This window comes from Chiloscyllium punctatum, chromosome 19 (genome assembly GCF_047496795.1).
Source record: "Chiloscyllium punctatum isolate Juve2018m chromosome 19, sChiPun1.3, whole genome shotgun sequence".
NCBI classification, from domain to species: Eukaryota; Metazoa; Chordata; class Chondrichthyes; order Orectolobiformes; family Hemiscylliidae; genus Chiloscyllium; species Chiloscyllium punctatum.
The window spans coordinates 51471730-51532677 of record NC_092757.1 but is presented as its reverse complement, the minus strand read 5'-3'; the positions used below and the strand labels follow the sequence as shown (position 1 = coordinate 51532677).

The window sequence follows — 60948 nt, the reverse complement described above, 5'->3', positions numbered from 1 at the left end:
GCTGTCGGCTTCCTCAACCCAGCGAAGCCCGACCTGAAAACAGATACAGTCGCTGCCCGCCGCCGATTGGCTGGAGAGGCGGGGGGCGGGACCGGGACCATTGTCCTCTTCGGCGGCCCCATTGGGTGGAACACAAAGAAGGCGGGGACTGATCGGGGCCCCGCGGCGCTGATTGGCCGCGGCCGGCCTCACCCGGAAGCGCGCTGCTGGTTTTTTTTGAGGGTGCGATCTGGCAAAGGAGGGGGAGGTGTACCCAGAGCCTGGGGGCTGGCGGCTGCAGCCCGGCCGGGGGGAAGCAGCATGTCTTTCCAGGAGTGCTGGGAGGAGTGGGAGGCCTTGGACAAAGATTATCAACTGTTACAGGTAGCGGTGATCGTGCGGTCCGGCTTCCCAGCTATCCCTTCCCATTCCGCCGCCGCTGTCAGATCCCTCTCCCTGCCCCAAACTCCAACCACAGGTCCCAAACCTCCCCTGCCCACCATTGGTGTATCTCTGGGCCCAGGAGCCAATAATTCCTTCCTGGTTGCCCCGCCCGGCTGTCAGTCAGGATCCTACCGATGCGCTGCGGGATTGTTCGCTGTCCTGAGACCAAAACAAAGAGTTATCCCGTTTGCAAACTGCAACGTGTCCCTCCTTTAGGCGGAAAGGTGTCCTCTGATTAACCACCACCTTACTGTTCTCCAAGTACCGCGTCCCTCCCCTCCCCAGGACTGATCTGTTTTATTGCACAATTACACCCTGTCCCCCGGATCACGACTTTCAATGCGTTTAATAACATGAAAGCTGTGAAATGTCATTGCAGAAATGGTTTAAATCTTCACACGGTGTTTCCTTTTTTTTTGATCGCTTTTCTGTGCTGTTGACGAGATTAGAAAGAGATTCTTGGATACAGTGGGTGGTTTGGAGTGAGTGAGCATAATGCAAACGACATCCCAAGTGTCAGATATTCAGGGAAAATCTACAGATGTAAGGAAGAAAGGATTCTTACGATTGGTGTAGCGGTGTGAAACTGGTAAAGACGCAGATCTGAAAGTAATAAAAATCTGTTCCTGCTGACTTTTTTTCTTAAAACATCTCATGCGTTCAGGTACTTTGAAATGCAGCTGTTATTTATGCAAATCTGGCAAACTTCTAGAGTTGAACATTTAGACCCTGCAAATATCTGTCAGCGACATTAATACTGAAAGTGCTCTTTGGTATTTGTTGGAAAAAGAGAGTGGCAAAGTCTATCAAACTGTGCCATTCTCTGAGGCCAAATGCCTTCATGACGAGGCAGAGTGTGGGCAGAGAAGGAAAGACAAGGAAGTAAATTTGGCATTCCCTTTGTGTTCAAAGATCTGCAGTGAGGAATCAGCCTGTTCAGTTTTTGTGACCAGCTGTGGCAGAAACTCATTCTTGCCAAGATACCAGCCTTGAATTGAGCGACAAGTAGTAGGCAGCTGGCACAGCTATCAAATTCTTAAACACCCATAAGGTCACCCGCTTTAAGCTGGTTAAAAATCACTCAACACCAGGTTATAGTCCAACAGGTTTATTTGGAAGTACTAGCTTTCCGAGTGCTGCTGCTTCCAGTGGTTGTGGAGTATAAGGTAATAAGACACAGAAATCATAGCAAAAGATTAGTGTCATGAAACTGAAATGATGTATTGAACAAATCTGGATTGTTAAGTCTTCAATCTTTTAGAATGAGTTGCAATTAATATGTAAATCCCAGAAGTACTTCTTAGTCACCTTCTCGAGATAACTTAAGGTTTTATAACAAAATGTGACGTCTTTTGTTATAAAATGTCACCTTTTGTTATAAAACCTTGTTAGTTTGAGAAGGTGACTTAGAAGAAGTTTTGCAACCCATTCTAAAAGACGAAAGACTTAACAATTCAGGTGTGTTCAGTTATTGTAAATTCTGTGTCTTATGATCTTATACTGCACAACTACCTGATGAAGGAGCAGCACTCTGAAAGCTAGTGTTTCCAGATAAACCTGTTGGATTATAACCTGGTGTGTGATTTTTAACTTTTTCCATCCCAGTCCAACATCAGCTCCTCCAAGTCAAACCTTAAGCGAACTAGAATACATACTCCAACTGCATGGATATGTTCAGCGTAGGACTGAATAGATATTGTGGTTCTGTTCGCCGAGCTGGGAATTTGTGTTGCAGACGTTTCGTCCCCTGTCTAGGTGACATCCTCAGTGCTTGGGAGCCTCCTGTGAAGCGCTTCTGTGATGTTTCCTCCGGCATTTATAGTGGTTTGAATCTGCCGCTTCCGGTTGTCAGTTCCAGCTGTCCGTTGCAGTGGCCGGTATATTGGGTCCAGGTCGATGTGCTTATTGATTGAATCTGTGGATGAGTGCCATGCCTCTAGGAATTCCCTGGCTGTTCTCTGTTTGGCTTGTCCTATAACAGTAGTGTTGTCCCAGTTGAATTCATGTTGCTTGTCATCTGCGTGTGTGGCTACTAAGGATAGCTGGTCGAGTCGTTTCGTGGCTAGTTGGTGTTCATGGATGCGGATCGTTAGCTGTCTTCCTGTTTGTCCTATGTAGTATTTTGTGCAGTCCTTGCGTGGGATTTTGTACACTACATTGGTTTTGCTCATGCTGGGTATCGGGTCCTTCGTCCTGGTGAGTTGTTGTCTGAGAGTGGCTGTTGGTTTGTGTGCTGTTATGAGTCCTAGTGGTCACAGTAGTCTGGCTGTCAGTTCAGAAATGCTCCTGATGTATGGTAGTGTGGCTAGTCCTTTGGGTTGTGGCATGTCCTCGTTCCGTTGTCTTTCCCTTAGGCATCTGTTGATGAAATTGCGGGGGTATCCGTTTTTGGTGAATACATTGTATAGGTGTTCTTCTTCCTCTTTTTGCAGTTCTGGTGTACTGCAGTGTGTTGTGGCCCTTTTGAATAGTGTCTTGATGCAACTTCTTTTCTGTGTGTTGGGGTGGTTGCTTTCGTAGTTCAGAACTTGGTCTGTGTGTGTGGCTTTCCTGTATACCTTTGTGGTGAAATCTCCGTTCGGTGTTCTCTGTACCATCACGTCTAGGAATGGGAGTTGGTTGTCCTTTTCTTCCTCTCTAGTGAATCTGATTCCTGTGAGTGTGGTGTTGATGATCCGGTGTGTATTCTCTATTTCTGTGTTTTTAATGATTACAAAGGTGTCATCCACATATCTGACCCAGAGTTTGGGTTGTATTTGCGGTAAGACTGTTTGTTCTAATCTTTACATTACCGCTTCTGCTATGAGTCCAGAGATGGGTGAGCCCATGGGTGTGCCGTTGATTTGTTCATATATTTGGTTGTTGAATGTGAAGTGAGTTGTGAGGCACAGGTCCAGTAGTTTGAGTATGCCGTCTTTGATGATAGGTTCCCCGTCCTGTTGTCTGTTCTGTCTGTCCAGCAGGTTGGCTATTGTTTCTCTGGCAAGGATTTTGTCGATAGAGGTGAACAGTGCCGTTACATCGAATGACACCATAGTTTCTTCCTTGTCTATGTGTATATTTCTGATGATGTCCAAGAATTCCTGTGTCGACTGTGTAGAGTGTCTGGATCCGCTGATCAGGTGTTTCAGTTTCTGCTGTAGTTCTTTAGCCAGTTTGTGTGATGGTGTCCCTGGTAGTGATACTGTGGGTCTGAGTGGGATGTCTGGTTTGTGCACTTTAGGTAGTCCATAGAATCTGGGGGTGTTGTTGCTTTCAGGTTTCATTCTTTGTAGGTCAAACCTGGTTATGTCTGTTTTTTTTTGTGGGTTTTTCAGTGTGTTGTTTATCCTATTGGTGAGCTGTGGGGTGGGGTCAAACTCCCTCTTTTGGTAGGTGTTGGTATCTGCAAGTAGTTGTTGTGCTTTTTGGATGTACTCTGCTTTGTCCAGGATGACCGTCATTCTGCCTTTGTCTGCTGGTAGTATGATTATATTCTTATCATTTCTTAGTGATTTCAGTGCTTCCCTGTCCTTGGTGTTGAGGTTATGTGTTTGTCTTTTCCTTGTTATCAGGGGTGCGATACTTTGTCTCACTGTTTGTTGTGTCTCTTCTGTCAATCCATTGTTCCTGAGTGTGCATTCTGGTGCTGCTAGGAAGTCTGCTGTCTTGGTGTCCCTGTGGTTGTAGTTGAGTCCCTTGGCCAGTATTGTTCCTTCCGTCTCTGTGGGAGAGGTTTCTAACCCAGGTGTGTGTTGTGGTGTCCTCTCTGTTGTGAGTTAGTTTGACCATTTTTTTTTCTTTTCGCGCCGTTTTTTTTCCCTGCGGTGTGTGGTCCTGTTATGTTCTATGGTGACGGCCTGTTCTATGGTTCGGGTCCATTCCTGATTGGTGGTTTTTGAAATTAACGATTTTTGGCAAGCAATTTCCTGTCTGTATTTCTGAAGTCTGTTGTGAACGTCTGTAATCATTACCTGGATCATCCTTAATCCGTTCTGTCTGACTGTGTCTCTGGCTTGTGAGTTGTTGACTGGTGGTCTGTATCTGACACGTGGTGGAAGGATTCGATTCTTTCGGCATTCATGCAGGAACCGGAGTTGTTCGCACGTGGCGCTTAGGCGGTTGGCACAGGATTCTCATTTCCTGGTTTCTCTTAGCGTCTCTCGCTCGTAGGTGTTCAAAGTTTGTGAAAAGATTTGTAGCTCGGGTGCTCGTTGTTGTGGTTCTGTTCGCCGAGCTGGGAATTTGTGTTGCAGACGTTTCGTCCCCTGTCTAGGTGATATCCTCAGTGCTTGGGAGCCTCCTGTGAAGCGCTTCTGTGATCTTTCCTCCGGCATTTATAGTGGTTTGAATCTGCCGCTTCCGGCTGTCAGTTCCAGCTGTCCATTGCAGTGGTCGGTATATTGGGTCCAGGTCGATGTGCTTATTGATTTGAATCTGTGGATGAGTGCCATGTCTCTAGGAATTCCCTGGCTGTTCTCTGTTTGGCTTGTCCTATAATAGTAGTGTTGTCCCAGTCGAGCTCCTGTTGCTTGTCATCTGCGTGTGTGGCTACTAAGGATAGCTGGTCGAGTCGTTTCGTGGCTAGTTGGTGTTCATGGATGCGGATCGTTAGCTGTCTTCCTGTTTGTCCTATGTAGTGTTTTGTGCAGTCCTTGCATGGGATTTTGTACACTACATTGGTTTTGCTCATGTTGGGTATCGGGTCCTTTGTTCTGGTGAGTTGTTATCTGAGAGTGGCTGCTGGTTTGTGTGCTGTTCAACCTGGACCCAGTATACCGGCCACTGCAGTGGACAGCTAGAACTGACAACCGGAAGCGACAGATTCAAACCACTACAAATGCCGGAGGAAAGATCACAGAAGCGCTTCACAGGAGGCTCCCAAGCACTGAGGATGTCACCTAGAAAGGGGGCGAAACGTCTGCAACACAAATTCCCAGCTTGGCGAACAGAACCACAACAACGAGCACCCGAGCTACAAATCTTCTCACAAACACTGAATAGATATCTTAAAGAATGGTCAAGACTATGATTTGGAGGGCATTGTTGAATGGGCTGGGCCAGCTCAAGGGTTTTGGTGTCCTAGTGAGCTGTGATTTTAGTGATGCCAGCCATCACATTCAGTTGTTCTGAGCCCAGCTGATGTCATTACTGGACAAGGAAGATCCCAGATCTGGCTTGATAGATCATGTTCTGTTTTTGTGATTTTTAACAAGGTCTCTTGCTGAAATATAATCTACAGGATAGTGTGCTATCAACAATAAACCAAAACTTATTAACCAAAAGAAATGAAGATAAAATAGAATACATTATTTACTTAAATTACAAATTGAAAGATTTGTTTAACATGTGGTAACACAAGAAAATCCCATTAATCTCAAAGCACCCCTTTTATAAGCTTTTCAAAAAACCTTGTATAGTACCCATTAGGGTTCCTTGTACCATGCTGACACCAAAGAAAAATATCTTTCCCCAACACCTCACTTGGCTTAAGGTAACCGTGATAATTACTGAAATAACTCCACAGAAGCCGGTATCCCGTCACCAAGCCATCCTTTATTTACACGCGCACAGTTCTTGACACTGGTTTGACTTCCCCAGAGCCGGCTGTCAGAGTGAACAGAATGTCTGACACTCCTGTTTATCTTTTTTTTTCTTTGGCAGTGCTGTGTGAAACACTCCTGTTCTTCCTTTTTTTTAGGGGAGGGCAATCTCCTGTTTATTTTTTTTTAAACCCCCACACTACCGCCTAACTGCGGTAGTGCTTATATTTGTCCCAGCACCCATGGTGTGTGTGTGCAGGTGTAAGACACAGTGAAAGACACAAAGTGCACGAATCTTTATTCAGTTTCCACCACCACACTCCTGTTTATTTTATTTTTTTTTGACACCGCGTGCTCCTTCTCCAAGGACACCCGGGCTCTACTCACTCTTTTTTTTTTAATCAAAGGGCAATTCTCCTGTTTATATTTGTTTTTTTTCTTGCAATGCTCTGACCCTGTTCTTTCCTTTTTTTTTGGAAGATAGGAAAACACCCGAGTGGCCAGTGACCTGTTTATTTTTAAAAAAATTTTCTTCCCCCACACTACCACCTAACTGCGGTAGTGCTTATATTTGTCCCAGCACCCATGGTGTGTGTGTGTGTGTGCAGGTGTGAGAGACAGTAAAAGACACAAAGTGCACGAATCTTTATTCAATTTCCACCACCACACTCCTGTTTATTTATTTATTTTTTTCTTTTTTTTTCCATGGTGTGTGTGTGCAGGTGTGAGAGACAGTGAAAGACACAAAGTGCACGAATCTTTATTCAATTTCCACCACCACACTCCTGTTTATGTCTGTCAGCCAGGGCTCCCTGATTGGACCAGGTTAACAGCCTCAATCAGAGAACTCATTCTATGAGGTCCACCTGACTGACCCTGTTACAATCACGACATCTGTCCCCCTCTAAGTTAGGGTATGTAGGCCTGGTCTTTTTCGTATAGCCTTACCTGGGGCACTTTCACACCAGGTTCAGGTCTCTGACCCAGCCTCAGATACAGGCAGCTTGTACTGGACTGTAGCCTGCCAACTCCATCTAGAGGGTCCTGGGAGAAATCCATCCTCTCCAGGCGGCAAAGGCATTAAGTGTGTGTGACATCAGCCATATCCATCTCCGATTCGGAGGTTTCTTTAGTAGAAAGGCTGGTTCTGACAACCTTTCCAGCTGTTCTGAGGGGCCAGGTACGTTTTGCTGCTGACCCATTCGGGAGTTTGCAGCTTTCGTGTGGTCCATGTGTTTGTTCAAGACCACCTCATTTACCTGAACCTTGTATGTCACAGCACATGACCTTGTGGTATCCATGCCTCTTACCCATATAGGCCCATTCCTATGGTTTGGGCACCAAAAATAAATTCTCTCTCTCTCGATTTGGTGTTCCTGATAGGTTTCACTACTACCCCTTCCCCACCACAAGTGGTCCAATAATCAAAAAGGAACAGTTTGGTATCGAGTGAAGCTGTAAGCTGTTTTTTTTTTAAGCCAGCCTTCAAAGTACAGACTGCTCTTTCTGTCAGACTGTTGGACGGTGGGTAGTATGGAGTGGTCCTTATATATCGAATGCCATTTGAGTTTAGGGAATGCTGAAATTCTCTGCTGGTAAATGATGGCCCATTGTCTGTGATCAACATTTCTATGACCCCGTGTATTGCATAAGATGGTTGCAGCTTTTCTAAAGTCATCTCCATGTTTGAAGACTGAACTTTATACATATCCAACCACTTTGAGTGGACATCCATAATGACTAAAAACCTAGAGCTCCTGAAAGGACCAGAATAGTTGATGTGCAACTGAGCCCAGGGTTTACCTGGCATTCCCAGGAATGTGAGGGAATTGCTGGCGATACATTTTTGTCCTTGTTGGCACTCCGGGCACTGCCCCAACAATGCAGCTATGTTGGTATCCAGTCCTGGCAACCATCTCCATTTTGGAAACCTCTGGATGACCCTGGTGGAGATCAGCCAGTATCTGGCAGCGACCTTTGCTCGGGGCAATCACTCTTGTTCCCTATAATACTCTGCCGTCCTCTACGTTGATCTCGTTTCACTGGGTCCAGAAGGGTTTAATCTCTGGTTGTGATGGCCCATTTGTTTTCCCCCACCACCCAACAGCTGTTTTAGTTTTGACAGGACGGGATCTTTTTGTGTCCACAGTCTGATATGGTCAACGGTGACCAAAAAGGATGTCTAGAAAATTTAAAACCAGAGTAGACTGTTCCAGGGGCGGCACCACTGGAGGAATATCTACCTGTGAGAGGCAGCTCAAGGCATCTGCATTGTCATTAGGTCTCCTGGACTTGTCATTGTACAAGCTGAGATTAAGGGCCCACGGTTGAATTTGACCTGAAGCTATGGGCAGTACAGCCTTGTCCTCTTTGAGTAACCCCTAGCAGGGGTTTGTGGTCTGTTACTATTGCAAATCTGTAAAGGTATTGGTGGAACTTTCTCATACCAAAGACGTCTGTCAACCCTTCCTTCTCTATCCGGGTGTATGTGTGTTCGGTATCAGCCAAAGTCTGGAAAGCATAATGCTATGGGAGGGGGGTCCTCTCCACTGGGCAATCAGTGAGCCAACACAACCCTAACCCCTTACTGGGAGGAATCACATGTCAGCACCACATCTCGCTTGGGGTTGCAGTGGGCCAACATCTTAGACGATAGTAGCTGCTTGTTCACTTCCCTAAAGGCTAAATCCATGAGACCATTCACAAGGCTGACCCTTTTCAATAGCAAATGTCAGGGTATCAAGATAGAGGCCAGGTTACATATGAACTTTCCATAATAACTCAACCAATAACCCAAAGAAAGACCTTAGTGCTGTTATAGATGTGGGAGTGGGGTAACATTGATCACCTTCACTTTATCTTCCAATGGGTGTAACTTGGTCTTGTCAACTCTATAGCCCAAATAGGGGCTTTTCTGAAAAACCTCCAGGTACTTAATTAGGGCTTCACTTAGGCGGCCATTTTCTAATTGGCTCAATATTTATTTTTCAATCATGATGAATCTTTCTCAATCAATTTTGCACCTTTCAAGCTCAGACCTGAGCCTTTTATTTCTATCAGTGGGAACTGAACCAGCTTCTTCTTGTAAGAGGTCTGGAACCAACGTTGGCCCCTTAATCTGTTCCCCAGTATAGATTCTCAGCCTAGCCAAGGTCTTGCACAAACTTTAAGGTTGCAGTCTTGAGCGAGTTTTGGTAAAGACTGGCTCCTCAATCACTGATACAGCCGCGCCAGTATCAACCTCCATTAGGACCCCATGGGTGACCGTTTAACCAGACATTAATTTTGGTTCCGATTTGGATTTCGATAAGCAATTTAACAGTTCCAAGTTAGATGTAGGTGGACCTTCCAGGGTGTGCTCTCTCTCTCTCTTTCTCTGATACCAGCCTATGAATTCTCTTACTCGAGTCAGGACTAGTGGGACTCTTTTGCTGTCTCAGGTCCGCGTACTGGCAGCAACTGTAATGGTTTGCCAACCCGGATCCTTGAGAAAATTTTAGCCATTTGGCTGAGGCTTGGCTTTGTTTTGGGGTTTTGCCATGAGCTGACTTAGAGTCCCTCTGTTCAGGGTATGTCTGTCTGCAGTTACATGGCGTTTCCCAAGTTCAGTTGGCCTGGTAAGGGTATCCATTTCCATCGGCGTACACTGTAACTTATATGCTCCACCTGCTGCATTTTCTATTGATAAAGCCAGTTGTAGTGTTGTTTGAAGTCCATTTGGGTTTCAGCCAATAGGTGCTTTCGCATGATCACAGCATTAATTCCACATACCAAATTGTCTCTGAGCATCTCATTTAAAGATTAAGCCAAAGTCATAGGCCTCTGCCAATTGTGTTAACCTCATCAAAAATCCCGACGTTGACTCTCCTGGTTCATAAAACTGCTGCATAAAACTGATAGCATCTCAGAATTTAGTGGCGGCTTAGGGCTGTAATATTCTCTAGCTAAATCTGTCAACTCTTGAAATTTTAGTATCTGGTGCCTCTGGGATTGTTAGGCTCCTAATAACTGACAAAGCTGCAGTCCACATGCTATCAGGAGAATTACTAGTTGCTTTTCATTGGTCCTAATGTCATTTGCCTGGAAAAAAATAATGTGTTCTTTCCACATACTGGGCTCAGGTTTTAGACTAGATTAGATTAGATTCCCTACAGTCCACACAGACCCTCCGAAAAGTAACCCACCCAGACCCATTTCCGAATGAGTCAAATTTCCCAAATAACAGCATGATGCCAGAAAGACTTACCCTAATTTAAAAACTACTGTTACAAGCGAATCTCTGCAGGGGCATGTTTTTCTCTCATTGCCACTGAAATAAATCCACCAAGGCTGGTATCCATCACCAAGTCACCCCTTATTTACATGTGCATAGTAGATGACCCTGACCCTGACCCAGCTAGCACAGAGCTGGCCCCGAGAGTGAACAGAACCTCTAAGACTCTTGTTTATTTTTTTTTATAAAGTTAGGATATCTGGTTGGCCTGAATGAGTTGCTGTGAAGGGTCTGTTTCTGTCATATACAACTCGTCTTGCTGTAATGCACGTTCTGCTAACGCAAATTCTCTGTAATGCGATTAATGAGATGGGGACACTGTTTCTAAAGCATGAACTTTAAAAATGTGTGTTGGATGTGTGATTACATCCAACACTTTTAATCGCTGTTCCTAAAGCGTGATTTTTCTATAATGCGCAAGAATGCAACCGTTGCATTACAGAACTATCTGTACAACTCTGAATCTGTAACGTGTGCAGAGGGGTGACGTGAGCAGCCACTGCTGGCGGAAGAAGCATACTGCACCTGGTGTTCCCAGGCAGCCTCAGATCTATAATGTGCATTGTAGCAGAATGACTAACCAGGCCCGAATCCGCTTAGGTTCCGAGATCAAACTAGCATGGTCACAGGCCACTCCTGTTTACATCTGCAGGCCAGGGCTCCCTATTTGGGGCTGTTAACCTGGTCAAATCAGGGAATTCCTTTCCAATGAGATCCATATGGCTGACATCGTTCCAATTACTACAACATTGCATTGGGAGAGACTTGGTTTTTAATCTGGCTTTGAGTAATATGATAAAGGCCAACTCTGTGGAATGTAGCTTGGAGACAGTAAGGACTGCAGATGATGGAAGTCAGTCAATAGACATGAAGCGGGAAAAGCACAGCAGGTCAGACAGCATCCGAGGAGCAAGAGAGTCAATGTTTCAGGACAAAACCCTTCGAATATTTACACGCAGAGGGTGGTGTGTGTGTGGAATGAGCTGCCAGAGGAAGTGGTGGAAGCTGGTACAATTACAACATATAAAAGATGTTTGGATTGGTATATAAATAGGAAAGGTTCGGAGGGATATGGGTCAAATGCTGGCAAATGGGACACATTCAGTTTAGAAAACTTGGTCAGCATGGATGAGTTGGGCCAAAGGATCTGTTTCCAAGCAATATGACTGTCTCTAACAAGTGCAAGAAGGCAGCATCTTTGGAAAATATAACTCTCCCTTCGTGTAGCACTGAAACACAGCCCAGATCTTGTGCTCCAGTCCAGGAATGTTGCTTGATGCTGTAGCCTTCTTTGACTGTGATAAAGTTGGCAATCTCACTCGTGCCACAAGAATCGCTGGCATGGGAAATAGGAAATATAAGACCAGCTGAATAGGAACTGTCCTTCAGCAGCAGCAGCAGCAGCAGCAGCAGCAGAGATACGTTGCTGGGCCAAGTTGGAGATAACTTTACTGTGCTTAACCCGACATGGGAGTGCTTCACGGTCTGAAATGTGAAGATGTACTAACATCCCACACCGCGTTTTGTTTTCTTCCCTTCAAGTTCAAATATTTCAGCAGTGACCAGTATCAGTAAATTTGACCACTGAGAACGCAGCATTAATAATAGCCACTCTTTAAGTATGGAGGCTGTGTTCTGTAAGTGAAAGTTGAACCGTAAGCAACAGCCTGGGTTTCGTGGTAACACTCTCACCTCTGAGTCAGAAGAGCCCATTTTCAAAGCCCTATTCTGCACAGTGCCTACACTGTATTGACTTGGCATTTCAGAGCAACACCAAGGGAGTGTTGAATGAATGGAGATGGTGTTTTTTTGGATGAGAGGCATTTAAATACAGGCTCTTTCTGCCTTTCAAACAATGTCATAGAGTCATTGAGATATACTGCACAGAAACAGACCCTTCGGTCCAACTCATCCATACGGATTGGATATCTAAACTAATCTAGTCCCACCTGCCAGCACCCGGCCCATATCCCTCCAAACCCTTCCTATTCATATACCATCCAGATACCTTTTAAATATTGTAATTGTACCAGCCTCCACCACTTCCTCTGGCAGCTCATTCCATACTCGCACCACCCTTTATGTGGAAGATTTGCCCTTTAGGTCCCTTTTTTAAATCTTTCCCCTCTCCTCCTAAACCCATGCCTTCTATATTTGCACTCCCCCAACCTGAGAAAATGACATTGGCTATTTACTCTACCCATGCCCCTCATGATTTTATAAACCTCTATAAGGTCACCCCTCAGCCTCTGATGCTCCAGGGAAAACAGCTCCAGCCTATTCAACCTCTACCTGTAGCTCAAATCCTCCAACCCTGGCAACATCCTTGTAAATCTTTCCTCAACCCTGTTGAGTTTAGCAACATGCTTCCTATAGTCAAAGATGCCGCAGTAATCCCAATGACTTGTCTCTATCCCTGAACTCTCACAAACGTTATCTGCACTGTTCCCCTCTGATGTTAATTCTATTGGCTTTATTTCATTGGCTTTGAAGTGCTTTGGGTATCCTGAGGATTTGAAAGACACTATGTAAATGCAAGTACCTTTTGGATGTTTTTGTTTATTTCTCTCCTTTTTCTCACGTCATTTCTCCCTCCCTGACCTGGAAAAGGAAATACAACGTCGTTTCATTTTGTTCCCTCTTGTTGAATGATCTGGTTTTATGATCGATAGTGGTCTGAGTTGTGGATTTTGTTGCTGTTTGGCCTGGATTTGGCACTGAGAGGTCACAGATCTTGTGCATTTGATCAAAATCCAACAACAGTGTGCATTTATATGGCACCTGCAATCTGCTGAAATATCCCGAGTGAAACATTCTCAAACACTAAGTAATAGAAAAATCAGTGAGCAAGACATTAGTCAACAACATAGGTGTTAATAAAAATTCAAAGGAGGACAGTGAGGTGGGGATGTTTAAAGAGGTACTTCCAGAGCTAGGGACCTGGACATTTGTTGATCTCCGCTGCAAAGATAAATTATGAATCCCTGCAGTGTGGAAGCAGGCCATTTGGCCCATTGAGCCCACACAGACCATCTCACATAGACCCATCCCATCCCTGTAACTTATCCACCGAACCTGCACACCTTTGGACTGTGGGAGGAAATTGGAGCACCCGGTCGAAACCCACATAGACACGTGGAGAATGTGAAAACTCCACATGCAGTTTCCTGAGGCTGGAGTCAAACCCAGGCCCCTGGTGCTGTGAGGCAGCAGTGCTAACCACTGAGGCACCGTGCTGGTCCCATTGGGCTGAATTTTCATGCTCAAGGTGAACTGTAAGAGTGAATATCCTCCTAACCGATCCAGTCTCCCTTCATACACCAGTCCTGCCATCCCAGGAATTTGTTAGGGATAAGAGGAGCACAGACAACATGAAGGATTGTGAACTCTTGGGAAGCTTGTTGGTTTACATCTTCTGTAGTAATTGCTAATCTCCAGGTCAAAGTGGAGTGCATCCTGTGATTTATACATTTGATTCCACATAGTATTTAACCATCTTTGATCTCTTCCACAGGAAACACACAAGCTGTACAAGCAGCAGTTGGAAGAGGTGATCAAACTTCAAAACGCCTGCCTCAGTTCCATCGAACGACAGAAGAAGAAATACAAGGAACTCTCTAAAAGTCTTGAACGGTAAATAGTACTTTCTGTCAATCAGGCTTTTGGACTTGGTTCTGAAGTGTTTGCACTCCCTCAGCGTATGCAAACTGTAACATTGCACTCTTTATCCAATCGGGCAAATGGGAGAGAAGGAAAAATAAAAGCAGAAATGGATAAAATGTTGGGAATGCTCAGCAGATCAGGAAGCGACGGCAGGCAGAAATTAATGTTTCGGATTGATGATATTTCATTGGGATTTGGAAAAGTTAGAAACTGGTTTTAAGCAGGTGAAAAGGTCAGAGTGTCGGGGAATAACAAAAAGGAAGGTATGTGAAAGACAGGAGAGGTTAAATGATGACCGGATTGCTGGGGCAAGATCAAGGGGAGTAATCAAAGAAGTAAGTGGTGTGAGGTGAGGTGGTTAGAATGACAGAGCACACTGATATCTGAATGAGGAGCTGGAGGATGCAGAAAGAACTTGCAGTTAAAGTAACATCCTTCACACGCTGATGCAGTTTGGAATCATTTATTCTAATGTAGGAAATCAGAGAAGGCAGCTGTGTTGTTGGTTGAGGAATAATCTATGGCCAGGCCAGTGCAAGGTCTTTGGCGTTGTTATTAATCTTCCCTGGGATGAGTGACCCTGGCTAGGCCAGCATTTGTTGTCCCTCTCTAATGGCCCTTCTGAGGGTGGTGCTAAGCTGCTTTCTTGAATTGCTGCAGTTCTTGGATGTAGGGACATCACCCACAGGGCTGTAAGGGAAAGAATTCCAATATTTTTGACCCAGCCACGGTGAAGGAAGTTGATGGCTTTCCAGGTTAGGATGCTGTGTGGCTTGATTTTAATGTTACCGTGTATCTGCTCTTGTCCTTCTGGGTGGTAGAGGCTGAAGGTTTTAGAAGGTGCTATTGCAGGATGCTTGAGAGTTTCTGCATTGCATCTTGTCAATGGTACACACTGCTACCAATGGATCAATGGCGATGAGATTGAATGTTTAAAGTGATGGATGTGGGGCCAATCAAGTGGTTGCTTTGTCCTGGATGGTGTCAAGCTTCTTGAATGTTGGGGCTGCACCCATCCAGGCAAGTGGGGAGTATTCCATCACAGGAAATCAGAGTAGGATTAATGGTAAGGTCCTGGGGAGTTTTGCTGAACAAAGAGACCTTGGAGTACAGGTTCATAGCTCCTTGAAAGTAGAGTCGCAGGTAGATAGGAAAGTGAAGGCAGCTTTTGGTAAGCTTTTCTTTATTAGTCAGAATGTAGAGTACAGGAGTTGGGAGGTCATGTTGCAGCTATGCAGGACATTGGTTAGGCCACTGTTGGAATATTGCATGCAATTCTGGTCTGCTTCCTATAGGAAAGAAGTTGTGAAACTTGAAAGGGTTCAGAAAAGATTTACAAGGATGTTGCCAGGGTTGGAGGATTTGAGCCATTGGGAGAGGCTGAACAGGCTGGGGCTGTTTTCCCTGGAGCATCGCAGGTTGAGGGGTGGTTAGAGGTTTATAAAGTCATGAGGGACATGGATAGAATAAATAGACACAAGGTCTTCCCTGGGGTGGGGGAGTCCAGAACTAGAGGGCATAGGTTTAGGGTGAGAGGGGAAAGATATAAAAGAGACCTAAAGGGGCAACTTTTTCACACACAGGGTGGTACGTGTATGGAATGAGCTGCAGGAGGAAATAGTGGAGGCTAGTACAATTGCAACAATTAAAAGGCATCTGGATGGGTATATGAATAGGAAGGGCTTAGAGGAATATGGGCTGAGTGTTGGCAGCTGGGACTAGATTGGGTTGGGATATCTGGTCAGCATGGACGGGTTGGACCGAAGGGAGTGTTTCCATCCTGTATCTCTCTATGACATTCCTGATTTGTGCCTCGTTAATGATGGGCAGATTTTGGAAAGTCAGGAGGTGAGTTACTGGTAGCAGAATTCCTAACATCTGACTGCCTCTTATAGTTGCTGTATTAACTGATTGGTCCAGTTTAGTTTCTGGTCAATGGCAGAGGATATAGATGGATAAGTTGAGATATAGAGTCGGATAGTATGAAACACCTTTGGTCCAGTTTGTCCATGCTGACCAGACATCTCAATAGTCCCATTTGCCAGTGTTTTGCCAGGGTATCCCTGTTACCCCCTCCTATTCATAATTTCCATTCAGATGCCTTTTAAATGTTGTAATTGTACCAGCCTCCACCACTTGCTCTGGCAGCTCATTCCATAAACACACCACCCTCTGTGTTAAACAGTTGCCCCTCAGGTCCTTTGTAAATCTTTCTCTCACTGTAAACCTATGCCCTTGAGTTTTGGACTGCCCAACCCAAGGAAAAAGACCTTGCCTATCCATCCTATCCATGCCCCCCTGTTTTTACAAACCTCCTAAGGTCGCCCCTCAGCCTCCGACCTTCCAGGGAAAATAGCCCCAGCCTATTTAGCCTCTCCCTATAGCTCAAACCCTCCAGGCCCAGCAACAACCTTGTAAATCCTTTCTGCACCTTCTCAAGTTTAACAACATCTTTCGTATTTCAGTGAGACCAGAATTGAACGCAATATTTCAAAAGTGGCCTGCAATGTCCTGTACAGCCACACTATGACCTCCCAACTCCTATACTCAATGCTCTAACCAATAAAGGCAAGCATGCCAAATGCTTTCTTCATCACCCTGTCTACCTGCGACTCCACTTTTGAAGAAGCTATGCACTTGCACCATTAGATCTCTTTGTTTGACAACACTCTCCAGAGCCCTATCATTGAGAGATGAAATGTTGCTATTGACCATTTGCTCAGGCCTGGGAATGGGGCTTGAACCAGCCAGCTGAGCCAAGCTGCTGCAGTGCAGTCTTGTTTGACCCCTACAGTTCAGTGATGTTCCATCTTGATCTATTTCCTACCTCCCAGATGTCAGTTGCCAGAAAGTGAAGAGCAGTGGAGAGACACTGGTTTCATCCAGGAACTGATGAAGGAAAGACAAAACATCTTCTTTGAAATGGAAGCTTTCCTCCCAAAAAAAAACGGGTAAGTGCTTCAAGTGACCCCATCCAGTTAACCCTTTGAGTGCCAAAGCAGCTTTGCTTATCAATAGATTTGACTTGGCAGTGCCTATCCATGCACATGTTCAGATTCTAGACTTCCAATAGATTGGGAATCTCTTCTTTAAAACACATTGCCCACCAATCGATCCTATTTTTATTAAAAATTTGCACCAGGTCCTTTTGTGATGAAAATAATGAGGTTCTAGCTTGTCGCCAGTGTCATTCATCAATGGACATTAAGTTTAAAATGTAGTTTTTCTGTGTGTATTGTTCTTGGGCAATTTCCGAGTGGAGTTTTCATTGCTTGAATCCCTACAGAGTGGAAACAGGCCCTTCGGCCCAACAGGTCCACACTGGCCCTTAGAGTAAACAACCCAGACCCATTCCCCTACATTTACCCCTGACTAATGCACATAACCTACACATCCCTGAACAGTATGGGCAATTTAGCATGGCCAATTTACCTAACCTGCAATCTTTGGACTGTGGGAAGAGACTGGATCAAACCCACACAGACACGGGGAGAATATGCAAACTCCACACAGACAGTCGCTCGAGGCTGGAATTGAACCCGGGTCCCTGGTGCTGTGAGGCAGCGGCGCGAACTACTGAGCCACCGTACCGTCTTTTTATACTTGCATTTAATGGTTGAAGGCTCGATATTTTGTCAGTGTAAAAGGTTCTCCTGCACAAGACATAGGAACAGAATGGGTCGGAACTCTACTGCCCGCTCCCCGTTTCCTTTCATTCCTCATGTTACCGAAAATCTATCCCTTGCAGCCTTAAATAATGGTGGAGCATCGACAGCACTCCGGCTTAGAGACTTCCAAACATTCTCAATCCTCTGAGTGAAGTCATTTCTTCTCCTGTCTGTCCGAAAGGATTGGCCCCTCATCTTTGGACTGTGTTCCCAGTGTTTGCTGCTCAACAGAAACAATTTCTGTGTCTACCCCTATTGAGCCCATTCAGAATCCTTTTCAATGAGATCACCACTCATTCATCTCAACTCCAGAGAAAATACTGGTCCAACTTATTCAGACCATTGGACCAACCTAGTGAAGCTTTTGCTGAACTGCCAGGTAGCCAGTTGGGCACGTTGAGTTGAAGTTGTCCACTCGGTTGCTCAAGGGGCTGCATTTATCTGTGTATACCTCACGAACATTTCATCCACACATTGGTTTGAAAGCTGACAAGTGACCTGAATGCCAAGTGTTTTGTTGCCCTTAAAAGGGCCTTTTATTTCTGCTGTGACCTCAGGAAGGATAATGATTCTCTTCCTTCTGTTGCAGGCTGTACTTGAGTTTGGTTCTGGGAAATGTCAATGTGACCCTGCTCAGCAAACAGGCCAAGTAAGTATTGACTGGGCCCACTCCTGGATGGGTAAAGTTATCATTCTCCTCTCCTTAAGCCTTCCATGTGACCGTGTCCATTTTCTCTGTGCTGCAGGTTTGCCTACAAGGACGAGTATGAGAAATTCAAGCTCTGTCTTACCATCATCCTCCTCCTCATCTCCTTCAGCTGCAGATTCTTGTTAAACTCCAGGTGAGAATTGGTTGGTGAATGCAGAGTGACAGTAGAACTGGGAAAGTGGCCTCTCCTCCCCAGCCTCCCAGGCGATTAACAGAAATACTTCATTCAGCTCCAACAGGATCCCCTAACCTGAGGGCAGTGCCGTTGGAGAAGACAGGGTTGTATCTGATCTTCCAGGTACCATTACATGCTCACTAACCTTTTGACCTTTTTGACCAGACAATGGGAAGGCACTGGCCTAGTGGTATTACTGATGGTCTGTTAATCCAGAAACTCCGCTAACATTCTGGGGACCCAAGTCCAAATCCTGCCACGGTAGATAATGGAATTTAAATTCAGTAAAGAATCTGGAATCAATGACCATGAAACCATTGTTAACCACCAGAAACACCCATCTGGTTAACTCGTGTCCTTTAGGGAAGGACATCTGCCATCCCTTACCCGGTCTGGCCCACATGTGACTCAGGCCCATAGCAATCTGGTTGACACTTCACTGCCCTCTGGGCTAGCCAGTGATATCCCATGAGTGAATATAAAACAAAAGACTTGTGACAACTAGCTCCTGACAAAAAACACTAAATAATTCTTCATATTTTTACGATATTGAAGCACTTGCATTTACTTCTAGTAGACAGCAGCTTTTGTTGGTTTATAAGTTCCAGGTCATAGGTTCAAGTCCCATTATAACAACTGAGACATATAAGCTGAGTTCACCAGTCCAGTGCAGTACTGAGGAAGTGCTGTACTGTTGGAGGCAACACCTTTTGGATGAAGCATTAAACAGAGTCCTATCAGGTGGACGTTAGAGGACCCACTGAACTACTTTGAAGAGGAACTGAGAGTTTCACTAGTTCACCTGATCTATTTCTTTCATTTTTGTCCCTGAGCCAACATCACTGGTTATTCTTGCATTGCTGTGTGTGAGATCTTGCTGTGCACTAATTGGTTGCTGCATTTCCTTTGTTATCCAGTACATTATTTGTCTGTAAAGGGTGCATTATGATGTCTTCATGTTGTGGCAGAAATGCATTTTCTTTCCGAATGGTTTACCTGCTACTGAGATGAGAATTGATGATTGGAAATAATTTACAGGCTGGAATCAGTTTGAGTTACTCTGCTATAGCTAGCTGTGCCGAGTGGGTGATCCATCTTGGTCTGCTCCAGTCTCCAGCATCTCACGTACCAGTTTTTAGCGAATTGGATTCACTGTGTATGATATTAAGAAACAGTTGGAGACACTGAATACTGCAAAGGCTACGGGCCCTGCTAACATTCCAGCAATAGCACTGAAGCCTTGTGCTCCAGGATGTGCTGCTCCCCTAGCCAAACTCTTCCACTACACTTACAACAATGTGGTAGATTGCCCAGGTATGTCATGTACATAAAAAGCAGGACACCTCCAACCTGGCTAATTACTGCCCCATCAGACTACTCTCATCAGTGAAGTGATAAATGTTGTCATCAACATCTGCTGAGCAATAACCTGCTCAGTCACTCCCAGTTTAGGGTTCCGCCAGGGTCACTCAGCTCCTGACCTCATTACAGCCTTGGTTCAATCATGGACAAAAGAGCTGAATTCCAGAGGCAAGAGGAGAGTGACAGCCCTTAACATTTAAGGATGCATTTGACCAAGTACAGCATTAAGGAGCCCTGGCAAAACCTGGAATCAGTGGGAATCAGGGGTCAAGCCCCCCACTGGTTAGAGTCACACCTGGCACAAAGGAAGATGGTCGTGGTTATTGGAGGTCAGTAATCTCTGCTCCAGGACAGCTCTGCAGAGTTCCTCAGGGTAGTGCCCTGGGCCCAACCACCTTCAGTTGCTTCATCAATGGCCTTCCCTCCATCATAAGGTCGAAAGTGGAATGTTTGCTGATGATTGCGCAATGTTCAGCACCATTTGCGACTCCTCAGATACTGAAGCAGACCAGGTTCAAGTGCAACAAGATGTGGACAATATTCAGGTTTGACTGACAACTGGCAAGTAACATTGATGCCAAACAAATGCCAGGCATTGGACATCTCCAATAAGAAACAATCTAATCATTGACATTCAGTGGTATTACCATCACTGAATCCCCCACAATCAATATCCTTGGAGTTACCATTGACCAGGTACTGAACAGGACTTGCCATGTAAACACAGTGGTTACAAGAGTAGGTCAGAGGCTGGGAATAATGTGGCAAGTGGGTCAACCCACAGCAGGTGGGCTGCAGCTGTTCAAGAATGCAGCTCGCCCCCACTTTCACAAGGGCAATTAGGGATGGGCAATAAACACTGGTCCGACCAGTGATGAGTGAATAAAAGATAAAGAGCCCTGGCTGTGATTGCAGTCCTGAGGTCAATCCTAGGGGTGGTGAATGACTTTGTTTCATCTCTGTTCAATATCCTCCAGTACTCTTTTTTCCCCCCCCCCCCCCCCCACCAACAAAACTGGATGTGTAGTATATTAATTGTATGTCGTTGTGTGGGAGTCCCTTGTATTTTGAGTACCTTAGTGTAATAGCCATTATTTACAATCCCGTTATGACTGAGATTTTAAGAGGCATCAGAGTTGAATCAGGTCCTGCTGGCAAAGAGAGAATTTGGGAATTGGTGGCGTAAAAGGTATTCCAAAAATCTTCAAACTGCTTGTATGAACATCCAAACAAGGGTAGAGCCTTGGAACCTTTGAACGTCCTCTGCCTCTCAATGAGATTGTGGCTGATCTGATTTTAACCTCAAATCTACATGCCTGCATATCCCTGATAATCTTTCATCTTGGTAATCAAGACTCTATCTGACCTTTCCATGAGAAATATTTAAAGAATCCACTGATTTCTAGGAAGTGAATGCCCCAGACTGAGAGAATATATGTTTCCTAATTTCTGGTTTGAATGGACACCTTTTTTACATGATGACCTCTAGTTCTCCCATAAGTGGAAACGTCCCCTAAACATCCACCCAGTCAAGTCCCCTCAGGATTTTGTATGTTTGAGATGGTTGAGGTAATGATGGCTTGAAAATTGATGGGCAGGCTGTAGTGATGGGCATGGATAAGTCGCCTGGTCAAGATGGCTTGTGCCTCAGGGAAGGGAAGGGGAGAGGGGAAGGGGGGAGGGAGATGTACAGTGCCCTTTGTGGGTGGGAAGACATTATTGAGAACGCAGTGAGAAAAGGGTATGGGACTTTTGGAATGCCTGAAAAGATTGAGTCCAATAGCAAAGATGTTGTGCTGAACTTTTCTAAAGCTGTGCTGGGCCACAATTAGAATGTTGAGTCTCGTTCTGGTCACCACGCTGTAGGGAGGATGTATGAGGCTGCTCGAGAGGTTATAGTGGAGATTCACCAGCCTGATCCCAAGGTTGAAGGAATTTCACCACAATGTTCAGCTTTAGAAGCTGGGAACAGCTTTGTTCATCTTGGAACAAAGGAGAGCGAGGGGATCTCTCATAGAGGTGTATGAGATCATAACTAGTTCAGAAATCTAGATCAGAAAAGCAATTAATGCTACAAATCTCAGTAACTCCGAATTAATCATAGAATCCCTACTGTGTAGATAGAGGCTGTTCAGCCCATCAAGTCTCCACTGACCCTCTGAAGAACCACCCACACCCATACCTCTATCCTATCATTGTAACCCTGAATTTCTAATGGCTAACCCACCTAGCACTGGATGGGGATGTCATTTTAAAAGGAAAAACCTTTCTCTGCAGCACATTGTAACAATTGGGATTGGGATGCTCTCGAGGGAGGTGCAGGTGAAGACTATCACCAGTTTCAGAAGGTCCTTGCAGGAATAAAACATGCAGCAGTTACAAGGGTGGAGTGAGGGGAATGGGACTGACTGGATTGCTCTGGAGAAAGTCAGTCTGATAAAAGGACTCCTTTCTATATGTTATGACATGCATCATGACACCCATTATTTGAAAGGTACCCAAGCATTGAATCTTTGGGGATTTTTTATTTTGTCTTTCTGTTTCATTCATACTGAGACCAATTACAACACCAGTTCGATTGCTGAAACTGAGCTTTGCTAATTTATAGACCAAGGGTCAAAGCTGCTATCTTCCTGGCAGGGCTACTGTCTGAATAAACTTGCAGTGGTATTGAGATAGGCCTGTTATCTACTGTACAAAGTACTTGCTCACCATTTCTCTATCAGGGGTTTAGTACAGATTTAGATTCTATTCTCATATGCAGCACAGTCACTATGATAAAACAAAGAACTGATGCCAGAAATCTGATAAAAGCAGGGAATTGGTGGAAAACTCACCAGATCTGGTAGCATCTGTGGAGAGAAAGTACATCACTATGACTCACACTATGAGTGCCCGTTAACCTTAAGTTCTGATAAACCTGTTTGACACTCAGTTTATTGGTGATTCCAATGTTTTGAAGTAGGTTGTTAAACCTTCTTTTGCCTGTTTTTTGTTCTTGTGCAGGGTGGTAGATTCTGTGTTCAACTTCCTCTTGGTGTGGTACTACTGTACACTTACAATTCGAGAGAGCATCCTCATCAACAATGGATCCAGGTAAGAAGTGGAACGCTGGAAAACCCAGCAAAGTTATCTCATCCCTCTGACTCTTTGGGTGCCCGTGATATAGTGGTCGTATCGCTGGACTAGCAATTCAGTTAAATGCTCAGTGGGCATGGGTTCAAATCACACGACAGCAGCAGAATTAAAATTCCTTTAATCATTGGGATTGAAAGCTAGTCTTGTTAATGGTGACTATCAGTGTCATAAAAACCCCATCCGCTTCACTAATGCCTTTCTGGGCGGGAAATCTGTCATCCTTATGGCCTACGTATCTTTCCTGACCCACTGCAATGTGGTTGACTATTAACTGCACTCCAAGGACAGTTTGGAATAGGCAATGAGGGCTGGCCTTCCATGCGAGGCTGGCATCCTGTGAACTGAAAACAAAAAGCACCAAAGAAAATATTTGCTCTTGAAATAAATCTCTCTTTTTTAACTTCTGGACACTAATGCCTCCATTTCAACAAGACTTCTCACCAGTTTGTCAATATTGCTGTGTACCTCCTGAGTTTTCCCTTTGTGTTTTTTCTAAGTGCTTTTTTACTTATGTATAATATGAAGTTCTTATAACTGTGTTGAAATCAAAATCTATCACAGTGTCTCTGCAAACTTACTGTTTCCTTGGAGTTTAGAATTCTCTGCCATTTGACAAGCACTCTTGTTGCTGCCTGATCATACAGTCAGACAACACAGAGACAGACCCTTCGGTCTAACCATTCCATGGCAACCATAATCCCAAACTAAACTAGTCCCACCTGCCTGCTCCTGGCCAATATCCCTCCAAACCTTTGCCATTCATGCACTTATCATGTATTTTAAATGTTGTAATTGTGCCCACATCCAATACTTCCTCAGGAGATGAGCCACCCTCTGTAAACAAAAAAAAATTGCCTTTGATGTTTTTTTTTTAACCCTCTCTCCTTTCACCATAGAAATGTGCCCCCTAAATCTTGCAATTCCTCATCTTGGGGAAAAGACAACTGCCATCAACTGTATCTGTATCCTTCACGATTTTATAAACCTCTCTCAACCTCCTACACTCCAGTGGAAAAAAAAGTCCCAGCCTGGTGAATCGCTTCAATTTTAAACTATCTCTTATCCTATGAGTCTTTTTCCTTGCATTCTCAGTTTTAAAATGAAGCAGAGGTAACCACAGATTTGATTCAGATGGGTACATTCCCATATGTTATTGGGATGCATCAATCCTGTTGTTACAGTACTATAAACAATCTACACACGCAATCTAGAAGCATCATTGTCTGCCCCTAATTTCTTTCATGAAAGTAAAAGTGAAAAGGCTGAAATGAGCTTGGACTGTACAAAGAGGTTTTGTATACTATAGTCCTCCTGCAGTTTCTCTGAATCTATTACTTCAGTTTTGGTGCTATGAGAGTGTTCTTCCTTTACCCATGTTGCTAGTTTCCTTGTGAGCATTAGACTGTGGAAAGAACACAGCAGTCTTTAACACACAAAATAAAAAAAAAAGAAGACTGCGGATGCTGGAAATCAGAATCAAAAACAAAAGAGAAATTGTTGGAAAGTCTCAGCAGATCTGGTATCTGCAACCTTCAACTGGCCTGCAAATGCTCATACTTCCCAGCAGAGGTCGCTAGATAGCCTTTCCACTGTCCACCTGTAGGACTCCAAACCCATTGGAGAGCCATTGATAATCCTAATATATTTTAGTCATTTCCTTTGTATCCTCTTCTTTCTCACACACTCCCAGCCTCTTGCAAGGCTAATGCTTAAACCCAAAGTGTCTCAAGCCTTCTGTTGTTCTGATTTAGTTAGCACGGTTGTGAATTGAAACCTGTTTAGAATAAGCTTTATTAACACATGTACTCACATCTTCGGTAGCAAGGTACAGCAACGTCAGAACAAATTCTTCGGGGGGGGGGAAGAAATTAGAAAAATAAATAAATAGAAAGTCTAGCAATCAATTAGAAAAACAAAGAAATAAGAGTTCAGAATCGCTTTTAAGTATTGTGTGAGATAGTTTCTCAATCTGCTATAAAATATAATTGTCATGTTCTGATTGAGATTTTTACTTCGGTTTTCACAGGATTAAAGGCTGGTGGGTAATGCATCATTATGTTTCAGCTTTCCTGTCTGGAGTTATGCTGACCTGGTAAGTACAGTCTAATGAAACCGTTGCAGTGTACAATGTAGAGAAGTTGAGAAGCAGGTTTCTGAATAACCCGCTGTGGTTTAATGCTTTACCTCCCCTTGTGTCTGTGGTGCTTGTTACTTAGTTTGGATGCTTTCTTCCAAAACTATTGAATTTGATCCTCTCTCAAATTTTCACTCAGTCATAATAACGTAGGGAATAATGGCACTGAAGAATGAGAAATCTCCCTAACCAGACATTCTCCATCTGAGTTTCTTTTGGGGGGGGGGGGGGTGGAGAAGATACAGGTGAAAACAATGTAGTTGCCCAAGCTACTTTCTCCCAATTCTGAAAATGTTCTTTAAATTAGAAAGTCATGTGAGTTTCTCCACTGTTAAAGCCAACTGCAGTGAGGAAATCCTTCCTTTCTCTTCACACTCCCAGTAGCATGTAAAAGGCCCCTGCTTTGGCCTGTATCCATCATGTGACTTCTCCCTGGAAACGGTTGCTGTCCTGTCATCAGAGGGAGTGGCTTGTGAGGGATGCCACATTGTGTCAAATATGGCCGCCCAGGAGACTTGCCTACTGTTACCACCTATTGGAATGGTTTTCAGACTGATCACCTGACTGGCTGTGGCCAAGAAGCCCCTGAAGGGGGAAGTGAACCTAATGTTTTCTGGCCTGGAGGTAAAGGGACACTACCACTGCACCACTGTGTCTTCAGGAAAGGTGTGGGAGTATAGAATTAAGGATGGAGCTTTCAACTGATTAGAGGGAGCCAATGTGGGTTTGTTAAGACAGGGAAATGTTTGCTGAAAGAAAAACAGAAGTTGCAGGAAAAGCTCAAACAGCATCTGTGAAGAGAAATCAGAGTTAGTTTGGGGTCCGGTGACCATTCCTCAGAACGGGAAATGTTTTGTTGATGTAGGCTGCCAAAAGACAGTAGCTGGAGCTGAAGCAAATGGGAATGAAGACAAATGATTGGCTTATTGAGGAAACTGCTGCATAGTGGAATTCAGAGCATGGGGGTACCATGGGTGCTCTGAATGGGAGCAGCAGGTCTGAGGTTAGCAGTTCAGCAACATTTCCCCCATGTGACCAATGTGGAGCTTCAGACCCTGCATTCTGAGTGATACAGCCTTCCACTGTATCATCCAAACAGTGAACACCTAGTGCAAACTCTTTAGACAGGAGAGTGTCTGTACTATTTCAAATTTAACTTCAGTACTTTTACAAAGGCAAGTGAGGCCATGAAATACAGATAATATTGTATAACCTGGGCTTTATTTCTAAGGAACATTACACATAAATGTTACCCCTTTCTTAATGTCTCCCCCCACACATTCTCTTTTTCCCCCCCCCCCTCACTGTCTCTCTTCCCCTCCCTCCCACATTGTCTCCTGCCCTTTCTCACACTGTCTCCTCCCTCTCTGTCTCCCCCTCACTCTCTTTCTTTCTCCCACCCCCCCACTGTGTCTCTCACTGTCTCCCCCCCCCCATTGTGAGTGTGTGAGATTCTCTTCCTCTCTTTCACTCTCTCGTGCACTCTATCTGTCTTGCTCTCTGTTTCACTCGTGCTGTCCATTGCTCTCTCGTGCTCAGTCTCTCTTTTTTTCATTCTCACTTGCTCTCTCACTTGTGCTCTCAATCTCTCGCTTGTTCTGTTGCTCTTACTTGCATGCACTCTCGTTCTCTTCCCTGCGGATGTCCCCTCAGTCTCCAAGAATAAGACAGCAGAGCCCTGAAGGGACAGAGGGAGGGAATTTGGGAGATGGCAGTGTCTACACTGTGGAGTCTGCATGGTTGCTGCTGTGTATTGATAACCCGGTGTGACAATTACTGAGGTTAATGACTGTTTAACCCCCACACAGCCGACCAGCCTTCCTTCATCAGGTACAGGATTCCTGTGGAAATCCTCACACACCCATCGATGCCCCCATTACTGATTCACCTTTGTCTTTTTCAGGCCCGATTCAAAAATGTATCAGATATTTCGAAACCAATTTCTTTCGTTTTCTATGTATCAGAGTAAGTACATTCAGTGTTCAACTTCCTCTTTTTCTTCCTTTTCTTATATAAAAATTTTTTTTAACTAATTATTCAGTGCCTTCTGCTCTATTCCTACCTCCCTGAAGATTCCCTTTCGCCCAGTGGTATAAGATATACACTTCTTGTCAGCTCTGGGGTGAGTGTTGAGAGAGCGTAACTATAGGTCAGGTACAGAGTAATCCTACACAGAGTGCGGTGATGTTTCTGTTCTGTTTGTTAGTGTGACATTTCTCTATTCAATCTCTCCAATCTCCACCTTGTGTTTTCGATTGGCTGCGGTCTTGTGTTGCCGTGTTTTTGGGAAATGGAGCGCAAGGGTCTCGAACACAAACTGGACATAGCCATATATCTGCAAAGGGGGCCAGGTCAGAGCAAATTTAAACCCCCCCCCCCCTCCCCCCGCATGGCACTGGTGCAGCCCGAATAATTCTCCAACTATTGGCATGAGGGGTCTGTGGTGTAAGAGTGGTGACCAACATAGCAGCAGCTGGACTCTTCCCGCGCAGTACTTGAGTCCATATTGTCCGAGACACCACCCTTTCAGATGTTTGGGAGATTAAAGATTCCCATAGAATCGTTTGACTGAGTTCTTCTAGAGTCGTGGGTCACATTCTTCTCTCTGTCACGATCACCAGAAGCGAGCAGTTAGTTGGATAGGACAGGAGGAGCTGATTGGGCTTTCTGCGTGGCAGCGTGATTTGCCTGTACTGGTCATGTGATGGGACGAGAATGAGGTTCATTAGCCATCCACGATAAGTCACTGAATCAGCAGAAGATTGGGAGTGATCTCCCTTCCCCATATCTTCTGGTGAACTTGCATCCAGAGTGACCGACTCTTCTGAAACACAGACCCCTTGCAGAAGGTTTACCTTCTGAAGACAATCGATCTCTTCTGGACCTGCCATCAGCCTCTGCCATTGTGTTCCATTCAGAACAATACTGACTCCAAACTGCTCTCCCTACAATCTTACAAAAGTGTCAACCTTTTAAAATGGGAGAAAGTGAGGACTGCAGATGCTGGAGATCAGAGTCGAGAGTGTGGTGCTGGAAAAGCACAGCAGGTCAGGCAGCATCCGAGGAGCAGGAGAATCGATGTTTTGGGTATAAGCCCTTCATAGGGAATTCCTGATGAAGAGCTTATGCCTGGAACGTCGACTCTCCTGCTCCTCGGATGCTGCCTGACCAGCTGTGCTTTTCCAGCAACACGCTTTTTTAGTCCTTTTTAAAGTATCACCAACAGAGGCTAATCTTGGTGAAACAGACGTGAGACCTTGACAAAATAAACCCTATGAAGAACAATGTGCTATAACGGCTTTGAGTTGTCAACTAAGTAAACTGTTCACTTCTCAGAACAGAATTTTGACTGAGCTGATGGTTTATTTGGTCTGGGTTTACAGTGAAGTAGATTGGGACTGGGTCAAATCCTGACTGGGGGATGTGTGTGAGACTGTTAATATTGAGTGGTCATGGAGGCCATGATGGCATATGAGAGGGACTTGGGTGAGAGCTATTGAACATACTTTTGGATAAGTTCCCAAATCCAGGTTCACGTTCCTCTGAGAGCTCCTAAATCTCACATCACAGTGAAGCTGTCTCACTCTGTGATGATTTGGAGATGCCGGTGTTGGACTGGAGTGTACAAAGTTTAAAAATCACACAACACCAGGTTATAGTCCAACAGGTTTAATTTGGAGCAACGCTCCTTCATCAGGTGATAGACTACCACCTGATGAAGGAGCGTCGCTCCGAAAGCTAGTGCGCTTCCAATTAAATCTGTTGGACTATAACGTGGTGTTGTGATTTTTCACTCTGTGATCATTGCAATGTGTTAGGACACATTATAATGGAGCTGGTCAGATGAGGCCTACAAGGTGTGGACTTGGAACCTGGACCATGAAAATCATTGCTGCTGGGAATGAGGTCATGAATCCCGGAATCCGGTCTGCCCCTCCCTCCATTTGCATATGCTGCAGCATTAATCCAGTCGAAGTGCCCAATTTAGTATTTCATGGTTCAGCAATACAACAAGGGCCAGCAGCAAACCTGTCCAGTTCCTGCTAGGAGAGGGGTATACAGGGGTTGCTTTCTGGCTGTGTATATCTGGGCTGTCAGCTCACTCACTCTGTTTGTATTGTGTAGGCTTTGTGCAGTTCCTACAGTATTATTATCAGAGTGGCTGCCTGTACAGACTCCGAGCCCTGGGAGAGAGACATAACATGGACCTGACGGTAGGTGAGTGCACTCACTTACTCTGTGATGATTGGATTAGCAATGGGAGGGGGCTGATATGGAATGTGAATAGTCTGTTGGTCATTTCCTGCGTGCACTCTGATTACTAGCTTCTCTTCCAATTAGGTATTAAGTTAAATTAATTTGATAAAGAGTTCATCTTTAGTGGCTGATGTGGGTTAACCAGTGTAAACTATAGTTACAGTCTGTCAATGGCTGCTAGAACTGTTGAAGCATTGTAAATGATCCAGTTGATTTCCTCATTCTCTTCCCACTTAGACCCTTCAGAATAAATTGATCCTGAACAGCCTGTGATGTTAAATTACTCAGTGATGATTTAACCATCTTGATTAACATAACCATGATGCTGTTAAAGGTTAGGTCTGGGTCCCACCACACTCTGGATCTGTTGAGCTGTGGTATGACTACACAAGCCCCCTCCTTTTGAGTTCATTTTCTGCTGCTGTCCCTGTAGCGCCTGCATCATTTCAGTGACCCTCCCCACCCTAGAGCTCCATAATGTAATGACGTTTGTTCCCAATTTACTCCCAGAGCTTATGACTTCAGGACCTGGTGGACCCTACACACTGGTCATGTAGAAACCAACCTGTGTGACTTACTGCTCTCTCCTCCTGCCTGAGCTCCCAATCCCCTCCTATTCGCTCTGAGCTCTGATCCTACTGACCCACACTGCTGGCACCGTTCCCTCGGTGATTCAGTCCCATGGAGCCTAACCGCAGACTTGAGTTGCTAACTTTCCCTGGAACACTATGGGCTGCCCTTTTGATAATTACCTGGTGAGCAAGTGCTCAGGGCTGACCATGACTCATGGTCTAGACTGATCCAGCAGGGCAGCCCCAGGATAGAGCCTGACCAGCTCCCTGGGTGACCTCCCTGTCATCCTAGGGCTGTCTGAACTTGACATGTGGGAGGCCCAGGTGACTGACTGACCATGTCTAGTGAGGGACTGGAATCAGACTGGCCCCTTGACCGACTGACCTTTGACCCCACTGAGGACTGATTTTCCCCCCTCTCGACCACCCACGTCCATTTGGCTGAAGCACACGGAGGGGCTTTGCTGCGTAAGCTGTTGCCAACTGCTGTTGGTGTGACGTTGAGGTAGGAGTGATGCAGGAGAGTGTGTTTAGGCTGTGTTTTTACTTTGAATTAACCACATTGCGTGGCCAAATCAAACAGTGAACAGTTGACCTGGAGGAGGTCTCTGGGAAGAACGCAGAGATTCCCACTTGCCTGGACTAACCTAGCGCTGTGGGTTTGTATTTACAGAAGGTTTCCAATCTTGGATGTGGAGAGGTCTGACGTTTCTTCTTCCGTTCCTGTTCTTTGGCCATGTAAGTCCTTTTTGAAGTATTTTGCTTTTTGTATCCCATTGTTGGAGTTGAGACTGAAGCCAAGATCCCCACAACTCTCTCTCTCCTGGCTACCATTGTACCTGCATGAGCTCAGCAGAGGGTCATGTTGACTGCAGTGATATCGGCCTCGGTACTGCCAGCTTTGGTCAGGAAACATCAACCACCCGACCACCAGTCCATCCCACTCTACTATGCAGTAAGATCATGGCTGACCTTTTGCTCCATTTTACTGCCCATCTTCCTCCCGAAGATCTGACTCCATTATAGATCAAACCTTTACCAGAATTCCGAAGATTAACAAACTTCTGAGAGAAGCATTTCCTCCTCAGTGTCTTAAATGGGAGAGACCTCCCTTTGGAATGGTTCTGGACTCCCCACGTGGAGGGACATGCACTCGGCACCTGCTCTGTCAGTACCCACCGCTCTCAGGATCTTCCGATTTCAGTAAGCCTCACCTAGTACCCAGTTCCCGGAGCATGGGCTGAGGCAAAATTGGAGGCTTTAATGATTTCACTGTCACAGGCCAGTCTAATACCCAGGGCCCCTGGCCTTGCAGACAGAGAACCGACATTTTGCAGGGGCTGCTGGGCTGGGTGGTAATGTCTCCAATAAAGTCAACAGCTTTGAGATGCCGGAGGAAAGAAAGAAGGAAATTAGAGATGACAAAAGCTGTACTCAGGCCCACGAGACGACGCTTGGCACCAGATCTCGATTTCCTCTCGGACAGTGTCCACAGATCGGGAATGTGTTGCCTATCTTTCACAGTCTGACTGTGGGTGATGCCACACTCAACTTTCACAAGTTGGCACATTTAACGTGATGTTGTTCTTTCCCCCTTTGCAGTTCTGGCAGCTTTATAATGCAATCACCTTGTTCAGACTAACCAACCACCCAGACTGTAAAGAATGGCAGGTGAGCATGGGGTTTGAACTTTAAATGGTTAGTCTGCTGGGAAAGGTACCTTGTGTGTGAGACCCATACCCAGTAAACATATTAAAGGTACTTGGGTTAAGCTATGGGATAGAAATCTCTAACGGTGTAGGAAATGTGAATGCTGATTATAAAGGAGAGAACGGGCGGCACGGTGGCACAGTGGTTAGCACTGCTGCCTCACAGCGACAGAGACCTGGGTTCAATTCTCGACTCAGGCGACTGACTGTGTGGAGTTTGCACATTCTCCCTGTGTCTGCGTGGGTTTCCTCCGGGTGCTCCGGTTTCCTCCCACAGTCCAAAGATGTGCAGGTTAGGTGAGTTGGTCATGCTAAATTGCCCATAGTGTTAGGTAAAGGGGTAAATGCTGGGGAATGGGTGGGTTGCAGGTCGGTGTGGACTTGTTGGGCCGAAGGGCCTGTTTCCACACTATAAGTAATCTAATCTAAACTGTGCATTCCCAATATAATGGACCAGGGGTTGATTAAATACATTTAACTGTGTCCCTGTATACTGTTCATTAAGACTGTTCGTTGGATGGTCTTGTAAACGCTAATCCCTCTCAGCTGAACTCTTGTCCTGTGAGATATTCAGATGTTGAGTGTTTTTGTAAACATATTGGTGACCTAACCCACTGCTGTTCGTTGACCAAGCTTTAACCTTCTGTTTTTTTAAAATTTATTTATTCATGGGATGAAGATGTCACTGGCTAGGCCAACATTTATTGCCCATCCCTAATTGCTCAGAGGGGTTAAGAGTCAACCGCTTTGCTGTGGGCCTGGAGTCATACAGAGGCCAGACCAGCTAAGGATGGCAAATTTCCTTCCCTTAAGGGCATTAGTGAATCAGAAGGGTTTTTCCAACAATCGATGCATGGTTCAGATTTTTAATTCGATTCAGATTCCACCATATGCAATGGCAGGATTTGAACCCAGGTCCCCAGAATGTTAGCTGGGTCTCTGGATTAATGGTCCAGCGATATGACCACAAGGCCATCGCCTCACCACTGGTGCGTGCAGCCTTTTATCACCCCGTGTGACTGTTTCTGAGCCAGTGTGTGACTTAAATATGGAGCCTCAGCCTGACTTGCTGTGTGTGACCTTCTCTCTTTGTTGTAGGTTTCCATGTGTGGCCTCGCATTTCTCGTCCTGTTCCTTGGAAATTTCCTGACGACCGTTCGCGTCATCTACCAAAAACAGAAGCAGAGGGAGAAAAATGTCAATAAACAATTGTGAAACACGAGAAAGAGAGCAGAAGACTTGATTTGATTCTAATTTTTGCATTGAGGAATTGCAGAAAGTGCACATTGTGTTGCTACTGGGCACTGGGGCCCACATAGGAGCTGTATGCATGGGGAGTATGTCAAGGCAAGATCTGTTTCTACTCAAAATACCCGCCAACAAAATTGTACAGACCTGCTCGATACAGCACCCCAGAAGCACTCTAATGTTCCTGTCCCCCCAGCTACTGCTCATCAACTGAGGTAAAATGATCCAGAGATAGGAAGTGACTGGGGGAAGCCACTGTATGGAGATTGAAACAATAAATATCGACGCAGCTTCTCTCAGTAATGGGACTATTGTGAGAATTAGAAACAAAGTGTTGGGAGAGCTCAGGAACTCACAGTGGAGAGGGACGGGCCATTAACATTTTGGGTTGGTGGCTGATTCAGACCGAAGGATCTTGACCTGAGACAATCCCATGGTTTCCCAATCCCAGATCCGGCATCACGGTTGGCTTGCTGATCACCGAGCACTGGTCATAGGAGAGTGATGTTGGCATTGGGCTGGTGTTCCCCAGGCAACACCAAGGGTTCCATTGATGGAAGCTGTCAGCAAGAGGTGGGAAATTCTTTTCTTGGTATCTGTTGGGAGCAAGGGCCTGGATAGCGGTAGATTGGCTGTGGAACAGTCACTCAGGAACATAGTGGGCCAGAGGTACCAGCAGTTCAGTCTCCTGACAAGAGATGGGAAGGAATGGTAATGAATGCCTGACAGACAGGCCTCCATGTAGTAACAGGCCTACACACTAACCCTGATTGCTCAGCTACATCAGTGAGGAGTCAGTCACTCTCTTCCTCCTTTTTCAGGGGCAGTTGAGAAAGGCACATCAGTGAAGATATCTCCTGAGCAGAGTCATTTCCAAATAGGCGAGGGAGGGCAGGCTGTTTGTACATCATGCCCCTGCCTCTCAACACCCAGGCAGTAGCTCTGACCTTCCATGACCTGTGCCGACTGGAAAAAGCCGAACTAGGATATTGTAGGGCTGTAGTTGTGTCAGGTTGTTAGATGTGGTGAGACTGGGCATACTGACAGCCCTTTTATAACTCAATCCTCTGGCAAGCGACATGGAGGAAACTCCTGCCCAGTGCAACCTGGTGCTCTACGCCTACCATCTTCTATGGGCCTCATTAGAGTGCCAACTTGCATTGCCTATGGGACTGGCAGTGGAGGTGGGAGCAAATTCATCCTGTGCCAGCCCCCTCGGTGGAGGGAGACTCCCACAGAGCCTGCATTGTCCAGAGGACCTCTGCACAGTGCAGTGGTGCAGGTGCATTTACCTCAACTGGCCAGCTGGAGGTGGAGTGAGGGGGAGCAACAGAGAGGCTGGGGTGGGGTGCAGCAGGAGGGGCAACAGATGGAGTGTAATGCTGTGGAGTGAGGACAGCAGTGCTTCTCTGGATGAGGATCTGAACCTAGGGTCCCCAGACATGGCCCTCAGTCAGGTTCCTGGGCTGGGAGACCCCCAGCACATTGCAGAGCCTGGGCAAGCTGTGCAGGAGTTAACGAGGGAAGGTCAAGTGGCAGACACTGTCTTTTCAATGTTCTGGCCTCACAGCCTACAGGGAGGTCCCTGGCCACACTGCTGGAGGAGGGTCCTGTGTGCTCTCTGATGTAGCTGGCACTGAGATACTGACAGCTCCCAACTGATCAAGCAATGACCTGGATGGTCATTAGGCTGATGGTGATCTAGAGGCAGCAGAGAGGGGACTCTCACAGGAGCCCCCAAGGCACCAGATCATTGTGGCACCACAGTGAACCTCCTGACCAACTGGTGCCATCTCCACCGGCTCTGGGGAGCTGGCAATTTGTGGGTGACTGACTGATGGGTGGAGGACCTTCTGTCTAGGGCAGTACCTTCTTTTTGAGCAGGACAGAGCATATCTACTGAAACTGCTCCTGGGCGCACAGTGCAATGTCAGAGCCCTCTGTCCTTGTAACCTGATCCAGCTCTATAGGCCGAGACTTGTTTCCACAGATTCAAGAATGACTTGAATATATCGCAATAAACAGTTCAGCCCAACAGTTACGTGTGTGTGTGTGTTATCGATGTGGGTCTGCACCCACCCTGACCTCATCATTGAGAATGGATGAGCTGAATACAATCAAATGATTAGTTTCCCCTTTGAATGCGTCAATTGGTTATTTTAGTGTCGCCTTCTGATAGAGTTTCAGAAGCAGAGAAAATAATAGGAGCAGGCCATTCAGCCCTTCAAGGAGAAAGTGAGGACTGCAGATGCTGGAGATCAGAGTTCAAGAGTATGGTGCTGGAAAAGCACAGCAGGCCAGGCAGCATCCGAGGAGCAGAAGTGTTGACGTTTAAAGCACAAGCTCTTCATCAGGAATTTTTAACTCACTCAACCCTTCAAGCCTGCTTTCCCATTCAATCCCATCATGGCTTGATCATCCAACTCAATACCCACTTTCTCCCCATCCCCTTTACCTAACTCTTTAAAAAAAACATTCAATAATTTGATTACACAAACCATCACAGCTGTTGAATTCTGACTTCAAGCTTTTAACCATCTTCATTTTGCAGAAGTGATACCTGTGTTTCTCTTTCCAATGATCACAGACTGATTTTACTTGAATCTTACATTTCATTACTTTCTTGTATTTTCAATAACAATCAGTTTTCTATTCATTAACTTGCAGCAATATTTGTTCAAAAAACTAACCTTTGGTCTTGTTTAAAGTTTGAGCTGTGCTACAGGTTAATGCCAAAGGCACAGTCCACTGTCCAGCCAGTCCTGTTGTGGGAGTGACACTGCAGTACTCCTGCTGTTGTGCTGGAGTTTTACTCTCATATGTTCATTCTTAAGCCTCTCGAATTGGAGTAGTGACTGCTGTGCACTGATAGCTGTACGTAAATTGCAGTTTCACTGAGGAGTGGTGTTTACATTCCTGAATATGGGAAGAGTATTGTGCAAACTGTCCAAATTAAATAAAATTTTGAAGTTGTTAACTGGGTGTGTTTTGGGGGGGGGGGGGGGGTAATAAAAATTCCAATTTTTCACTAGCTGTGCAAAAACATGTTTCCAGATGTTATCCTGGTCTCCGAATTGTCTTTTAAATACGAAGCAGCCTTTTACTATGCTATTGCCTAAAGGCAAGCTAAAATAATATTTAGCTACACATCAGTAGCTCACACTTAATATATTGAAATGAGAAAATCTTGCATTGGTGCAGCTTAATTTTCATTCTGTGGCAGACTACTTTAGCAATGCCTTTTATCTCTCAACAAAGTTTTGCAAGATTTTATTTTTGAAGCAAGCTTACCCACTATTAATACAAGATTGTACTGGACTGGGATATTTTTGCAGAAAAGGTAGTTGAAGCGTAAAGACAGACATTTAAACAATGGTTCAGGATACACAATAATATATCCCACTGAGAAAGGAGGATTCTAGGAAGGGGATAAATTGATCAATTTAACAAAAAGATAATATGGTGCAAATATTAATGGTAAATCAGAGGATTGGGAAAGTTTTATAAACCCATAAAAGATGAAGAGAAAGAAATAGGAGAAAGTGAAGTATGAGAACAATTGACCAAGTAACATAAGAGACAGTAAGAGCTTATTTACATATCAAAAAAGGAAGAGAGGGGCAAAAGTGAACAGAAATCCCATAGAGAATGAGGTTGGGGAAAGTGATAATGGGGAATTGGGAAATGGCAGAAGAGTTGATACTTTGCATCAATATTCACAGTAGAGGACCGTAGTAGCATTCCAAAAATAGTAAATGATTCAGAGGGTCAAAGAGGGAGGGAGGGAGGAAACAATAACTATCTCTAGAGGAAACTCATGGGTCTAAAAGGTGCCCTGAACTTGATGGATTTTGAAGGCAGTAGCTACAGAGATGTGAACATACTGATGGTAAACTTCAAACAATTCTTTGATCATGGAAAAGATGTAGAGGACTGGAAAATTGCCAACATATAACCTGTATTCAATAAGGGAGAGGGAAAATAAAACAGGTAAATACAGTCCAGTTAGCTTAATGTCTGTTATTGGGAAAACATTAGTATATAATAAAGGATGTAAAAGCAGAGCATTAGAAAGACATGATATGAGTAAGTAGAGTTAGATGGCATCAGCAAGGGGAAATCGTGCCTGACAAAAACATTCCTGAATTTTTTGTGGTGGTATCAAGCAGGCTAGATAAAGGGAAGCAGTGGATATATTTCAGAAGGTGTTGACAGGGTATCAGCTGAGACATTAACTGTCTCAACCTGTCTACCCCCCTCCCCCACTCCAACCTCTCACCCTCGCAATACGCAGCCCTCCACTCCAATCCCAACCTCACCATCAAATCAGTGGATAAAGGGGGTGCAGTGATAGTTTGGCGCACTGACCTCTACACCGCTGGAGCCAGATGCCAACTCAAGGACACCTCCTCCTACCCACCCCCCCCCCCCCCCCCCCAATCGACCATGTCCCCACCCTCCCATCACCAAACCATCATGTCCTAGACCATACACAACCTCATCACCTCAGGGGTTCTCCCACCCACAGCTTCCAACCTCATAGTTCGGGAACCCCGCACCACCCGATTCTACCTCCTACCCAAGATCCACAAGCCTGACCACCCCAGCCAAACCATTGTCTCAGCCTGTTCCTGCCCCATCGAACTCATCTCCACGTACCCCAATACTGTCCTATCCCCCCAGTCCAGGAACTCCCCACATATGTTCAGAACACCACCCAAGCCTGCCACCTCCTCCAAGACCTCAGTTTCCCCGGCCCCCAAAGCCTCATCTTCACCATGGACATCCAATCCCTCCATCCGCTATGATCAGGGCTTCCAAGCCCTTCATTTCTCCCTCTCCCGACATCCCCAACAGTACCCTTCCACCGACACACTCATTTGGCTGAACTGGTCCTCACCCTTAACAATTTCTCCTTCCAATCCTCCCACTTCCTCCAGATGAAAGGGGTAGCCATGGGCACCCGCATGGGCCCAGCTATACCTGACTCTTTGTTGGTTATGTGAAACAGTCCATCTTCCATAGTTACACTGACACCATTCCCCACCTTTTCCTCTGCTACAGTGATGACTGCATCAGTGTCACCTCCTGCTCCCAGAAGGACACTGAATAGTTCATCAACTTCACCAACACATTCCACCCCAACCTTAAGTTCACCTGGACCATCTCTGACACCTCTCCCTTTCCTGGACCTCTCCACCTCCATCAACGGTGACCGACTCAACACTGATATTTTCTACAAACCCACCTACTCCCACAGCTACCTGGACTACACCTCTTCCCCACCCTGCCTCCTGTAAAAATGCTATCCCTTATTACCAATTCCTCTGCCTCTGCCGCATCTGTTCCCAGGAGGACCAGATGGCCACCACAGAACACACCAGATGGCCTCCTTCTTTAGAGACTGCAAAATCCCCTCCCACGTGGTTGATGATGCCCTCCAGTGCATCTCATCCACACCCCAGCCCTCCAACCGCAACAAGCACAGAAACCCCTGGTCCTCATCTTCCACCCCACTAATCTCTGTACACATCGTATCATCCTCCACCATTTCCACCACCCTACAGATCCCACCACTAGAAATATATTTCCATCCTCACCTCTGCTTTCCATAAAGACCATTCCCTCTGCAGCTACCTGGTCAGGTCCACGCACCTTCCTCCCCCCAGTCCTCCCTCCCCCCCGTCAACACACCCTCCCCTACCGGCACCTTCTCCTGCCACCAAAGAAATTTCAAAACCTGTGCCCACACCTCCCCCTCAACTCCATCCAAGGCCCCAAAGGAGCCTTCCACATCCAAAGGTTCACCTGCATTTCCACCAATGTCATTTACTGTTTCTGTTGTTCCCGATGCAGTCTCCTCTACATTGGGGAGACTTGATGCCTACTTGCAGAGCGCTTCAGAGAACATCTCCAGGACACCCACACCAACCGACCCCAGCACCCTGTGGCTGAACGCCAATTCCCCCTCTGCAGAGGACATGCAGGTCTTGGCCCTCCTCATTGCCACTCCCTTACCACAGACGTCTGGAGGAAGAGCCCATTTTCTGCCTCAGGACCTTCTAACCCCAGGGCATTAATGTGGATTTCACCAGTTTCCTCATTTCCCCTCTCCCCACCTTACCCCAGTTCCAACCTTCCAGCTCAGCACTGCCCTCATGACCTGCCCCACCTGTCCATGTTCACCTCAGCCAGTGTAGAAATGGCATCACTCTGCCTTGAAAACCAGCTATCCAGCCAACTGAGCTAACCAATCGTACATTAGGCCACTTAAGAGCCCATTGTGTTGGAGGTAAAATATTAGCATGAAGAGAGGATGGGAGGGGCTTTTTCAGGATGACAACCCAGGGTGGATAGGGTGGATCAGGAATCAGTATGAGGCCAAATTATTTAATGTGTATTAATGATAAGGAAAGTGAATGCAGTATTGCCAAGTTTATGGATAATACAGAAGTTGGTAGGAAGGCAAATAATGAGAATTATACAAAGGTTACAAACAGATATAGATAAAGCAAGCAGACAATTTTTGGAAGATAGGATATAATGAGAAGAAATAACATGGGAAAATGTGAGGTTATGCACTTTGGTAGCAAGAAAAGCTGAATATTATTTAACTTGGGAAGGACTACAGAAAACTGTAGCACATGGGGATTTGGCAGCCCTGGTGCTTGAATCCCAAATAGCTAAATTTCCAAGTTCAATTGATAATAAGGGTAGCAAATAGATGACTGGACTTCAATGCAAGGAGAATGGAGTGCACAAATAGGAAGTCTTGCTAAAACTGTACAAGTCACTGGTCAGACTCCCACTGGAATATTGTGAACAGTTTTTTCTCCCCTTTCTTTAAATAAGATACATTGGTATTGGAGGCAGTCCACGGAAGATTAACTAGGTTGACTCCGGGGATGGACGGACAGATGTGTTTTCTGATGAGGAGAGGTGGAGTTGGTTAGATGTGTATGCCTTGGGGGTTTATTGAAACATACAGTCCTGGACCATTCAACAAGGGGACATGAAGGGCACAATCTCTAAAGTAAGGGGTAGCCCATTTAAGAAGAAAAATTGCTTATCTCTGTCTGAGTGTAGTGAAGTTTTGGAATTCTTTACTACAGAAGGCAAGAGACTAGAATGTTAAGTTTACTTCAGTCGGAGAGATTGTTAATCAGTAAAGGACTGAAGGGTTAAGAGAAGGTAGGAAGACCATCAGATCAGCCATTATTTCATTGGATGCCAGAACAGACTTGATGGGCTGAACGGCCTATTTCTGCTCCTACATAGTTCTGGGCAGGATACATTCTGAAAGTCAGCTTACTCATAACATGCAACATCGGGTTTTTAAAAGATTATAAACACTGACTTGCTCCATTGCAGTTCCAAATGCCCTCTGGCATTTCCTCATTGACAGCCCTGGGTTGTGTGGTATAGTCCACATTACAAATACATACTGTCTTAACAAGACACCCACAGATGCACAATGGCAAAAGGAGCCAGTGAGACACATGACAGCATCTGATTCCCCAATGAACAATAATAAAGTCTGGATCTCTGTAATGCTTTTAATGTTGTCAGAGACAAATTACATGATGGATGTACAACATTGAACAAGATACTGTTAGGTTATTCAGAACCAGACAAGTGAAAACTAAACCAGGGAAACAGAGGTCAAGTACAAACTAGTAATCCCTTCCAACAGATTAGACAATTTGAGATGGGCTCACCTGTGTAATATCAAACTGGATGTTCCCTCACTTCATATCACATGGCAATCTACCTTCGTTAAAAACTCTTGGTGCTTTATACATGAATTAGAATCTTTCTGTAGAACAATTAATGCAATTGAGAATTTCACATGACATATTAGGGCCACTGAGACAACAGTGCATTTGACATATATACATCTTCCAATTGGCAGCACACTGAGGCAAATAGCATTCACACTGAACCCTTGTAAGAAAGTAGTAATTAAGTAGCAGCCTGGCCTTGTGCAGATTCCCCAGAGCTTTCAGTTGGCAAGATGACTTTCAATTTGGGGAAGGAACAGCAATGTTACATGCATTAGGGACTTTCATCTAGTCAGTCAAATTGGTATTGCATTGCATTGCAGGAAGTATGCCAACCGAGCAGCTCGCCCTGACCTTTTCACAGGGATTACGGAGTGAATCGGTCAGGATCAGCAGCATACCAGGCAGCCCTTACTTAACCACAGGACGCACAAAGTTAAAACTAACAGAAAAGTACACACAGAAGTACAGGACTGAGCTGCAGGGTACACAGCCCAAATTTGACCATCCATTGAGTGCATGGATTGGAGGCTCTCCCAGTTTAGTTTAGGACTGGCCTAATTTAAACCAATGTTGTAGACCCTGATACTCTACGAATGAATGTTCACTGGGTTGTTACAATTCCCATTTTTCAATTAAGGCAGAGGAACCAATCCAACCTACTCAAACACTAAAGTTTAAAAATATATATGAATGTATCTGTATTAAACTTAAGGTGAATGGTTTATCTGCAAGTTTCACCTGTGAGCAGTCAAGATCACGATGCTGCTGAATGCATTGCACTCCTGCCATATCCCACTGCTCGTTTTACAGTCGAGATTAAAGTATCCCTGTTGATCATTTTAACAAACTCAACTGGCATAAGTATGACAGACTTGCCCTATCCTGTACTTGGACAAACCTTTTCACTGGGAGGAGACAGGTTGCCAAATTTCCCTCCAAATGTCTGGAGATACCTCCCGGCCAATTTGCCCAGATCAGGTGGATTTACTTCTCCTGATAGGTTCATACTTTAAGCGTTTCCAGTAACTTGGCTTTTGGTCCTTTTGTTAAAAATATTCATTTGATTTTAAGTTTTAAAATCTTGGCACTAATTATCCTGGGTCTGCTGAATTCCAATCCCTAATGCATCTTTCTACATTCCTGTCAACTCTTACTAGCCACTAAGAAGCGCAGTTCCTTCAAAGTGCAGGAATGAATAACTTCACCTGGGCCAGTCTGCTCAGGAAACATTGAATCTTGCTCTGCCTAGGTGATGCTAACACCACCTACCTGTTTTAAAATTACAATGAAATCTGCTCTCTTTGCAAATTCAATTTGCTCGAACCGAACATGATCTGTGAAACTACCATTTCCTCGGAATTCAGCTGTCACTTTTTATTCCTGGGCCTGTTCAGCTGCCACGTTCTCATTGAAACTCAGAAAGTGATTGCGTCCATTACTTTGTGATTTTGAAAAAAAATCTGATAATTCTCTCCTCCTTGCAAATTAAAACTGTAAAGTTTCGTATGTATTACCTGTAATTAGGCAAAAGCCAGAGATTAAAAAATTGCACTTCCCCATGCCATTTCTTTTTACAGATAACCTTCTATTGACCATTTTCTATCTAAATGGCTATTGAATTCGAAACATCTCCCTCTCAGCAGCTCAGACAGAATCCAAATGTATTTCCAGACATCTAATGGAATTGTCAGTAAGTGCAGAGATTTTGCTACTGCATACAATGAAAGTAGCCATGTAAGCAGCTTTTTAAAAATTCATGAATGCAAATCACATTACAATGCCTAACCTATAATAGATGTTATTGCAAGACAAATGAAGACACGAATACTTTGTTTAATCCAAATCCAACCAGTTCACTAGTGTCCTTTAGAAAAGGAAATCTGCCATCTTTACTTGATCTGGCCTACATGTGATTGCAACTCCACAGCAATGTGGTTGGCTCTTAACTGCCCTCTGAGCAATTAGGTTTGAGCAATAAATGCTGGCCAAGCCAGTGAAACCACATCCCATGAATGAAAGAATAACTACAAAAACAGCATGCAACCCCTTTGCCATTCAGCAACGGCTTAAGTTTGCACATGGTGATTCACATCAAAACAAAAACAGGCTAGTAATACAAGGAATGATAAAGTGCTCAGCTGGAACAAACTGGGGCAAGTTTAGAAATTAAACATTCATCAATAAACCTACTAAGTTAACACAGGAATCAGGAAAATGCAGTGCAGGAAAAAGGCTGCACAGAAGCAACAGTCCCTTTCAGACAGGGGTCACTGTGCATCAATTCCAAAAGGGACTGTGTGATACAACATGGTGGCCATCCACAGCAGACAGAAGTTAGGTGGAAATATCAGTTCACGCGGCTGAGGGGGCCGGATTACATCAGTAAATTGTAAAAACAATTCCAGTGATTCTAAAATATTGAAAGAAAGTGTTTGTTTCTGCGATGAAGGTCATAGTTTTGTTGTAAAATCCCTACTTGATCGATCATACAGTGATTCTGCCTCATTGTTGAATTACAGGAACAGTGACTGACAATTAGTACTTCAGTCACTAGTTACCTTCAGAACTCATACTTCCCACTGATTTCATCTGCTACTTGAAGAAATATCAGTTACGTTTTCCGGTTAAATTAACGTCACTCTTAGCTTTTGAAGAGCTTCAGGGATCCATTCACTTTTGGACCTAATGAGATCTTATTGGGGTGGAGGTTTACGAATAAAACTTTAAGATTATAAAAGCCACCAGGACATGAGGTCATCGTGTAGCATATGAATGCAAGTTCAGAATAAGTAGAAGGGCTGAGCAATGGTGAGATACTATTCAAAGTGAGAGCAGAGAGAGAAAAACAGTTATTTCTGTCAATGTGAACCAGCTGTCAGGATATCTGAGACAATGGTACTGGTAGAGAAGTCACCTGTCTGTCCCTCTGCTACAGAACATGAGGGGAAAGGTGAATTTAAATGGGGCATTTTCTTGCCTGTTTACTTTGGGAATCGATTGTTAAAAACAAAGTGCAAGTTATTGTCTTTCTTGATGCGTTCACCAGTGTTGCATTACGTACCTGGTATGAGTAGCAATATAACAATAAAATGTATTTTGAAAACACACAAACATGTCAGCATTCTTGACAGATTACAGAAGGAGAACTTTACCAAAACTGCACGCACAACCAAAATGCCAAATCTGAGATGTAGCCGTGCTTTGCCAGTTTTATTTTCCTTAACCAAGGAGATGGAGAGGTGCTCCGTGAAAACAGTCAGAGGTCTCTGTGTTTCAGTGCCATGATGCTGAATGCAAAGTTCTGTTAATAAAATGATGCAGCCTCATAATCGCCTTTTTAATCAACATGTCAAGCTGACAGTGTAAACTAATATTTAGAGATTCTGAACAGCTAATCTGTGCTTCTGCTAATACGTGCTATCGGGTGACTGGATGTACATTCCCAGGTACAGTGGCTCCAGTTAAAATTTCAGATCACATATTGCCTTTGATGCAGACTTTGCTACTGTTTAATATACAAACCCTTGCTTCATAAAAGTTAAGTTAGCTTAAGCCAAGACAACAAAATTCCAATTTCTTATCAAGTCACAGAGAAGACTCCATAGTAAATGGCTCATCAGAGGCAACAATTTCACATTCCTGTTTGTAAGTTAGAAGTTAGGTAGAAAATCGCTAGATCAAAGTACGGTGTATTTTAATATCTTACAGGAATTTTTAAAGCAAGAGTTTAAAAAGCTTTGCATGCATTCTGAACTCAATGGATAGAAAAGGCTCAGAGTTCAATGCAATCCCAACACCTTCACCCACACCACTCACCCAACGTTCACCCATCCCCCCCACCGCTTTCCTCTCAAAATCTGAGACTTCGTGAATCAAAAAGTGATAAAGGCAGCAATTGCGAGCTACAAATAAAACAAAAACAATTGATTAGGTCACAAAATTGTTCCATGTAAAAGGTGGTGTTGTTTTCAAAGTTCTAACCCAATATTTTCCTGCAATATAGTTAATGGTTTTTTAAAAAATTACAAGATAAATAGTAGGCGCTGGGAATAAATTGAGCGATTCGGTGTGGTGCAGCTGACCTTATAGGCAATTGCTACGTAAAGGAATCTCTCGGAAAAGGATTCTGGAATTCAGAGTAACTTTAAAAAGGCAGCAATGGAAAGTTTCTAAAGAAAAGTTTTGGTATGAATTCTGGAGTAGAGTATTTAATAAAGCACAAAATTAGTTCCCATAAACAGTTAAAGGACATTTTAAGAATTTTTTTTCAAATAAAAAGAATCATTGCCTCGTTGTTTAACATTACAAATCTCTTGTATTGACTGGTGGAGGTCATCAGCTGGGAGTTGCTGATAGTTGATTCACCCATCAATGAACAGATAGGTGCATAATACATCACTGGAAGCATACTGCCCCCACTTCCAGTTTAACTCCAGACGTCAGAAGAGTAGCGGCCTTTTGTCATCAGTTTCTTCACATAATCAACAGCCTGCTCGTGTGTCATTTCTCCCAATTCAGAGACAATGGTGTAGAACATATTCTGGACATCTCTTGCCATGTTCTTTGCGTCACTGGGAAAAAAAAACACATTTGTATTCATATAGCTCCTTCCACCTCCCTCAGGAATTTGCAGAGCACTTCTCCAAATAGCTTTTATTTTGGAAGTGGAGTTACTGTCGTGATGGAGAAAAGTAGGCAGCCAGTTTGAACACAGTGAGGCCCCACAGTCAGCACCACAATAATGACCATAATGCTGACATGAATAATTACTGTCTAGGCTATCAAGAGAAATTTCTTGCCCCTCTTAATGGTTTGGACTCTACATTAAAATTAGCAGCGAAGCTATCAGCATGAATAATTACTTTGCAATAAATGACTATTATGATGCAGGAGGACATTTGACACTCCGATTCAAGCTGGTTTTCCATACAACAAACCAGTCAATCCCATTCCATCACATGGAACATAGCAACAGGGGTGACTCAGCCCATCCACTTTTCTTCAATATTCAATTAGATTGTTGCTGAGCTCCCACACTGCCACTTTTCTGCACCATCTCCTTAGGCAATCTACTGATTTCTATCTTGAATCAATGTTCAATGAGTGCCTTTAATTAAGAGTCTATAAACCACAGAGGTGATAAAGACATTTTTTCAATTGAATCCTGCTGTGACAGGATTTGAGTCCAGGCCCCCAGAACATTACCTGGGTCTCTGGACGAACAGAGCAGCGATAATACCACTAGGCCATTATCTCCCCGACTCATACTTAAGATCATTCTAATGCTTTTATCTCCCAGAAATGAAATGACTGTTCATTTCAAGCCTTTTCTCGGCTTTGGTTTCAGAGGAGTCAAACACGTGGAAAATGACACTGCGCTATTTCTCAGCTGAAGCTGATAAATGAACGATACAGTTCTGTGTTACATATCTGAAATGCTGCCTGAAATGTGTGCTTACCCACAGATGTAGATATGGGCACCCTCCTTCTGGATTAGATTCCACACATGCTCTTTATTTTTCTTCAGCAAATGTTGGACATAAACCTATGGGTTCATGACAGAGGGGAAAAAAATTAATTACCTGAAATCACATCTTTAACTGAAGGAGGCCTTTGGCCTATTGCTCGGTTTAAAAACCCACTGAACGTCTGATAGCAGGCTACAAAATTATTCAACTTCCTGCTGCCACTTGCTCATCTGGACTCATTTCTAACCCACATTCAAAAGTGAAAAACATTTCAGAACATTTGATTGGAGCTTCATTAAATACAATCTGACACTAAGTCAAAAGAGATATTAAGATGAATTAAGAACTTGGTCAAGTAGTCAGTTTAAAGGAGGGTCTTAAATGAATAAGAAAGCAACAGAGAGATTTAAAGCTATAAGCCAGACTGTGCGATGAACTGCTTCCTATCATCAATCTTGGACTTGTTTTTGCTTAATTTCTGTTCAACCACCACCACCACCACCATCACCCCACCAGCCACCATCTCCCCATGAAACAAACCCTTGTTTCCCCATTTTTAATAAGGGATAATGCTCAGAATTCACGCAAGGATCCCATTAATTTGCCCCTGAATCAACAGCCTTGTTTTTTTGGACTTGGCACTACAGCACTGGCATCAGGCACTGCAGGACTTTCCTTGAAACCTTTCTCTCCCCCACTTCCAGAAAGTGGGATTTTTCCTCAATCCCAGAATGGAATGCAGTGCTCAGGATGTGTCCTGACCCATACATTCAATTGCTTCAGCATGATGGCCTCTCCTGCTCTGGCAGTGCAATTCCAAATGACTTTCAAAAACCCTATTGACAGGGGAAGAACTTGACAGCTCCACGAGGCAGGGGCATCGGCAGGAAGGCTATAGAATTCCTCAGATAGTCTTCTAACCCAATCAAGAGCTATCTGAAATTTTACAGAGGGTGGGGGGAGGGCCATGGGCAGCCTGCCCACCCTCATCCCAATTGGTCAATAAATGCCCGGTTGCTATTTTGATGTGGGGGGGGGGGGGGCGGGGGGGAGAGGAGCCAATGCAGCATAGTCAGCACAGGTGGGGGAAGGGAAGGGCACCTTCCTCAGGACCTGCTTTCCCAATCAGGCCACTACACTGACTGACCTGTCCACCCAAAGCTCCTCACTTTATCTGGTTCAGAGTTTCCAGCATTTACAAAGTTGGGGACTGCTTTATTTTTAAAAAATAAATTATCTTGAGAGCTGGGTGTCACTCGCAACACCAGCATTTGTTGCCCCTCCCTTGGATGGACTTGCATGCTAAGCAATTTCACAGCGCAGTCAAGAGTCAATGACATTGCCGTGGGCCAGGAGTCACAAGACCACCAGATAGATTACATCAGATCCCTTCCATAAAGGATTCAGGGAATCAGACTGGTTTTTATGGCAACTAATTCTAGTTTTATTGTCACCTTTAGTGAGACTAGCTTTTCCAATACCATTTGAAAGCCAAGTGCAGATAATTACACTAATTGCTGAGGCTCTACTCAATAGCTCCAGGGGCTTGGTGGTCAGATCCAATTGCCCCAACTAAATAATATCCCAAAGTTGAATGCAAATTTGTTGAAAACAAGATTGGATCAGTCAAACGTTTCAGCTTTAAGTAGCATCCACCAACTTTTGAACTCTCAATCAATATTGTGGAGATAGATAAAGAATTGATCAAAAGGAAGAGCTTATAGATTTAGCAGAATACCACTTCATTCTTTTTTATCTGAACAATCTGCACTGGGGTGATGATGACATCAGATACAGTGCAGAGACAGCACCAATCCCTAAGATAGTTAGTACAACCTCACAGATTAAACTTTACTCATTATCGTCCAAACACTGGTCAAGTATTTCAGTTAGAGCTGATAGACTTCAAAATTTCCTAAAACCATGAATTTGTTCCCCCTTTATCTCTTCAATGTAAATTCAGATCTTCAAAATAGTCACTTTTCAAAAGTGTGGGACGCATCCAATTATCACCACGTAACATCAGGGTTTGTCTTGATGTGGGAGAGAGGAGAGAAAGAAAGATGTAGTCCATATGTCAGGGCTTACCTTCTCTGCCTGGTCTCTGGAGAACGCTACGTTAAGCTGAGTAAGGACACCAGCCTTCTGATACTGCTCCAGCTCTTCCTGATATAGATAATCCTCATTCTGATGGCGACAGCCATAGTACAGCACAGTCTCTCCAACTTCCTTCCCTGTCAAAGAAATTGTAATAGTCTCTTACTGCTTGAGCACATTCACCTCTGTGTGAATATATTGCAGGGCAAGAGTCAGTTTGGGACTTTTATGGGTGGGGAAAATCAAGCTGTAGAAAGGGAAGCCTTTTTCATCAAACAATACTTCAGGGTTAGAATTGTGAGTGAAGGGACAAGACTCATTTTATGGAGCTACAAAGGCTGAACAGCAAGAAACACCAAATATATCTTTGAAAGCCTGCAGATAGGAGGAAAGGCAGAATGTGGAGGGTAAGGCGTTTCATGGATGTTTTAGGATAATTTGGGTGTGGAAAAGCATCTGCTGCAGTCAGGAAATTATATTGACAAAGCATGACAAAACAGGCGATTATAGATTATAGATTAGGATTGTGCTATTTAACTAGATGGATCAGGATTCAAAAAAAAAGGAATGGATGCAGAATTAAAAGGTAGAACGCTCCTTTTCCAAGGGGTAACATTTAGGATTCCCCATTTTTCCAGCAGTTATTCATCCCATTAGTGTCTGCAGGATGGAGGCCCAGGCAGGGAAATGCAAGAGGGTATAAAGTGTTGTGGAATCCTGTTGCTCTAGAAGATAGTGGCTACTCTTTATTCAAGATGGTGAGAGGCCTTCTACTGCTAAGTTTAATATTAAATAAGAATCAGTTGTAATTCAGTGAGCCAATTCGTAAAAAACAGTTTTCGTTTTTGTAGCAATTTTAAATCCTGAACCAGAATCCAAACCCTGGATGGTGTCTTTGCCTCATGCAAAATTTCAAAACTGGTGGGAACTGTTTATAGCTTTGGCCATTCAGATGTTCATCTGTAGCACAATGGGCTTGGTAAAGCCACCTGTTTTCACAGAGGCAATGCCAGCATAAGTAAATAAAACAGCACTGGATCCAGGAAGCCAGGAGTGCTAAAGAACACCAGTGCCCTAGAGATCTTGTCTCAGTTCAGCTGCTTTCTAATGGATAGATTTACACCAATGAGCCTGTCCTACAGGAGTCTGGATGTTAAAGTAACCACGCAGAGCTTTCTCAGTGAAGCACAATCAATGAAGGATAACGGGTACACAGTGAAGGAAGGAACACCATTTATCACCTCGGTTCCTATGGCCCTCAAAGAAGCAATGAGGCACCTTTGGGAAATGCAACAGTCCATGCAGTACAAGCACAGTTACAGTGCTGTTTGGGAGGGGTTACACATTTTACTACAACCCAGAAATGGAGGCGTACTAGTTTCTAGGTGACAAAGTACCTGCACACTACTAGCCCTGTGCATTGAAGATTTTGGAAGCAAACACCTTGGGCCACTGGATGGAGTGGCCATCAAGCAGGCCATTTAGTTCTGGATGGCATTGAGCTTCGGGGTTGAGCTGGGACTGCACACATCTGGGCAAGTGGAGAGTACTCCATCACACGTCTGATGTATGGCTTGAAGATGGTGGAACAACTTTCAGGAGAGGGGAGGGGAGTGACGTGACTCGCTGAAGAATTCTGGGACACTCTTACAGCCACTGTGTATGTGCAACTCATGGGGAAATACAGAGCTGCTGTCAAGGGAGATGATGAGACTCTGCCATGGTCTAACATGGCCATTACCTGCCACTTGGGCGGCACTAAAGTTACCTGCCACTTAGCAGTCCAAGTCTGGACCTTAAGATTTTCCTGAGTGCAGGAATTCTGAATAACCCCATTACTGACCATGTATTGTCCATATTTGAACCAAGGATAGCCACTTTGATTATGCAGCTCACCCTCAGTCTAAATCATCTGTGCCAATTTTAGAATTGGCACCCAGCTAAGGCTATGCTGCTTAAAATCCAAAAATAATATATAAAAAAATTAGTGTTACAAACGCATGGTGCTAAGGCCTTAAAATGAAAATGAACCTCTAGAATCACCAGCAACAGCATGTTCCATAGTCATACCTTGCAGGACTATACATTAACTGTGATAGAACTAGAACTCTATATGTAAAGGTGGAGAAAAAGGGAAAACTTTAAACCAAGGTTTCAAGAGAAGTAGAAAGGGAACTTACAGAGTACTGAGGGGCCCGGACAGAGTGGACGTGGAGAAGATGTTACCACAAATAGGAGAAATAGGACCCAAGGGCACAGCCTCAGAGTGAAGGGACGACCCTTGAGAACTAGGATGAGGAGGAATTTTTTCAGCCACAGGCTGGTGATTCTGTGGAACTCATTGCTGCAAAGAGCTGTGAAAGCCAAGTCATTCAGTGTATTTAAGACAGAGATAGGTAGGTTCTTGAGTGGTGAGTGGACCAATGTCTACAGGGAGAGGGCAGGAGAATGGGCCTGAGACACATAATCGGCCATGATTAATGGTGGAGCAGATTGAAAGGGCCAAATGGCCTAATTCTGCTCCTGCAGTTTTACAGAAATATCAAGATCAATACATAGAGTCTAAACAGAGGCATCAAAACGGAAAAAAAAAGCGCACTCCAGGCACTGTTAACCTTGGAAGCATTATTTTGTTCTTCTACCTTGTTGCTTCAGCCAAGCCCGTTCCTGAATAAAGCCAACAAAGGGAGCGATGCCGGTGCCAGGTCCGATCATGAGGATCGGTGTACTGGGTTTGTAAGGCAGCCTGAACTGAGACTTCCGCACGTACATTGGGACAATGGGTTTGTGATCATTATCGGTTGGTATTTTATTATGCAGCCAGGTAGTTGCTACGCCCCTGTTGATGCGGCCTGCTTTAGACATGTACTCCACTACAACCGCACAGATATGAACGGAATCAGTATGAACCTAAATGGCAAAAAATACACGTTACTAAGCTGCAATACTAAATCACTGCCAATTAATGTTTCTTTACAGACATGTTTTCATAAAACAGTGACCTCTCTCAGAATTCTTTTGACAGAAATATTTGTACCTCAGTTAGTTTATTTGTTTCTGGAACTCTCACACCAGATCCAATACTGGAGCTCAGATAGGAGACTGTAGTTATATTTCACCTCAAGTCGTACTATTGCTGCGCATGCTAACACAGCTATAGGAGAGTTAATGGATTTGTATTCCTTGTCCTATTCTGAATGGCACAGTTAAGGCAAAAGCTTGCAGGCTGCTGGGATTTCCCTTCTACAACTCCTCACCCCTCTCTCCTGACAGGTGACAAAGCCTAAAGATGGATATCAAAAGGGTGCACACAACTCATCCTCAAAGAGGCAGGCAAAGCTGAACTGTTTTATCTTCAATAAAAACCAAAAGAACTGTGGATGCTATAAATCAGAAACAAAACCAGAGGTTGCTGGAAAAGCTCAGTAGGTCTGGCAGCATCTATGAACAGAAAAAGTGTTTCAGGTCTGGTGACCTTTCCCCTTTTGTTTTTGCTTTATCTTGCAACCTGCTTATGTTTTGTAGGACAAACTGATGAACTAAAGACGTACAAGCTGATACCAATAGCACTGCAGAATAGGGGCTCAACTTGTCACCTGTCCCTGGAGATCTAGTGGTATCATGGGTTGCTCCCATTAAAAGAATGGGCAAACTTCACTGACACAGATGACCAGACCACAGGATAGCAATTCATCAGTTAAAGAACAATCACTGAACATATATTTGGCAGAAATTTTGATCAGAAACTAAAATGATGTGTGTGTTTACTTATATTATGGTTAAGATCATGTTGCAAGTGGTTACATTATTTGCATGAATAGTATTTATTTGGCAGTGCTTCTCAATAAGTCTCACCTTTGAAGATGAAGCGATAGAATAATATCGAGCCTGTAACCGAGGCAACAGCTCACACAGATGGTCGATAGGTGGACGGAGAGACTGCAAATCTTCTAAGATGGCCAGAATGTTCCTCCTGTCTTCCACCACCCACTTGAGGTATTGCGACTGAAACACAACATAGAGACATCCTTACTATAAAAAGATTGACGTGATCACCTCACTTTCACCAATTGGACGCTATTCTATTAAGCAGTTATCAGCATGTGCTCCCCCGTGTCTTGTGGGACAGCAGATTATACCATAGGCACACCACACTGCTCAATAAACGTTCAAAAGGAGTCAGAAAAAAAAACTCTGTGGCCTCTTACAGTCATAGAGCTGTACAGCACAGATCCTTCAATCCAACTCATCCATGCCAACCAGATATCCCAAAATAATCCAGTCCCATTTGCCAGCTTTTGGCCCATATACCCTCTAAACTCTTCCTATTCATATACCCATCCAGATGTCTTTTAAATGTTGTAATTTTACTCAGCTTCCACCACTTCCTCTGGCAGCTCATTCCATACACACACCACCCTCTGCATGAAAATGTTCTTCCTTAGGTCCCTTTTAAATATGTCCCCTCTCACATTAAACCTATGCCCTTCAGTTTTGGCCTCCCCTACCCAGGGAAAAGACTTTGTTTATTTACCCAATCCATGCCCCTCACGATTTTATAAACCTCTATCAGATCATCCTTCAACCTCCTACACTCCAGGGAAAAGAGCCTCAGCCTAGGGCAACACTGTGTGTCAGTGGTTAGGACTACTGCCTCTCAGCACCAGAGTCCCAGGTTCGATTCTAGCCTTGGGCAACAGTCTATGTGGAGTTTGCACATTCTCTCCGGGTCTGTGTGGGTTTCCTCTGGGTGCTCTGGTTTCCTCCCACAATCTAAAGATGCGCAGTCAGATTAATTGGCCATGCTAAATTATCCATAGTGTTAGGTGCATCAGTCAGAGAGAAATGGGTCTGGGTGGGTTACTCTTCAGAGGGTCAGTGTGGACTTGTTGGGCACTGTTTCTACACTGTAGGGAATCTAATGTAATCTATTCAGCCTGTCTCTTTTGCTCAAACCCTCCAACCCCAGCAATATCCTTGTAAATCTTTTCTGAACCCTTTCAAGTTTCACAGCATCCTTCCTATAGCAGGGAGACCAGAATTGAACACAGTATGTTAAAAGTGGCCTATCTAACGTCCTGTACAGCCACAACATGAGCTCCCAACTCCTATACTCAATGCACTTGCTGTGTTGTGCCAGACTGTGAACATGTACGTAATAAAATTCTCCACAATTTACTGACCCTACAGAAAATAATCCCACCAGTAGGTATTGAATATGCATTTATTTAATAAAATTCAGCCTAGTCTCTATGCAAGAGCAAGCCACAAGAGAACAGAAGTGGGATTCTAGTGATGTATGCATGTATGTATGTATGTATGTAACAACTTTAACACCCTAAAACATCAGGAGGCTGGACAGAACCATTAACAGGGAAAAAAAAAGACATGAAGCTACCTCTAAATATAGGTTATCCGAAATTGGCCAAAGGGATAGGTTTCAACAAGATAAAGGGGGAGAGAGGGATGATGAGGCAAAGGAGGTTAGGAGGAAATTACAGATTCTGAGGGCTAGATCGAAGGCAAATTTTTATAGTGCTGATTAAAATGGAAAAGCTCTTGCGAGAGAAGTAATGCACAGGAGAGAAGGCACAAATAAATCACAAAGTAAATAAGGATGGTCAAATAGTGTTGTGCAGGATTTATGTTACAGGGCTCGCAATAAACACTGGTGTCTTTTACCTTTCCTTCAGGGGAGGATGAAGCCATTTTCCGAAGAAATTCTTGCTCTTTGGGATCCGACGCGTACTGGGCCAGTTCATAGAGAACATTAGTGCGTGGAGGATTGGTGATATCTAGATAATGTGACAAAGCTGTTCGGTATGTAGTTGGACAGGGGAATGGGTGCTTCTTATTGGACTCCTCTAGAAGCATACAAACACAATAAAGGGAAATTAATGACACACTGGAAAGTGCACTTGTTCAGCACTTCTATTGTAATGGTAATGAAATAATGATATGCACTTGAAGCACTTGAAAGATAACTGATCTCAAACAAAAAAAAACAAGTCCCACTTGTAGGTAAGTTATTACACTTCCCCAAATTGAGGATAAATTGCGTGCATCTCTTTATTTTATCAAAGCTCACTAACCTACCCTAATCAGCATTAGCCAAGCGCCAGGCTGCACAATGTTTGGTTATATAGTCAAGTATCTAAACAGATTCCCAGAGGAAGACTTTAAGAACCTCTTATAGTGGCTGGAAGCACTGATCTCAGTAATTTTGAATAGATTGATGACAGGGTCGCTTGCCTTGTGAACTCTTGACAGCTTACTTCAAATGGTTTATATTTAAGCACAATTGAGAACAGACCTTTCTCGGGTAATTACAAAATGAAAAATAAAATGTTGGAAACTCAAGGAAATGGGATTCATAAATGCCACTGCCTTTAAAAAGAAATACTCTGCTAATAGCAATGGAGTAAACTTCACAGTAATTCATTTTTAAATTCTCTCATGTTTCCACTGGTGGCACGATTATTAAATTAGTAGCCTCTTAATTAAATTACAACAACATACACAGATCTGAGAATTTGTAAATGACATCAATTGAAGTTAAACAAGTGAGGGGCACAGGTTACTTCAGCAGATCATTATTACCAGCGATCAGCCTGTTTGGACTCATTATGACGCACTGTAACAGTATGGGAGTTAAAGCCAGATCCTTTGGCCCAGAGGCAGGAACACTACCACTGCACCAGAACAGGCCTCACTTCAACACTAACAGACGTTTACCAACAACAGCTGAGGAGATATGATCAGTAATGCTTCATTTTGTGAATAAAAATCTGCCTCAAGCAAAGGCCTTGGATTCTCCTTTAACCATCAGTGGGGGAAAAACTTCAGACTGGAATCACAGCCCCTTCTGCATCGATTGAACACATTCAAAGTAAAGTATGTTGGTATCTAAGTGTTTAACAGCCCATTATTCAACACCAAATATTATTTTGTTTTTCCTACTCACACCCTTTATTGTATGTGGATGTTCATTCATTACTCACCATCAAGATTTTTTAAGGAAAATATTACATCCAGGTCTGCATTTAATATTTTGCCAATCTCACTAACAATTGTCAAATCATTTGTGGGGAACACAGCCACGTGATCTCCACTTTCATACCTGCAACGGAAAAGGGGGAATAAAAGACACCAGATAAGGGTTTTAAACTAGTTGGTCCTGTGCATTACCATCTTTAACTGGCCATAAAAAAAAAAATCAGATCTCTCATGCTCTCACATTCCCATATGGCAAAATTAGCCAAGACACTGCCTTAACTCCTCATTCATCCACTGACATGATCTTCACGGGCAAGCTTCCCTGTGTACAACCGTCTATCCTCTTTTGATTTTCCTCTCCTCAATTGAAGTTTGAGTTCTCAATTACACTGAACAGTTTATAAGTATGTCTGCGATGAGAGAAAACCTATGCAATAAACATGGTGGTGGTGGTGGTGATGGCTGGAGGCTGGAAAACAAAATGGCATCAGTTTATCGTCCGTATGTGTTGAATTCAATGTTGAGTCCTGAAGGCTGTAAAATGCTCAAATGAAATGCTGTCCCAGCTTCCATTAGCACACTGCTGGAATAGCAGGCCTAGGTTACAAACGTTTGCATGACAGCAAGGTGGCAAGTTAAAATAGGAAGTGACTGGAAGGTCAGGTGCATTCTTGCAGAGGGAGGGGGTATTCCACAAAACCTTCACCCAGTCTGCACTGGATGTAGAGGAGAGGGCATGGTGAGCAGCAAATACAGTAGACTAGATTGAAAGTTGTACAAGTATAATGCTGCTTCACCTGGAACAGGAGTTTGGGGCCTTGGACAGAGAGGAGGTAAAGGGACAGGTGTTACAACCTCTGCAATTGCATGGGAAAATGCCTTCACAACATCATGACCCACATATCTGTCACTCCCAACACCATGGAAAAGACAAGGAAGTTGTTCTATTATAAACTCCTTAATCCAGTTTGACTGCTACTTAATAGATTCTCGTTACACTTGATAACACTCAAATACAGAGGAAACTCGATTATCCGAAAATCGGATTATCCAAAAGGAGATCTCGAGGTCCTGATGGAAACAGTACAAAGATGGGTTTCCAACAGTGATCGCGTCATTTGTTTATAGTGATTGAACAGGCACGGTCTCCAAATGACTGACTACTCGCCCTCTCTCTCTCCCCCCACACTTTCCCTGGAGTGCTACATAGGAGTGTACCTTAAACCCCCCTACCTTTCCCAGATAATCTGACCAACATTGTCCTGTACAGGGCAAAGATTGAACCTGTGCTATTTGGAGACTTACCCCACAAGGGAAATTGCAGACTTGTTGGTGTCTAGTCCAGCTGCCTGGAGAGGGGGCAGTGTTGCACGGGGATTTGGGTGGTGGGGGGGAGGCGGAAGGAGAAAGAAACGATGCTGCATGGGCAGGTGTGGTGTCGCACAGGAGCAGGGGGGTGGGGTTGCACGGGGAGTGGGGTCAGTGTTAGGGGCAGGGGCAGGGTCAGTGTTGGACAGGGACCCACGCGCTGCGTGCTGCTGCAGTCTCCTGAACGGGGAGCAGACTTTAAAAACTCAGAGTCCTAGAGGAAAGGCATTTAGTCAATTAACCGAATAATCGATTATCCGAACGAAATAGTGCCCGCCCATCAAGTTCGGATAATCGAGGTTCCCCTGTATACTGTTGATAATTCCAAAATTTTAAACATAACTGTTCAAAACTTTCCAATTAATTTATGTAAGACCATAAGACTTGAAAGTCAAAGTGGGCCACTTGGCTTATCTCAGCTGATCCGATAATCCACAATTCCACTTTCCTGCTTTCTTCCTATAACCTTGGATTCCTTGACTAATTAAAATGTCTATCTCAGCCTTGAATGACCCTCTATAGTAAAAAGAAAATTCAGATTCACTGATGTGAAGAAATTAGTTCTGATCTGTGTACTCTCCAAGTCATTAATTCAGTTTAGGTTAAATATGCTTGAGGTCATGTTCCTCGAGGTGTTCTTTGTGGTTACTTTGGAAAAACAATATTTCAGAATATTCATCAGCCTATGCTCATCCTCTATTTAAAGTCCAGATCTTTTTCCTTAAATACTCCTCTCTACCTTATGACTGAAATACAAAACAGATTATTCCCCACTACGTATGAGATTGATTAATATTTAACTATTTGAAGAAACCAGCGTCCCATTAAAAACAAACCCAAAGTCCTTAATTCTTTACCTAATCTTTGAACCGGTGATGTCCAGCTCAAGATGCATTAGGTGCCGTTCTCCTCCTTTGTTCAGTTTCCGGTTCACTGTCACAGATGCCAAAAATGGATTCTTTGCATCGTAAGGCCTGAATTGGAAACAACATTAGGCTTGACCATCAGAGTGGTGCTCATATCGAACAAAGGTAGCACTGCTCAATACTGGTGTCGGAGGGCAACAAAATTGAAGGGCAGGGGAGATGGATTTTGGAAGCCAATTCATTTTACTCGGTCAGGAATAAGTTCACCACACACTCACCTAATCTTCCAATACTCCAAAACCCTTTAAAGTTCAATATCTCAAATTCCAGCCCACATTTCCTGATATTTTTTCTTTTTAAAGAGGATAGATTGGAGCTGGAAAAAGCACAGCAGGTCAAGCAGCTTCAGAGAAGAAGGGAAATTGACGTTTCAGGTGGGAATCTTCTGTGACCATTCCAAACTTGGTAATATATCCCTTACTATGGATCTTGGGATTATACATCACAGAAGGAAACGAGTACTTTGAAAGAATTGACCAATTTGTGCCAGAAATTAGCAATGATCCCACTAATTTTTACTTTTTTACTGGGATAATTCCTCTGAGAATTATCTTGTCCATGGGCAACTCACAACTTAAAAGTTACTGAAATTTCAGGATGTTTTGACTGGACTGTTCTTACCTGCCCCCCATCATGCAGCCCATTCTCCTGTTTCCCACACCCCTATTCTGCTATAGGCAGAGTGTCTCACAATCATGGTTTCTTGTCCATTCAGTAAACAACCCTGTCTCTATCCACCTTCGTATACAATGGTTGGTATTAACAGGTTAGGCATGTGGGACAGGAATTACTCAGATTTTCCTGGCACATCATGTGACATTAAGGTGGCGTGCCATGATTAGCTTGGATGTGATTAGGTCAATAAAGTTGCCATTAAATAGTTCTGAAAATTGCCTGGTGAACGGTTAATCATGACTTAAATAAGAGTGGCCCTTGCATTCCCACAGAATGCATCAATCAGGTCCATTAATTTTGTGAAAAGGATATTGCAATGTATGTTCATTTTAAAATGTAATGTTCTGAAGTAGGCCAGGCCATGGTGAACTGACCTTGGTACCCCTTCATTCAGAAATGCTGCAGCAACTATTTAATGAAATGAGTAGAGATCAATTCACCAGTCTGCACAGTAGCCCTAAACAGGATGCGTTAGATGTTCTATGAAGACAAACAGCATTGTTGCATTGAAAACAAGGGAAATTAACTGCTTTGTAAATTAAACATACCATAGGCCTAAGTGTTATAAGGCATGGGTAGAATTACATAGAATTTTCTGAACAGAACAGGTTATTCATGCCAACTGACCATAATCTCAACTCAGCCTGATCTCAGGGCAAAAGTGAGGAGTCTAGATTGGAGTGGTGCTGGAAAAGCACAGCAGGTCAGGCAGCTTTCCAAGGAGCAGGAAAATAGATGTTTTGGGCAAAAGCCCTTCATCAGGAACGTCAATTTTCCTGCTCCTCGGATGCTGCCTGATCTGCTGTGCTTTTCCAGCACCACTCCAATCTAGACTCAGCCTGATCTCAGTCTAATCTATTCCTCCCATCATGCCCTGTATCATTCTATTTCTTTGGCCCTCATGTGTTCATTACACCATTACCAAAGTCATAGAATCACAGAATCCCTACAGTGTGGAAACAGGCCTTTCAGCCCAACAAGTCCACACCGACCCTCTGAAGAATAACCCACCCAGACCCATTCCCCTACCCTGTTGCTCTACATTTACCCCTGACTAATCTACACATCCCTGAACACCATGGCCAATTCACCTAACCTGCACAGTTTGGATTGTGCATGGAAACCAGAGCACCCAGGGGAAACCCACGCAGACACAGGGAGAATGTGCAAATCGAACCTGGGTCCCTGGCGCTGTGAGGCAGCAGTACTAACCACTGTGCTGCCCCACAGCATCATTGCTTTCTCCTGAAGCAACACACAACAGTGAGTTCTTTCATTTTACTTTTGTATAGTGTGCAGAGATTGGAGAATTGAAGGGTGCAAAGACATCACGGAGAAAGGAAAGGACAAGGTCACGGAGTAACTTTAACAGAAGAATGAAAATTTAGAATTAAGACATTACTGCACCCAGGCTATGGGCAAATGTTGTTAAGCAAATTTTCATAAAAAAAGCTTATATTTATTCTGTGAAAATAAAAGGTTGATTACAATATTAGGCAAAGATCATCAAACAAAATTAGAAACAGAGCAGAAGTTTTTTGTTCTCAAAACTGACAGGGCAAGAACATTTCTAATTAGACTTTAATCTAACTTACTATCTTGGAACAATATGTTTTGAGTTGAGCAGAGGTGGTGAAAATTAGCGCACTCCAAAAAGGGTGCAGAAATTCAGTACTTCCCCTTCCAACTCTGCTGTTGAGGATTCTAAGATCCTTGAGCTAATTTTTCACCAGTTTTGGACAGTTCAGAAGCAATCAAATAGCAAACTATCCGTGCCTGGAAGAATCTGTAACAACTTGTTAAAGTCCCATCCTGTTGTTGACTGTTCTATGATTTTACCAAGCAAGGAAAAAGTTCAGTAACTTTATTGAAGTATTTTGCAGGTGGTTGTGGGGAAAAGTTTTAGCTTGCAACTGTTTCCTGAGAAGTACCGTTTATCTTGGAAGTAGGACACAAGGAAGTAAGTTGTTACACAAACACAATCAGTTACGCAGCTGTTTGGCAGGTTTCCAAGTGGTGGGTTAACTTAATAATTTCACAAAAAGGAATTACAATACTCTTTCCAGAAAGATGAAAGCACATTTGAGGATCCTTATCTTCACAAAATGATTATAGCATTGACTATGTTGCAAAATTTAGACACGAGATGACTGCATTTCTGTGCCAAATAAGCTAGCCAGTTTCAATAAATGGGTCAGATAATAGATAACAAGTGGAAGAAGTGCACTGACAGGAGAATACAAAGCTCCTTCAATTTATAGCACTGAAATTAAGATTACTGCTTGTTAGATTATTCAGACAGAGTCAGCAGGTTACGACAATACAAACAATGACAATTCAAAGACGACTGTAAAAATTCACTTACGGTTTCTGACTTTCATAAGCTTTCAGACGTCCCATTTCTCCAGTGTAGACTTTATTCATGTTAATGTCGTTATGCACCACCAGCTCATATTGACGGATGCTGCAAAGCAGTAGATGCAACATTACCTTTAAAGTGCATCAACAAAGCACGAACAACCCCTATACTTGACAAGATAAACTAGTCTTGGTTATCAAAATCATTTAGATAGCAACTTCAAGCCTCCACAGCAGAAAGTTCAGTGACAATCTGTGACCAAAAGCAACCAATGGCTTTTTGGATATTTTTTATTATACGTTGCAGATATTCCTCCCAACCCCTTTGTTAACATTGATTGAACTACATTGTTCATGCAGTATATGTAAATGAAATATCAGAAATTGGTTAAATCCATGGTATTATAGCAATTCCATGCATAC

At 44.0% G+C, this 60948-nt stretch overlaps 2 protein-coding genes across 7 annotated transcripts in view; one reads left to right on the top strand and one right to left on the bottom strand.

Moving 5' to 3' along the window:
• Window positions 1–209: 209 nt before the first annotated feature.
• tmem120aa (transmembrane protein 120Aa) lies at window positions 210–32831 on the top strand. 2 transcript variants are annotated; one of them, XR_011963286.1, is made up of 12 exons: window positions 210–363; window positions 13733–13851; window positions 16716–16832; window positions 18139–18198; window positions 18296–18391; window positions 22802–22891; window positions 24960–25025; window positions 26971–27032; window positions 29193–29281; window positions 30570–30634; window positions 31499–31567; window positions 32704–32831. XR_011963286.1 is itself a non-coding variant. In XM_072589379.1 (12 exons), the coding sequence occupies exons 1-12, from the start codon at window positions 301–303 to the stop codon at window positions 32818–32820; spliced, it is 1017 nt and encodes a 338-aa protein (XP_072445480.1). In that variant the 5' UTR covers window positions 210–300; the 3' UTR covers window positions 32821–32831. The 2 variants fall into 2 exon arrangements, 1 of the variants encoding a protein (XP_072445480.1); XM_072589379.1 differs by having other exon boundaries at window positions 29193–29285.
• Window positions 32832–40395: 7564 nt separating this feature from the next.
• LOC140491339 (NADPH--cytochrome P450 reductase-like) overlaps window positions 40396–60948 on the bottom strand; it is a 143171-nt gene continuing 122618 nt past the window's right edge. For all 5 annotated transcript variants that reach the window (XM_072589374.1, XM_072589376.1, XM_072589375.1 and 2 more), the window contains 9 exons: window positions 60533–60631; window positions 57424–57540; window positions 55204–55322; window positions 53885–54066; window positions 52058–52207; window positions 50845–51112; window positions 48194–48339; window positions 46097–46182; window positions 40396–45208 (listed from right to left, as the gene is read on the bottom strand). In XM_072589374.1, the coding sequence (XP_072445475.1) occupies window positions 45064–45208; window positions 46097–46182; window positions 48194–48339; window positions 50845–51112; window positions 52058–52207; window positions 53885–54066; window positions 55204–55322; window positions 57424–57540; window positions 60533–60631 (1312 nt within the window). In that variant the 3' untranslated portion in view covers window positions 40396–45063. The remainder of the gene's footprint in view (window positions 45209–46096; window positions 46183–48193; window positions 48340–50844; window positions 51113–52057; window positions 52208–53884; window positions 54067–55203; window positions 55323–57423; window positions 57541–60532; window positions 60632–60948) is intronic.

Coding starts and splice junctions, on each gene's coding strand:
- tmem120aa (XM_072589379.1), top strand. CDS start 301: ATGTCTTTCCAGGAGTGCTGGGAGGAGTGGGAGGCCTTGGACAAAGAT. Junction 16,833..18,138: donor TTCCTCCCAAAAAAAAACGG/GTAAGTGCTTCA, acceptor CTTCTGTTGCAG/GCTGTACTTGAGTTTGGTTC. Junction 25,026..26,970: donor TCTGGAGTTATGCTGACCTG/GTAAGTACAGTC, acceptor TGTCTTTTTCAG/GCCCGATTCAAAAATGTATC.